The sequence below is a fragment of the Amphiprion ocellaris genome, chromosome 22 (genome assembly GCF_022539595.1).
Source record: "Amphiprion ocellaris isolate individual 3 ecotype Okinawa chromosome 22, ASM2253959v1, whole genome shotgun sequence".
NCBI classification, from domain to species: Eukaryota; Metazoa; Chordata; class Actinopteri; family Pomacentridae; genus Amphiprion; species Amphiprion ocellaris.
In genome coordinates, this window is record NC_072787.1 from 23,197,581 (window position 1) to 23,265,839 (window position 68,259).

General features: G+C 37.6%; 4 protein-coding genes across 4 annotated transcripts; 2 read left to right on the forward strand and 2 right to left on the reverse strand.

Moving 5' to 3' along the window:
* Positions 1 to 562: 562 nt before the first annotated feature.
* LOC111580140 (C-C motif chemokine 4-like) lies at positions 563 to 4,444 on the reverse strand. Its single transcript, XM_023287746.3, has 4 exons — positions 4,271 to 4,444; positions 3,455 to 3,578; positions 2,234 to 2,306; positions 563 to 832 (listed from the first exon to the last, which is right to left on the reverse strand). Exons 1-4 carry the CDS (start codon positions 4,347 to 4,349, stop codon positions 767 to 769), a joined length of 342 nt encoding a protein of 113 aa, XP_023143514.1. The 5' UTR covers positions 4,350 to 4,444; the 3' UTR covers positions 563 to 766.
* A 5,290-nt stretch (positions 4,445 to 9,734) lies between these two features.
* On the forward strand, positions 9,735 to 19,839 carry msl2b (MSL complex subunit 2b). Its single transcript, XM_023287758.3, has 3 exons — positions 9,735 to 11,013; positions 14,355 to 15,736; positions 18,241 to 19,839. Exons 1-3 carry the CDS (start codon positions 10,872 to 10,874, stop codon positions 18,538 to 18,540), a joined length of 1,824 nt encoding a protein of 607 aa, XP_023143526.2. The 5' UTR covers positions 9,735 to 10,871; the 3' UTR covers positions 18,541 to 19,839.
* Positions 19,840 to 20,449: 610 nt separating this feature from the next.
* Positions 20,450 to 34,196, reverse strand: tnfsf10 (TNF superfamily member 10). Its single transcript, XM_023272714.3, has 6 exons — positions 33,954 to 34,196; positions 33,112 to 33,237; positions 27,877 to 27,922; positions 27,618 to 27,734; positions 24,788 to 25,023; positions 20,450 to 24,393 (listed from the first exon to the last, which is right to left on the reverse strand). The coding sequence occupies exons 1-6, from the start codon at positions 34,179 to 34,181 to the stop codon at positions 24,184 to 24,186; spliced, it is 963 nt and encodes a 320-aa protein (XP_023128482.1). The 5' UTR covers positions 34,182 to 34,196; the 3' UTR covers positions 20,450 to 24,183.
* Positions 34,197 to 59,776: 25,580 nt separating this feature from the next.
* On the forward strand, positions 59,777 to 66,162 carry LOC129347982 (uncharacterized). The gene is made up of 8 exons (XM_055006976.1): positions 59,777 to 59,916; positions 60,760 to 60,900; positions 61,466 to 61,516; positions 61,716 to 63,918; positions 64,020 to 64,088; positions 64,259 to 64,330; positions 64,893 to 64,964; positions 65,593 to 66,162. The coding sequence occupies exons 3-8, from the start codon at positions 61,466 to 61,468 to the stop codon at positions 65,799 to 65,801; spliced, it is 2,676 nt and encodes an 891-aa protein (XP_054862951.1). The 5' UTR covers positions 59,777 to 59,916; positions 60,760 to 60,900; the 3' UTR covers positions 65,802 to 66,162.
* Positions 66,163 to 68,259: the final 2,097 nt, after the last annotated feature.

The window sequence follows — 68,259 nt, forward strand, 5'->3', positions numbered from 1 at the left end:
CAGAATGGCACATCACATATTTTAGCTTTAACAATTTCAGTCTGATTTTATTCTTCTTTTTTACAGAATCTGGTGCAAATGGTTTAATTTTGGGGAGTTTTTAAAACGTGACACATAGAAAAAACTTATGTATTACAATTTTTGGCTTGCATTTGGTTAATTTCCCAAACTTCACATCCATCAGTTTTAAGACTTTGTGACTCTGATAGATACTTTTGTAGATTTTATTTTATAGGTGTAATCAACCAAAATCCAGTGAATTTCACTGGATTTTGGTTTATTTTTTTTATGAATGTTCTTAAAAAATCTTTTTTTTTTGAACATTTCTTTTTGTCCACCAAAAAATGTTCAAAAATTTCCCAAAAATGTTGAAAATGTGGGCATCAGAAGTTTTACTATGAAAATATTTTTTTTCCACATTTTCAAACTTTCGGGGTTGTTCTGCGGGTCAATTTTGACCCGCAGAACAACACCAGGGTTAAAGGAAAATAAGAAGATAGTTGGATGTGACAGAAAAGTCGACACAGAAATCCCCAAAAAAAACAGGAAAACGTCATTTTAAATCCATTTATTATGATCTCCTGACGACAAATTAACAGTTGCACCACAGAAATACTTGTCAAATTGAAATAAGATAATAAATTACTTTTTGAAACGGTTTTCAGAATTAGATAAAAAAATAACTTTTACTTTAAATAGACGTTTATGCAAAAGAAATAAATAGTGAAGAGGCAGTAAATGGTCTCAGCGTGGCTCCGTGTCGCCTTCATACTTCGTCAAACCCCAGGACTTCGTTTAATAACGACAGATCTGGAGGACAGTCGAGTTCTCCCTGCAGCGTGGAGAAAGAAATGTTGAAATTAAAAGAGAGGACACAACATGTACAATTAGACAATTAAATCCAGGACATCATCTTTCTTTGGTTAAAGCTTCTTTAGATACTTGATTCTTGACATTTTTTGGGTGATTTCTAATTAGGAGATTCATTTATTTGAACTTTTTTTAACAGAAGAATTGTTTGAAAGTTTAGGCATGCAGACATATCATGGTCAACAAATTCATAATAATATAATTAGCACAATATCTACCAGTCAAATTCTGCTTTAATTTAGTTTGTGTGTTTTGTCTCTTATTTTTGGCAAACAAAGTGCTCTTAAAATAGGAGAGAGTCTGTAAAAATAACTGTCCTGTGTGTTATTCCTGTATTTGTGTATTATTACCATTAAATCAATATTTATTTTTTAAAATATCACAGTTATCGTCAGCGCTAATGTAGCTCTTATCACATTTTTACTTCAAGAATTATCAAATATGATGTTGGTAGAAATATTAACATCTTTTATACAGGTGAGTGTAATAATAAAACACTAAAAAACCCTAAAAATATCAAAAATCTGACTGTTCATGGTGCAGACATGCAGCATATTTATTCTGTGTTTCTTATTTTGCTTTTTAATGGTGCAGTTGGTTGATTAATTTACGAAATGCATCACATTTATTTGTTAAACCATATATGTTCTTGGTAAATATTGGCTAAATCTGCAAATAACTAGTAATTGAAACTGTCAAACAAATGTAAAGGAGTGAAAAGTACAAGAAAAACCGAAAAAGTACATTACTTGAGTGCATGTATTTGGTTAATTTTCATCAATTTTTGTTTATTTTTTTCACAACAGTCCAGGCAATCCACCATTTTATATGATAATACATGCCGATTTTTTAAATTAGGTTTATTGTCAAGGTAAAAATAGATTTAATATTATGGAATTGTGATGTTTTTACATGTATCTCACCATAAAATGCTGGCAGCAGCGACACATTTTCATAATTGTGTAGAGGAGATAAATAAATGTCATTATTTTACTCACCATAGTGCACATATAATAGTGTACCTTTGAGAATAAAAGTGTGGTCTGTCTTCTTAACATTATTGCTTCAAATATGTCGCACTTATGAAGCTCCAGTTCCTTTATTTCTTATGATATTATATTAAGCTATTATTGGGTATATTTTTTATTATCTGTATCTATTTAGCTGCAAGTAAATCTTCTGTATTTTCTGTGTCTGCAGAAAGTCATGACAAAATGTTAGAAATTCTGCAAAATAACAATTTTTTGGTTGCTCAGACCTGCAGGTTTAGTCATTTACCCTCTTGAGATTTTTAACACATCAACCCAATTAGTTTTTAATGAAAGAATAACTACTTTTATGCTTTTTAACAGTGGATTTTCACCCTCTTTATCTTGTCTTTGAGCCACTTGGAGGTTGGATCGATGCACCACTGTTTACCCCGCTTGCTCGTAACCCTGGAAGCAGAAACAAATACACATTTTTATGACATGAATGTTTTCAAATTTAGCTAATACACTCTAAAAATTAATTTATTGCATTGTTAAATGAAAACATATCTAATTTTCTGCTTTAGAAAAGCATTTTAGATTGTTTGATTGGTTGGGTTTGCACAATGAAGTTGTAATATTAGCTGTAATTTGAACTCAAATTTGACTCTAAACAAGCTTTCAGTTGAGGTAACTCCATGAAATTGCCTTGATATATTAGTTTCTTCCCCTTCAGGTCAGAATTTCAAATTTCCTTTCCTACCTTCTACTTAACAGTGGAACTAATTAATTTTCTGAACTTGCCAACTTAAAAACTTCAGAATTTTGGTGATTAAATACATAAAACTATTTTAAAAATCATTTTGCAGAAATGCTGAATAATAATGGATCTAGTTAATTTTTATGGATAATCAACTGAAAAGCTTGTTTTTTATGCTACCAATCATTAAATAACGAATGTAAAGAAAAAGCCACTTCACCTAACTCAATTTAATAGTAATAATTTAAAAGCAAGGATTACAAAGTGTTCTACAGACAAAGAAAAGAAGAAAACTCGAGAACAACACTGAACAACAGAAGGCCGGTCAGTTCAAACATGGTGAAAGATTTTAAAAATAAATTACTGCAACAATAATAAAATGCCACATCCAATTAAGGGAAAAAACAAGTTGAAAAAAGAAAAATAGAAAGTAAAACCATAAACACAAGGCTAAAAATGATAATAATAGTAGTAATAGTGAAATAAATAAGTAAAGTGTAAAAGAGAATAAAATGAGCAGTCAATTACAGTTAAAAAAACAAATAAATGATAAAAATAGATGATAAAAATAATAATACAAATAGAAATGTTAGTCGAACACAATTTTATTAGAAGTTGTCATAACTCTAGAGATTCATGCAAACTGTTTTTGTTGGGTGTTTAGGAAGGAACATTTACCACAGATGACCCAAATAAATGCTCACATCCTGATCATGCAGCACTTTTATCCTTTCACAATAAGAGCCACGGTGTCAAAATGCAAAAGAAAGCGCCCAGAGAGAGTTTGTTAGTGAGCGTTAGCTGGTTTCCAGAGAAGGACGGTGTTGTAAATGTGCTCAAAGTGCACGGTGCTTACAGGAAGGCGTGGTGTCTGCAGCCCTCTCGTGGTTTCTGTTCGAAGCACGCTTTGATTCTCGGTATTTTCCTGGCGCTGACGTTGCGACAGCACGGCAAATCCACCACCGGAGCAAACGAGTCCACTGCAGAGGAAAACAGAGTCGTTACTCAGCAGAACGTGACTAGTTAGTGGTGTAGTAGCACCAAGTATTATCACTGTAGCCATGGTTACCGTCTCTCTGGTAACTGGTTCAAAGCTCAGCATTTCTGTTTTATTTTGAAGGTCAGAAGCCACAATTATGTTCGAACAATTTCTCAGATTTTCAGAGCACAAAGCATGGATCTTTAAAGAAATATCTGTAAAAGTTTGGCTTCATTTATTGAATACTTTCATACTACCGTTTAAAAGTGTTGGGGTCACTTAGAAATGTCCTTATTTTTGAAAGAAAGGCAGCTTTTTTCCAATAAAGATAACATTAAATTAATCATTAATAAACTAAAAATACACAAAATTATGTTTGACTAACAAACTACATCTATTTCTTTTTGTATTATTTTTATTTTTAGTTCTTTTCTTTTGATAGTTTCTTCCTCTGATAAATTGTGTGATTTTGCAGATTTAAAAAACAAAAAACATGCCTCTCAAACCCACTGTCAGATTTTTTTGTGGTTCAAAGAGTTAATATTCTGTAAATTGACTAATCAAATTAGCACCTAACTATTCATTGTTGCACTAATTGACACTTTTCCATTGCGGAGTCAAATTGCAGCAGAAAGAACACACATTTCATTCACATAATACCAAAAAAATATTCAAATATGAGTTCATTGTTACCTTGAGACGCTGAGAAGACCATCACAACGGCCAGCGTGAGCAGAAATATCCATCGGCTTACAGACAGAGGCGACCACATCTTCAGAACTCTGGATCTCTGCTGCAAACGGCTGCGTTATTCAACCTCTAACCGCTGAACTCAACAACCGGAGGAGAAGGGAGCTTATATACAGGGAGCTTCGGTCAGAAAGAGGAACTGTTCCTGTCATGCACAACATTTTTTTTTGAATGGAAATCATGCTGCAGCAGCGATGACAAGCCAGGAGACAAAGACTCACACACTCAGGAGATAGAAGATCGTCCTTCATGTCCATATATGTTCAGGTTGGCTTTGGCGTTGGAGGCTGACGTCCACTTTGCTCGCATCCGAAATGAAACTGAACATGCAGAACAGTGTCTTTTGCAGCTCTTTTGTAAGAATGACCCTCATAAATACTCACAAAATGCTCAAAGCAAATCCGAAATGAATGAATCAGTGAAATTTGTTGGTTTAGTGTCATTAATTCAATAAAACACGGGGCAGTTTGGTGCACAAAACGTCTTTGTGATAGGATTTTTAATTCAACAGGAACATTTTATGCTATTGGCAGCCAAAAAAACGACAGATAAAAGCTAAATAACAGATTTCCTCTTTTCCAAACCCACAGAACAACCAACACTTGCAGCTGAAATGGAGAAGCTGAAGTTTGAATTAAATCCATCTACAGGTGAGTTTTTTTCCCAGTTTCCCACCCAGCATTTCCACATTTACTCTCTATTTTAACTTTACATAGCTTCATTTAAGATTCCAGTGAATATCAGCAAATTATGCAGTCTATAAATTAGAAAAAAAATACATATAGAAGCAAACAGAAGAAGTACATATGTAGACAACAGCGTAGGTTGGAGGTTTTTCTCACTTTTTAACACTGTTGGGAGGAAATTAAACTCAAACTTCTAAATTAATGAGTGAGATTTAAGAGGTTAAAAATGGCTCAGATATGAATAAATTTAAAGCAGTTTATGGTTTGAAGTTTCCTTGCTGCAATAAACAGCTTAGTCCCTTATTAATTTATGATAAATGATTTGTGGCAGGTTTCATTTTAGTGTGTTTGCTCGATATTTTATCTCTCTTACATTTACACACTTAGTGACAAGAAACAGACCACAGCAAAAAAAAACTGACCATGCAAAGACGTTTATCTGTTACTAAACACAGTCAAACCTGGATTATGTTCCAGATAAAGTATAAAAACATCAACAGGGTGTGTGATAATGAAATAAGATGACATTTAGTGAGGTAATACCGACTGAGAGTGATCTTTAAAAACCTTATTTGGTGATTAACTCAGTGAGCAACTTGTGTTTTGTTTATATGCGGTGGAATATTAAAAAGAATCACTACCTGTCAGAGTTTCATCAGCTGGATTAAAGCACTGCGGGGTTTTTCCACGCTCAGAATGGAGCTTTGCGATGTGACAACACATGACAGCCAGCATGATCGGTCTGTGACTCTACTGCTGTATTTGTCAGACATGTAAGAATTTTCCTGTCATTTCTGATCATTTTACAAGCAGAAAAAGTCAAAAAAATGCTTCAGTAATTATGACAAAAGTGGGTAAATAATCAAATGTTACTGGCAGTGTGCAAAAAAAAAAACCTCTGCAGGAAAAATAAACCTAAAACCTGTTACATTTAAAAAAAACAAAAAAAAAAAAAAACTCTAACAGGGATATCTTCATTAATACTTTAATGACCTGATTAATGCAGCTGATTGATTATTTCAGTGGACAGAACAAAGAGTTTTTCTCAGTGCCACGTGTGAGAAACACAACGGGAATCACCCAAACCCATGCTCCTGCTCAGAGACGCACCAAGAATAACCCTGAGACTGACCAGCTGAGTATTTTTAGCTTCCGCTGATACCACAATAATCTCACAAAAACAGTCACAGTGGCATGAGACACACTAAGAAACCTCAAAAGAGGAATTACTCACATGTATGGAATGCATGTGTGCATGGTAAAAGCCTGGGAAGGTTACCTGGATTCAGAATGAGTAGATTTACTATCATGTGGACTCATGAATCTAAAAAGCTCCAAAGCGTTCTCTTTTTCACAATTTAAATCTGTTATTTCATATAAATGCATCCATATCTGTAAAGGTTCCCCATCAGAATCAGCTGATTTTTTAAAATCTACAACAACTGTAGTATATTTAATGAAGCCGTACAAAGTTTTACCTTCATGCTATGAATATTTTTAGAGTTATAGGACATTAAAGTACCAAAAATCTTGTGTTTTTTTGTTTTTTTCACCCTCACCCTAAAATTTAATATCTGGCTCGTCTTTTAATCATAGTTCCTTCTGTGTTGAAATCATTTTCTAATACATTCATATTTTAACCGATGTTTCAGAGGTTTTTTAGGAGAAATGTGAGTCATATTGTGTCTGAAACCGCCGCTCATTCTTCTCACCCACATAACTAAATTAAAAGTTATAATCAAGATCCTGTTTATGTCTGAACTGTGAAGTCTGGCAGCAAGGAATATGACAAAGCCAGGTTCTGATTGCGTTTTTTAACTGAACAGAGCTTCGTGTCTTGCAGTTTCATAAGATTTTACTCACTAATACTGTGACTGTTTTATTGCAAAAACTTCCCTTTCTTGATTAATCATCCAATACTCCCTTGTTTACATGTTAATATTGTGTTCTTTTTATATGCTAGAAGACATATTATTGCCAATTTGTGTCTCAAAAACACAGACTTCTGCGGTTTCATTCTTAACAAATCTAAGGAACTAACCCTGTCTGGTTCGACATGTGGCTGAATTACTCCAACAGTGCAACTTGCCAACGTGTAACACTGAGTAGTTTCAGATTTTTAAGGTGGTAAGGGTTATTTTCATGGTAAAAACATCTAAATATGTAACTTCGATGAGTTTTTAGAGGCATAATCAATGGCTGAAGAGAGGTTTTAAACATTTTTACAAGCGTCTTTTGCACAACCACCAGTCCAAATATTTAAAATGCTCAGTCTACTTCTATATTTGGTAGTTTTTCTAAAAAAATAACGCATTAATTGATGCATTGACTTATTGTTGCAGCTCTATTTGAACACAAAAGCAACGTATAGTGGAAAATGTGGTATTTTTATGTTTTAAGTGGTGACAAACTGGAAAGTCCCGAGTGGTCAGCGGCGGTGCAAACAAAAGAAAAAGAGGAAGGAAGAGTCGATAAAGGAAGGGCGAGTGTATCGATGGATGTTGTTAGTGGGGTTGCATCACACAAGGTGTCAACTTTTAGATTATTTGTTTTGCGTGGGCGTTGTTGCTATTTTTACAGATAAACGTAAATAGTGTTATAGCCGTGATGAGTCTCCATTTCCACGTCTTTGTTTACTCACAGCATTTTAATCTGTGATCTGCACCATTTTTGCAAGATAGCCAGCACTGTGGACACCAAAGTAATGATTTGAGGGGTTTATAATGACATGAAGAGGAGTTTACATGCAGCTATAAAGGATAATTCTGATGTTTTTTAGGCTAGAAATGCTGTTTTTAGGGTATATGATAAAATAAAGTAAAACAAAGCAATGTATTATTACAAAACTTAGAGAAAGCACAATTAAACAGCTAAAGACATAGATTTTATGTACAATATTTACATTTTACAGAGGCTGGTTAACATCTCAAAGCTCTGAAAAGCTCAAATCCACTTTTTTTTCCTCACTTAAACTCATCACAGCAGGAATAGCACAGGTGTAAATAATTATGACACCATTTAGCAGCTTTAACTTCGAGGAGTCAAACAGGTTGAATTACTGTCATGGTTCGCTGCGTGATGTTCATGTCATGTTATTACTAACACCTGTGCTTTCCCTGCTCTGACACGTCAGTATGTCAGCGGCGATAAACTGGAATAATCTGATGCAGCAGCGTGATGCAGTTCAGTCATGATTTACGAGCTGAAATCTTGTTATTATTCACAGGAGGTTACATTTAGTATTATTCACTTCTCCCATAATGTCAGCTTGATGTGTAAAACATTTACAGCAGCTTTTTCAGCATTTTATTTTCTCATTTTAATTACAAATGTGACAGAATTAAATTGAAAATACACCCAAGTGTCTTCATGATCTGGTAGTTTTTCCAAAATTTATTACATACGTAGCAGAATTAAATGGGAAATACACCCAAGTGTCTTTAAAAGCCATAATCTGGTAGTTTTTCTTAAATGTTTTTTTTTTTTTTTTAATTTCATGAAACATTTAACAAATTTAGTAGAAAATGTTACCAAGTGTCTTCAAGAACCATAATCTGATTGTTTTCTCCTGAATTTATTTTCTTATTTTCATTAAAAATTTAACATATTTAAGAAGAAAATGCACCCAAGTGTCTTCAAGAACCATAATCTGGCACTTTTTAACTACTTTTGTGTAATTCATCGGCGGAAAAACACAGCTTCTTTAGTTTTATTTTATTTTATTTTGGCCATAAATTAATGGATCTAGGGTTTTGGCTGTAATAATTAAATTACTAATGTACATTTTTATTTTTTGTAAATATTGTAGAATCTTAACTTTAGTGTTTACATTAATTTATTAAATTTGTATAAAATATAATATTGTGGGGTGTTGACTGTAATATTTAAATTATTCAGTGAAGTGTTTTATGTGTCTAATTTTGTGGGCGTCTTAACCATAATATTTAAATTAGACAGGTAAATTTGTATTGTATATAATAACTGTGGCATTTAAATTATTAAGATGAATGTATATTGTAATATTATATATTATGTTGGAATGTTGTAAGAAATTACCCATAATATTTACATTCATCATGTAAATTTGTATTTTATATATTATCTAAGCTCTTAACCATAATATCTAAATTAGTTCGGTAAATTTATATTACATAGACTATTCTAGGGTTGGAATGATAATATTTAGACAGGTAAGTTTGTCTTATATATAATATTGTAGAGTCTTACCTCTAGTATTGAAATGAGTCTGGTAAATTTGTATTAATATGATATTAAAGGATCTTAACCAAAATATTAAAACTAATAACTGTGTATAATTAATAATATTTTAGGCTTTTACCCAGAATAATTACATTTGTCTGGCTATATTGAATTGAAAAATGTTGCCTTTACATGGTCAGTAGTTGTGATGATAAGAAAGCTTGTTTATACTTGTCAAAGTTAAGCAACAGTTCTCGATTATATTTGGCTTTTCAGCAAGTACTGATACTTTTGATACATATTTTTTATGAATTATTAGTATAATTGAAGTTTAAAATGTCGCTTTGTTCACCTGCAGTGTCTCCTGGTAAATTTATGTATACATTTTTATTTAAAAAATTTAAATATAGTGTGTTTGCTGGACACAGAATACATAGTTTTCCACTTCATACATGTGTTGTTTTTAAAGTAAACCGCGTTCCTTGTGTTCTCGCGAGAAGTGGCCGACAGCGCCCCCTTGTTTGTGTGTGGAGAAGCTTCGGGAGGTTTGACTCCGCGGCTAGCGATAGCAACGTACACAAATACGGGAGTAATCCACTTCGGGCCTCTGCTGACTCTCCGGGACTCTACCGAAAGCTGCAGGAGGACATAATTTCCGCTAAACCCTCCGTTTCCCGCTACGTTCCCGCCGAGGCGAGTACCGACAGCGACACACTCCCGCTAATCCCGTGAAGAGGGGGAGCGGCCTGCTTTTGTAGCCGGCTTCCCGGTGCAGCTCAGGCGGCTAGCCCTGTCACCAGAGCCCGGTGCTTCCGCTGGATGAATTTTCCCCACCGCGCCAGAACCTTGGGAGCTTCGAAATTGTTATTATTTTAACAGCCGCGGCTCCTCTTTTACACATTCCCATCCTCGCCGAGCCGCTGCTGTCGGCGGTTCTCGCCGGAGAGGAGCCTCCGGAGCCGGGGCGGCCTGTTTTGTTTTCGAGCCGCCATGAATCTCTGCGAACAATAACAACCATAACGAGCCTGCTGGGGCTGCACCGCTGCCCGGACAGGAGCCCCGGTGCGTGATAATTAATGCATCGTGTGAGAGCAGCTCCGGACCGACGTGAAGAACCGGGGACGAGCATGCATGCGGACTATGGATTTATCTCGGGAAAACTGCTGCAAACCGGAGCACTTTGTCACGAAAGCCCCCGTTTGAATTCGGGAGCTGTCGCCAGTTAGCCAGCTGTGAGTCCCGTTAAAAAAAGCAGAGAAAGAGCGATGCTTTGTCTCATCGGAACCCCCGCATGGTGTGAACCGAGCCGGATGAAGACCCGTTTCTGCGCCCCTCGGTGCCTGTGAATGCGGGCAACAGCCTCGGATCAAAGCTCGCAGCGCCTTCAGAGCCGGGACGCCGCACGGAGGATGGACTGGATGTGACCGGGGATGAGTAGCCGGGATCGCTCCGTGAGCATGCGGGATTCACCGATCTGAAGCGTCCATCTATGCCCTCCTCAGAGCCGCCGGACTCCCGGGATAGAAACTGTCATTTAACCCCACGCAGCGCGGGAGTTCGCGGGCGCGTTTGCGTTTAGACGTGTGACTTTTGGTGTTATTCGTACATAATTGAACGGACAGGAACCGGACTTAATCCACCGGGCCCAGGCAGCTGAGATGAACCCGGTGAATGCGACCTCTCTCTACGTGTCCGCGAGTCGTTCGGTGCTGCAGTGCGACCCCCGAGACCCCCGGGCCCTGGCGGAGCTCTGCAAGCTGCTGCCGTTTTTCCGCCAGTCCCTGTCCTGCCTGGTCTGCGGTGAGTGGCTTTTATTATTTCTATTATTATTTTTATTATAATGTCATGTTTTTTTAACGTGTGTTTGGGTAGAGGGGCTCGGTAACGTGCGTTGTTGTCAGCTGTCCTCACGGTGGGAGCGAGCCTTTAAATAATGCTGCATTCAGAGGCTGTCGGAATTATCATCATCCGCTCCAGTAATAATATGAATAATATAAGCCTTTGATGATCCGAAAGTGGGGAGAATTACAGTGTTATAGCTGCAAAGATGGTGCAGTTATTTAGAAAATGAAGTACAAAAGAAAAAATATCCAAAATAGACCGACATAGACATAAGTATTAAAAAGAAATATAAGTAATAGTAGTGTTAATTTTGCACAGGTTGTCTATATTGCAAGGTTTTTATGTAAAGCAGATAAATACCTATATAGCACATATGCTAGATAAGTGTAAGAAATATGCATATTTGAGCAACAGTGGTGCAAAGTAAACAAATAACAGAAAATTAAGGCACTTACTTTACATGTTTTCTAATATTTAATGCATCATTAAATGCATTATTTCTTGATATAATTTCAGTATGTGCAAGTTTTGTAAAATACAGCTAAGCTATATTTCATATTATAGGGTCTTAACATTTAATACATTTACTCGGGAATCTGTGTTATACATAATATTGTTAAACGATAATCTTTAACATTCTTAGTTGGGTAAATTTGTATAATAAATTTTGTATTTTAAATAAGCTTATTCAAGTAAATCTTTATTACATATAATAAGATCTTAACCTTTACTATATTTGGTGAGATAATTTTATATGTCATATGCTATTATGGGACAGTTTTTAAATTAATCCGGTAAATTTGTATAATAAATTAAATTGCAATCTTGACTTTTTAGTAAATTTGCCAAGAGAAATCTGTATTATTCATAATATTGTTAAATCTTAAATTCTAATATCCTTTGTCAGGTAAATTTGTATAGTAAATTATGTAATTTTAATAAATTAATTCAAATAAATCTGTATTATACACAATAAGATATTAATCTTTAATATATTTAATTGGATAATTGTGTTTCATATTGTAATGTGGGTCTCAGCCACAGTTTTCACATTCATCAGGTATATTTATATAATAAATTATACTGTAGGGTCTTAACTTTTTAATAGATTAATTCAGGTAAATCTGTGTTACATAAAATAAGAGCTTAATCTTTAATACATTTAGTTAGATAAATTTGGGTCTTAACCACAGTTTTTTAAATTCGTCAGGTCAATTTTGTATGATACTGTGGTTCTTAACCTTAATATTTAATTGTTACAGGTCAATTTATATTCACTATTGGGAATTTTAAGCTTAATATTTAGATTTCTCTGGTAAATCTTTATAGTACCTGACTACTGTACATACTAAGATTATATTTTATAAAATGTGAACAGTCTTATTTCTATATTTTTGGCACACTAGTTCATCTTATGTTGTTTTAAATGCGCTATATATTATAAATAATAGTGACTCTGCCCTGCCAGTTTTGTTATATAATTAAAATCACACTATTATTAAGAGACCCTGTTTATGCTTCACAAAAATTAAGCAAAAAAACTTAATTTATCAAATTCCCTATGAATGTACACTATGTAATTTTTGCAGATAATAGCAGACTGTAAAGGGAAAATAAATATGATACATAATGCAATAGTCGCACAAGATGTTCATAAATTACAGTTTTCGACATGTGACTCTGTTAAGACGTCTTGTTTATGCTTCTTTACATTGTGGTGTTACAGCAACTGTAAGCCGTGGGAACTAAATTGAGATAAGCTGCGTTTATTAACTGTGAAAGCGTAAATTCCCATGCGATGTGAAGGCACCATAAGTCACAGCTACACCCATCATGACACACCCCCCTCTGTGTGCTGTTCGGCAGCAATGGGGCGTTTCTCTGTTTGTCTTGTTGAATAACACTCCATCCACAAACCTTATCTTTATCTCATTTTAAAATACATAAAGTAAAATTTACAGCTGAAAGTTTGAAGTCAACACTTCAGGGAACACGGTTGTTTACAGCGTTACAGATGGTTGAAAGGAGTTTAAATCAATCAAGGGGAGCTTCTGTTGCAAATAAACTTCACCTTTTGATTTATTTTGGATGCATATTTAATGTGGGGTTTTCATCACTCATATAAAATGCAGCACTTTTCCCTCCTGTTGCTGCGTTTTTATTCAGTACAAATGATGAAACTGTGGTTGACCTTTTGCAAGTTCTCAGTAAATGGATGCCTGTATGGATTATTTATGATTTATTGGTGTATTTTTTGCCACATTTGGGTGAGAGATAAAAGTGGTATTTGTGTTGCTGTGATTGCAAAAAGACTGAAGAGTGGCTCGCTTAAAGATAACCCGGTCCATCTCCTCTACAACATTAATAATAGATCGATACGAGGGCAGTCCATATGTCGTGTTAAATATAGACTTTAATGCAGTTACCTGGGATTCACCAGACAGGCAGTGCAGAGTGTGTAGAGCTGGTTGTTTGTTATGAATGGACCTTCTTCCTTTTCTTTTTTATTTTTTTCCCATCCGCAGCTGCACTCTGTAGCAGCCAGCGTTGCTAAGGAAGCTCCTCTCAAAGAGCAGCTGTCATTCAGTGTGGCTGGTTGCCAGGTTCGCAAATACACGAAAACGTAGCAAAGGAGGAACCGGAAGTCTGTGTAATTTAACGTTTGTTGAGTTGTGTGAGGATTTTGCTGCAATTAATTTTAACTGTTTTGACAAATATCAGCTAATTTCAGCTCCTCAAATGTTGTAAAATCAGTATTTAGAGATTTTTGGACACAAAACAAACGTTTTTAAAATTATTTTTCAATGTTTAGACCAAATAAGCAATCAATAATGACATTTTTTGCGGCATGAACAACAAAAGTAATCTACAGATGATACTGCTTCATGTTTCAATGATGAGTTGATCACCAGAATTATAAAAGTTTTCAGCATTTTTTGAGCTAATGTTTTGTGTTTTTAGCAGGTTTTTCTGCTTTTCTTCACCTGTGACTTGAGGTTTGATTGAGAAAATTAACTAAATCTAAGCTTAAAGCTGTGAATTTTTGTCAAAATCATTTATTTATAAATGGTTCATTCAAAAATTTGCACTAGATACTGTTAAAAATAAAAGTTTTGTGTTCCTTGCACAAACACGGAGCCAAAGATTCACGGAATTTGTCAGATTTTTTTCCAATGTTTAGACCGAAAATCTATTTACTGCTTTTTCCGGATCGTGTGAAAGTCTGTTCATTAATCATCGGCTGTTCTGTGCTGTTCCTGTGATGATATGTGCTAATGCTTCATGTGTCTCATGTTCAGGTAACCTGCTGCAGGACCCCATCGCTCCCACCAACTCGTCATGTCAGCATTACGTCTGTCGAGGCTGTAAGGGTCAGAGGATGCAGCTGAAGCCGTCCTGCAGTTGGTGCAAGGACTACTCCTGCTTCGAGGAGAACAGGCAGCTCTCTCTGCTCGTCCACTGCTACAGGAAGCTCTGCCTCTACATCACGCAGTCGCCGCTTGCCCCGCACATAGCCAGCGCTGCCAGCGACTCGCCGGACCTCCAGGCAATCCTCAACGAGGGCCTGACGCTGGCCGAGAGCGAGCCGGACACGGAGGACGTTTCGGACTCATTGTCGCAGACGGCGTCCACGTCGGGGGCGGCGAAGCCTGACGAAGCTCCGCCCACGAAGGAGCTGAAGGGCGAGGAGCCGAGTCCCGTGGGCGTCAACGGAATGCACGACTGCAACGGCCTGGTCGGCTCGGACGCGCTGCAGCCCATCACCATAGAAACAGGCGGCGGCGTCGCCAAGCAGGAGAGCTTCTCGGAGGAGATCCCGGTGTGCGTGAGTGTCACGGGCACCGGGGAGGCGGGGCTTTGTGACATCAGCACTTTCGGGGAGGAGCTGAAACACAGTGGGGGGCCTCTGCTACTGAGCGTGGAGGAGGTGCTCAGGACTCTAGAGACGGACACGGACCCCGACCCACCGCCTGAGCCTGCCCCCCACCCAGACCGCCACCCCTCCGTACCTCAGTCCGGCCTCAACGGGCCCCACTGCCCCTCTGGACCCGACTCCTCCCGCCTCATCCCCTCCCTCCCCCGGGAGAACAGCCCTCGTCCCCTCCTGCCTCACCCGCAGCCCTCCATGCAGCCTCCCCCTCAGCCCTCCACCGTCGTCCCCCGTGTCCCCCTCCGCTGCCACCGCAAACGCTCCCGCTCAGAAAGTGACAGCGAGAAGGTGCAGCCCCTCCCCATTTCCAGCCTCCTCCGGGGGCCCCCCATCGGTGCCAACAGCTCCCCCCACCACCCCAACCCCGGTGCCACCACCAAGCAGGAGCCTAAGTTCCCTGCGGCCACGCCTCACCCCCACCTGGCCCCGGTGCCCAATGGCGGCCCCCCCAAAGTGGGCAAGACTGTACTCGTCTCCAACAAGGCGCTTAAAAAGACTGTGGAGCACCACGGGGCCACCAAGAAGGCCTACACCAAGGCTAGGCAAGGGGCCCCCAAACCCCGGGCTCAACCACGAGACCGAGTCCCCCCACACCCCCACGCTCACCCCCTGACTCACCCACCCAGCCCCTCAAAGCCACTGTACAAGAAGCCTGTGGAGAAGAAGGGCTGCAAGTGTGGCCGGGCGACACAGAACCCCTCGGTGTTGACCTGTAGGGGGCAGCGCTGCCCCTGTTACTCCAACCGCAAGGTGAGAACAACAAACCCGACAGGCTGCTCAGTGCTGCTGCTGATGCTGCTAATGTTTGGATTTATCCCCGTCCAAGTGACTGAGGTCAGAATACCCCAGCAAACTGTGTTCCCACCTGGAGGCTCGTTATATTTAGTGTTTGTTTACATGGCAGCACAGCTTTATGACTAATTGGATTCTGTGGGAGTTCTGTGTGTTTGTGTGTGTATGTGGTTGAAATATTGTTGACACAGTCATGAAGAGCTTTGGCTACAAGAGAGGTTAAACCTAACATAAAATGACCCCATAAATATAAATTTAACAAACTTCCTGAGCCAAAAACAAAAACATATTACTAATATAGGAAATTAAGATGCATTTGCTGATTCTAAACATCCAGAAAAACAGATTGGTGGTATTTACTTGAGTTAGACAATGTTTTAGTCATAAATAGTTGACTTATTTAGTTTTTTTTTTAAATGTGGTTAGAAAATGTTTAAAAATGTGTGTCTCAGTATTGCTGAGAAAGTCATGAGGTTAAACCTTTGCAGCACCTTTTTTAGTGTAAAATGACACCATAAATCCAAATTTATCAAACTTACTGGCAAAAAAACATAAACATATTCCAAATATAGCAAATATAGATGTGCTAGCTCTGTGTAATCATCCATAAAAACACTCAGTGTATTTACTTGAGCTAGACGATGTTTTAGTCATAAATATTTGGCTTAAACTAATGAAATCATATATTTTTCTCTCACAGAACTTTCTTTTAAAATGCAGCTATAAAATGTTGTCTAAAAATATGTCTATTAAACACAGTCATGGAGAGCTTTGACTACTGAAGAGGTTATGTTTCTGCAGTTGCACCTTTTTCAGCTTAAAATGACACCATAGATCAAAATTTTACTGGCAGAAAACTAAAACATAATACTAATATACCAAATTAAGATGTATTAGCTGATTCTAAACATCCAGAGAAACAGATTGGTGGTATTTACTTGAGCTAGACGATGTTTTAGTCGTAAATATTTAGCTTAAACTAATGAAAATATATATTTTTCTGCAGCAGCACATTTTTTCAGCTTAAAATGACACCGTGGATCTAAATTTTACGAGCAAAAAACTAAAACATATTACTAATATGGCAAAATTAAGATGTATGTGCTTATTCTCAACATCCAGAAAGAAAGACTGGTGGTTTTTATTTGAGCTAGAGGATGTTTTGATGACGAATATTTGATTCAAAGGAAAAAATGCTATATTGTTTATTCCAGATGTTTCTTGTCACATAGGACTGTTAGCAAAAGTAGTTTGAAAATGTGTCTGTGGGGATTAAAACCTCTGCAGTAGCACCTTTTTTCAGCTTAAAATAACACCATAAATCTAAATTTAACAAACATACTAGCAAAAAAATCCAAAATATATGTTACTAATATAGAAAAATGAGACGTATTGACATATTCTAAACATCCAGATGTGTGTGTGCAGGGGTTACATTTTTTGTTTTTTGACAAAGCAATGAAGAGTTTTGGCAACTAGAGAGATTAAAGCTCTGTGGCAGCACCACTTTAAGCTTAAAATGACCCCATAAATCTAGAAATGAAGAAAAAGTAACAATAATTTAACAAAATTAAGATGTATTGGGTCATTCCAATCATCCAGATAAAAGATTGGAAGCTTTTACTTGAACTAGACTGTGTTGTTTTGCAGATTTGTTCGTAAATATTTGACTTCAACAAAGGAAAAAATAGTATATTGTTTATTACAGATGTTTCTTTTGTGTAAATGTCGACTTTTTTATGTTGTCAAGCAACTTTTGACTAAATCATAGGACATTTTCCAAACATACAAAGCAAAAATAAATTTAAAAATATAGCAAAATGAAGATAAAATGGCTTAATTCAATCATTTAGATCAAAGATTGGCATGTTATACTTGAGCTAGAATGTGTTGTTTTGCAGATTTGCTTGGAAACATTTCACTTCAACAAAGGAAAAATGAGTAAATTCTTCATTACAGATGTTTCTTTTACGTAAATGTCCAGTTTTTTATGTAGTCACGCAGGTTTTGAATCATAGGACATTTTACAAACATACAAAGCAAAAATATAGCAAAATGAAGATAGAATGGCTTAATTTAATCATCCAGATAAACAACTGGAAACTTTTACTTAAGCTGGACTGTGTTATTTTGCGGATTTGCTCATAAATATGGTGTATTGTTTATTACAGATGTTTCTTTTATGTTAATATCTATTTTGTGGAGTGGTTTCATTAGCAGCGCTGATGAATTACAGCGAAGCGTTTAAATCTGTTTCCTGGACGGTTTCACGACTCACTGATTCAGAGTGAATCACTAGAAAACGCACTGTAAACTTTTCACATGGTGTACAAACTTTGCTTGAATTACAGAGTCATTAGAGAAACATATGACATGTTCTGTTTACTTTCTGCGTCATTTGTTGCTCCGTTGTTGTCACTGTTTATTAAACCGCGTTGTTGTCATGGCGATGTCGTCTCCAGGCTTGTCTGGACTGCATCTGCCGTGGCTGCCAGAACTCCTACATGGCCAACGGGGAGAAGAAGCTGGAGGCGTTCGCCGTGCCGGAGAAGGCCCTGGAGCAGACCCGGCTCACGCTGGGCATCAACCTCACCAGTATCACCGCGGCGGCGCTCCGCAGCCCGGCGACCAGCTCCCCCGGCAACGCCCTCCTCAACGTCACCACGGCGACGGGGGCGCCAGTCACGGCCACCTTCCTGTCGGGGGCGGGGCACGACAACCGGGGCTTCGACGACTCGCTGGAGATGCGGTTCGACTGCTGAGGCGCCGACCACCTCTCTAGCAGGTCGTCGCGCACATTCCCCGCCCACCGGGTCGAGCCAGAACAAGGCAGCTACAGTGACAGGCGGCAGCGAGGGTCACCAGCGATGGTCACCAGCCGAAGCCGAGGAGTCGCCCTCCGTCCAACGCCCGAAACTGCACCAGTGCTTGTGGTCTTGCATACAGAGGAGAAGAAGGAGGAGGAGGTGGAGGAGATGTAGCGTTACTGTATGTGCAGAGATTTCATTTCAGCGGGGGGAGAGAGTTTTGGGTGTAGAGCATGTTGTGTAGCTGAAGTCGGGAGTGTGTGTGAGTGTGTATGAATGAGGGCAAGGATCCGGTTTGGAGATTATTAGCAAGAATGGAGACATCATCATCATAAACAGACTGGTGTAATTTATATAAAAGAAAAAACTTTTTGTACATGGACTTATCAGTTTCCATTTAAGAAGACGTTTTATGATATATTTTATAAGTTACATTAAAAACCGATGGAAGCCGGTGCGAGGGGGCGAGTCTGCATTCAACCAGAATATTTTCACACTGGTAAAAAGACAGACATGGCATTTTTTTTGTAAACTCCGGGAAATAAATCATATAAACTGTAAAAAATAAATAAATAATAATAATAATAAAATATCTGATACCAGGATGTGAATTTAACACCACCAGCTGAGTTTTGATGATGAATGTTTTTACTCTGTGAGCCACTTTCAAAACACCAAATATCAAATAGTTGAAAAAACTAACAAAAAAAACTTCTTCCCCTGGTTTGCTGTTCCACACATCCAGGTCGCTCTGTTAATCGTTTGCGTGTTCTCGTATTAAAGCACTTTTTTCCCGCTAATCGGTTCTTACTTGTGTTAAAAGCTCTGGTTGACTGCAGGCCCTGCGCTGTTTTTCACGTGGTTTTTTTTTTTTTTTTTTGGTTTCTGGAAGCTACACACATGCTGCTAAATACTACAAAGGACTCAAAGAAGGAGAGCCCACCTGTTTTCCTCGTCTTTTGTTTTTAATAATTTTGCGTTAACAAACATTTGCAGTATTTATTGGACGTCTCCTAACATAGGTTACATGTTGGGCCGCGGTTTTTTCGCCCGTGTTCTGCCCGTCGAGTCTGTCGATCCGGTCTGGACTGTTTCTGTCTCGGTTAAGTTGCCGTCTTCTTCTTAGTGTTAGTTTCTGGTGTCTCCAAACAGTTGTTTGTTTGTTTTTTTTGTTCTCCCTCTGGGCATTTAAATACCTGTAATATAACTGTAACATATTTCCACAAAAAAGAAAGAAAATCAAAAACTTACAAAGTGTTGTGTGATCATTTGTTTTCATGTTTGTCACTGCTGAAGATGGACACTAGGGGGCAGCGTAGGACTGCGTGTGGCAGTAATAAGCTTTAAGCACCAGCAGGGGGCAGAATATGCTTTAAAATGTAAAGTAAACTCATTTCTCGAGGACATATTTTACAGTACAAGTCACTTTTATGCTTTTATTTTTAGCCTTTGTTGCAACTGCACCTTATTTTCAACAATCTAACTAGATGTTCTATCTGTATTTACTTGAGTTTCACATTTTTAGACCTTGAAATGTTGAATTGTGCTGTTACAAATGTGACTCATTATTAATGTATTCTTTTTTCCATTTTCTAACATCTGCGTTCCTTGTTTATGCGACTTATTGATCCCCTTGACACTAAATATTAAAAAATATTGCCATGTTTTTAAGATAAACCTTGCAAAATGTAGATATATGCAAAAGAGATCACCGTATTTCTAAAGAAAGCTCATGGTAAGTGTGTAAAAGTTCTGTTTAGTATCAATGGTGATCAGTGAAAAACCTCCAGGGATTTTGCTGCTGCTACTAAACAAAATCTGCTGTTTTTTTTTTTTTTTTCAAACATCAGTTTTATTACACATATTTACACACACTTGTTTATTTACATTCACATTAATTTTTAGCGATCTGGAAAGAAAAGAATCTCAGTTTACAACCTCTAACAGCCTGTTTCAGCATGCAGTTCTGTCTTTTTGATGCCTTGCAGGTGTTTGAGCTCCAGCAGGAAAAGAAAAACAGCTGCAGGTGGAAGATTCCTGGCTTTTCCTACGCGGAGGCCGAACGTAAGTTTTGTCTTAATTCACAACAGAAAGTTTGCAGCTGTGGAATTTACTGAGCTCAATACTGCAGGCTGTTAAATTAAACATGAAATCACTGTTGTTCATTTTACATCATGTTTGGTCCCAGAGAACTAAACCCAAAACATTTTATCAAAAAGAAAATCTTACTAAAACAGCAAATTACAGAGAAAGTGTGACATTTTGTGTATTTACATAAGTGCTACAGTGATTGGTGCATTCATGTCATGTTGGAAAAACCAATGATTGGTTTCAAAACCTCTAACAGAAACTATTTGTTGGAGGTATTAGTGAATTGAACTTTTCTTTATAAAAATAAGTATTTAACCCTCATGTTGTCCTGCGGGTCAAAATTGACCCGGTTTAAAGTTTGAAAATGTGAAAAAAAAATAGATATTTTCCACAGTGAAACTTCTGATGTCCACATTTTCAATATTTTTGGGAAATCTTTGAACATTTTTTGTTGGAAAAAAGAAATGTTAAAAATGCTTCTTAAGAACATTCACAAAAAAATCAACCAAAATCCAAAATATTAGAAGTTTTACTGATATATATCTCATCACTTTAGATATTTTTAGGATTTTTTTTTTTTTTTTGGAAGATTTTTACTCATTTTTTGAAAATATTCACAAGAATTTTCTTGCCAAATTTGGGTGATTTTTTTTTTTTTTTTTAAATAAAAGTTTTAAGGGAAACTTTTAAGGAATTATTGGAATTTTATTCCTGAAGGTTTTGCAAATTTTCAGAAATTTGGGGAATTTTTGGATTTTTTTTCAGACAAGGAAACAGTATTTTTTGGTGCCCGTAAATGAGGACAACAGGAGGGTTAAAGTTCACTTAAAAGGTTTGTTCTGGAGCTTTTAGCATCATTTATGCGGTTGTTTCAAGGATTATATAAAAAAAATAGCAAGCCAAATTTGTTGAAACCTGTTGGTCGAAGGAAGATAAGAGCATGGACGTTGGAGTTCATGTGGCATTCTAGCTTTGTCAGCTGAAGAAGGTAACAAGATGTAGCTGCAAACTAGAAGAAATCTAGTAAACACACCCCAAGTTAAGATTCTTTTCTCAAATTACTATTTTCTCGACTGAAAAATAACTTCCAAGCTCCATCAGTTACAGCCACCGATGCATTTTCACTCAAATATAAGCGACGATTTCTGTTTGTACCTCCTTGAAACGTCCTGCAGTTTCCACGACAATTCATCAAGCCTTGTCGAACACAACACTGCTCTTCTGTTTTTGATGCGCATGATTGTTTTCAAAGTCTGCAAGTCACATCTGCAGTTAATCTGACATAACATGAATACCCACTGTCAGGGAGAATCGTTAATGTGGTTCAGGCCGACACACTGGAAGACTGACAGCTCAAAGAGAGACTTAAACACCGCTGCCAACAACAACACGACGCAAAGTCTTCCATCCATCCATTATCTATACACCGCTTAATCCTCACTAGGGTCATGGGGGGGGCTGGAGTCTATCCCAGCTGACTCAGGTGAAGGCAGGGGACACCCTAGACAGGTCGCCAGTCTGTCGCAGGGCTACATATATAGACAAACAATCACTCACACATTCACACCTACGGGCAATTTAGAATGATCAATTAACCTCAGCATATTTTTGGACTGTGGGAGGAAGCCGGAGTACCCGGAGAAAACCCACGCATGCACAGGGACAACATGCAAACTCCATGCAGAAAGATCCCAGGAAAGCCGGGACGCGAACCAGAGATCTTCTCGCTGCAAGGCGAAAGTGCTAACCACTACGCCACTGTGCAGCCCACGCAAAGTCTTATTCTACTGTTAAACTCGTGAAATAAAAGCAGAAGTTATGCCTTTAATCCTGCTGTGAACATGGGCAGCTGGTTTCTGTATGGTAGCAGAGGTCAGTAAATTTATGCTTCACGGTTCTCCATTTTTGAAGGCTTATTACAAGAATTTTAAAGAACGCAAAATATAGCACAATATTTACATCTTTTAACAAACACACATCCAGAGATTCACCTCAAATTTATGCAAGTAGACTGAATTGGCAAAAGAGTTTCATACAAACGTTTCTTAGTGGCAGAACTCGATTATTTTGTAAAGAAGTGGTCACAATAGACATGTTTGCATGTAGTGAATAAGCCAAAGTAAGGCTTAAAAAACAAGACCAGTTACTAAATAAATATGGATGAAATGGAAGTAGAAAAATTGAAAGTCTTCAGAAACAGTTTTCAGCCATGAAATGGTGCCACAATTGTAGATTTCCCTTTTTTTGTTGTTTTTGTAGTTGCATGTTTTGATTTCAGCTTCAATTGGTTTCCTCTTTTACTGTAAAGCTTCTCTAGGCTTTTTAAAAATTTTTCATTAGCCATGTGAAATAAATCTTAACTATAGACGAGGTCCTTGGTTTACAGCGTCCTCGACCTACGGCGTTTCGTCGTTACGTTGGAAGTGGTTACGGGCGGATCCTCGATTTACGAAGTTCGTTGTTACGTCAGAACTGGTTACATGAAACCAGTTGGCAAGCGGAGTGGATGAATACGTTGTCATGCGGCGCTATAAGATGGCTTTGTTTACATTCGCTGGTTGTACACCACCTTGGATTTTGCTACATTCACTAACTTTTTGCCCTTCATTATGGCTCCCAAGCACAAGTCAGACTCTTCTGATTGAGTTCCAACTTACGGCGAAAATCGACTTATGTTGGGCCATAGGAGCAGAACTCCAAAATAAGTTGAGGACCCCCTGTGTCAGAATTTATTCTTACATTACTTGCTGACTTTCTATCTGCTAAACCCAGTACTACTACTGTACTAAGACGAGTAAATTATAGTTGAAACTAAATATAGTGTCGCAGTAGAGTTTAGCTAGTTCGCTAACAAAGCTTGTTAGCTAATGAAGCTAGTTAGCTAACTTTTCTGATGTCTGAAGAATCTACTCAGCTGTTAAGTTTGGAAAATTCAAGTGTAAATTAAGAAATTCTGATATAATCTACTTTTAAAGGTGCCCTCGATTAATTTCTTGCTTTTAACCTTAATCTTTAAACCTGGGTGATTTTCTAATGCGTATTCTTCTTCAGAATCGGTTTCTGGTTCGAACACGTAGTTATGGATTTCACAGATCTGCACATTCTGCAGGAAATGATGGCGTAGAGTTACACTTAAGCCATATTAAAGCAGGAAGGGGTTATTTTCGTGAAAAAAAATAATCTAAATCTGCCACTTTATATGGGTTTAATCAATGACCAGAAAAGCTGAAAGAAGTTTCGCCCTAAAGAAATGTTCGCACAACAGAAACCATGATCTCTGCCAAATTCAGTCCACTCTCGCACACTAAAGTAAAAAAAAAATAGTTGAGTCTGGTGAGCTCTCACGCATACAAACAGCCCCAAATCCATGTCAGTGTCCTCTCCGCCAACGAAACCAGTGTTGTCAAAGTTTTCGTTTGTAATTCTTAAGACAAAAAAAAAAAAACCCTGACAAAAAACACGAAGGTCCATTTGCAGAATCCCTTTTGCGACTCCCTCATTGAGCCTCTAGCTGATGAGAAACGCCCCGAAGAAGCTGCTCTTCTCATCCATGTCCACGGCGGAGGCGTTGGTCACCGTGACGAACAGGCGGTCGCCGGTGCTGAGCGGGAACAGCCCCCCCTGGTGGGCGGAGTGCAGCGAGAACTGGGAGCCCCGGGACCAGCAGGAGGTCCGGCTCGTCTTCATCAGCAGGATGGGAACCGGGTAGGAGCTCACCTGGCGTGGACAGGGACAGGTGAGGTTATGTTTTGATGCAACACGAGCTCCCCGTCTGGATTAGTCACCGGATTAGATTCATCACACTCGGAGGAAACCACCACCCTGACCCACTTCCCTGTGAATCATCCGCCTGTGGTTTTCAGAGCAACTGAGGTCACAAATACATCTGCAGAGTGGTCAAGACATCCTGGATTTAAATCTGTCCGAGGGAAACCCCACGAAAATAAGGATCTGATTCAAGCTAGTTGAAATAATCATCAAAATGACTCAAACCAGGAACGCTGAGTCCATAAAATCCACCTCAAAACGGCGACTAATATAGATCAAACCGAGATCAGCAGCGGACGAAGGCGGTAAACTCCAGTGTGACAAAAAAAAGAGGAAGAATCACCTTTTTGTAGACGTACTGCAGCAGAGGTTTCCCTCGGTCCTCCGCCTCCTCGCCATCCTCCTCCAGGGAGTGGGTGTGTCTGAAGTAGGTCTGGGCGTAGACATAGTAGAGGCCGGGCTGTGGCACCACCAGCTCCCCGTCCACCAGCTGGACGTCCTGGAGGAAGGCCAGCCCCTTCTGGCCCTCCCACCATGAGATCTTCTGGCCCTGGACTCTCCGACCGGCAAAGACCGGAGCTGGAGCCAACAAGACAACCGCATTCAGAATGAATCAGAAACAGATTTCTCCATAATTCTTCCAGCAAATGAAGCTGTAACAAGTGCTCGAAGACAGCGAGATTCCAGAGTACAAAAGGGAAATGGAACACACTGCTTAATTTACAGCCTTTCAGCAGACAACACTAAAGACACAGCAGAGTTAGAATATCAGTCTGTTTGTAATAGAGTTCTCCAGCCTGCTTTCTTACTCTGCATATTCACAGAACATCACCACAGTGCAAGGAAAACCATAAACTGCATAGAGAAAAACACAGCCTCTAGGTATGAAAACTGAAGCAGAAGTGCTTTAAAACCTTCATTTTTTCAAACAGACAGCAGGGGGTGACACCTGTTTGCAAAAACTGGCCTGATTATATGTCAGCTTATGAGAAATTACCCTCCTTATCACTTGATCTGTTGCCCCAATTAACATTCTCTTGAAGCGTTTATGGTCTCGATTGCTAGTTCCAAGTCTCCTTCAATACAACATGGTGTTTATTTTGCAAGTTATTGTCCCATTTAGAGGAAAATGAAACTTAAAATAGGATATATTCCACATCTGCTCCTTATTTGTGAGACAAAAATAGTGACATCAAACTCAGATAGTAGCCCACAACAGGTAATGATGAATATATTTATCTTCTATACACAGTCTATGGTCAAAATGTGACTTCTATTTTATAAACGATATTAAGGCAGCATTTGTAAGCCCAGAGTGAAAATATTGATTTAATGGGAGCCAAGCTGACAGCGCAACATGACGCGAACAAAGAACAGGGAAAACTAGAGACTGTGTATAAAAGATGGACACAGCCTGAGCAAAAGTGCTTTAAAACCTTCATTTTTTCCTAACCGCCAGCAGGGGGCGATCCCTCTGTTTGCAAAAAGTAGACTGAAGAAAATTACCCTCCTTATCACTTGATGTGTGGCCTCAATAAGCATTCTCCTAATGAGTTTATGGTCTTGATTGCTAGTTCCAAGTCTTCTTCAATGCAACACGAAGTTTATTTAGCAAATTACTGTCCCATTTACAGGAAAACAACAGTTAAAATTGAGTATTTTCCACATGTACTCAAAGCTTTTAAACAGTAGTTCACAAACCAACAGGTAACTTCATGGTTACTGTGTCTATTTTTTATACATAGTCTGTGGTGGAAACATGATTTAGAAGTCTGCATTATGGGATATTAAGAGATTAAAAAAAAACAAACAGTGCATCCCTCTCATTGATTGCAATGGAGACTTGTTGTTGGTGCAACATGGTGCTAATATAGAGGATTCCAGCAAAACAACTCAATGTGACGTAGATTACTTTTGTAATCGAAGTATCTCTTGTTCGCTTTTGGGATCATCTTAAAGAGCCTTCGAAGCACAATCAAACAGCTGTAGATTGTCCTCTTGCATGTGCATGGACCATGTTGTGCTCACTTCTGATGTTTTTTGCCTCCACTGGTTGGTGCACATTTGCAGTTTCACCATGGATCTCAAACTAGAGCAGAGAAGAATCTGTGTCAATCCACAGTGGAAACCTGTGGACGATCATCAGTGGTGACCAGAGGTGGGCCTGCAGCTACCATTAAGGGAAGAAACAGCAGTTTTTGAAGCGAAAGAGCCCGAAGTCTCCAAGATCGGAGAAGGAGCACCAGTGGCATGCTTCCTTTCATCAACCTTCACGTGGTTGTACACCGTAAAGTCATCCCATAGGACCAGACTGCCAAAGCAGAGTTCTACTGAAACATCCTGAGGAAAAACTTTCAGCTAAAACACTCTGAATTTTGTTGCGATTGCCTGTAGGTGTTCTAAATGCCGGTCACAGCATTGTCGTTATGCTGCATTTTTTAGGCCCTACTCGCTACATTTGGCTCCCTGTAACTTCTTCCTCTTCCCCGAAATGGAATTCAAGTTGTTTTGTTTGTTGCGTAAGGTGCTTGACTAGTTTATATAACTGTTCTTTGAAGGAGCGCTGTAAATGGTGCAGGAGCACTGGGAGCAGAGAATCGCTGCACAAGGGGATTGCTTTGACATTTTTGATCACACCTCCAGTATTGGGCTATATAACAAAAAAACACAAAACTGACTAATCCATCACTCCAGCTAAACTCCTCAGACCACATTTTATGTCTTGCCTTAAGCTCCAAACAATGCAGCTCAGTTTAAATTCATAAAACACATTATAATTATGCTAGGAATACAAATTTGGGTTCAAACTTTGGACCTTTTTAGTCACAGTATTTGTAGTATCTCATGTTTTTGACTCATTATTTTTCTGTTTATCGTTTCAACTTTACATCCGTTTTTCTTGCGAAACCTCAGCACTTTGTGTCTTTTCTTGCCAAGCTTTTCACACTAAATCTTTTGTGTCCACCTGCATCTGGTAAGATTCAGACCTAATTAAAACAGCTAAAAACTAAATGTTGTCCTGGTAACGCTCTCTTACACTCTTAAACCAAAGCACATTCCCACTGAGTGTCGTCAGACCACAACAGGCAGCTCTCAGCTATCACCAGTCGATAAATCCTAGATTATTAACATCTCGTTTTTAAAGCACAACCCAGATCAGCTTGTGGACTCACCTCCTTCCTCTCGCTCCAGTTTGGGCACAAAGCTGCCAGTGACATGAGCTGCGACTTTGGGGCGAGGCGAAGCCCTGTCCTCCATCACAAGTGAGGGCAGCACCCGAGATACTTCATCTAACGGGGAGAGAGAATGAAAAGTTACATGAACACAAAGTTGCGGCTGATACGACTGAATGGAACCAAAAACACTCTAAGAATAGATAATTGTCAGCATTTAGTGCGTTACAGGTGCGTCTTCTTCTTGTGGTTCTCTCACCTCGCACTGCTGAAGAAATGTGCCTCTGGTATCGCTGAGACAAAGACTGTTGGACAAACAGTAGAAAACACTTAATCAGGGTTGCGCAAATAACTCTTTTTGTAAGATCCAAAACATAAAACATTAGCGTTGTTTGTCGTGAACTCTGCTGACATGTTTAAACCAGATGTCCGGTTTCTAATCTCTGGAGATTAAAACGTGACAATCCAACGAAAACGCCAGACTCAACACAGTCCTTCGTCCACTAAACACTTTTATCTGCTGAGAAGAGCTTTCAGCTCATACCACAGTCCTGCCAAACAGCCCGCTATTCGACTTTGACCCTGAAATGTGCTGACATCTGGACGAGGAAGTTTGCTCCAGTGAATAAAAAGGAGCTTTCTTGTCCAGGTTGGTAACAGATCCTTCACTGAAAATCGACCCCTCTCCCCCTTCCTCATGTTTTACGTTCCTTTGCCCAATTAATTGGCAACTAGCAGGAAACTAAAAACCATTTTCTCTGTAATTCTGCGGACTCTTTATGTAAAACAAATGGAAAAATTAGGCTTTTTAGAAAGAATTCAAGGAGAGAAACAAATAAAATTTAATTTACAGAATAAAGGCATGTTTGTGTGACTCGTGTGGATGGACACAAGTTTATCCAGCCTTGTTGCCATCCTCGGTAATTGGCAAACGATTCCTCTTTAAAAATATTTACAGTTTAGCAATGACTTGTTGGCTGCGAAAAGACTCCTTAACTGAATTTACCTCCAGGCGCTCAGCGTGAGCAAGAATTCATTAGTCAAAGCCTCCTGTAGCAGCTCTATTTTAAGGGGAAATCAGGACAGAGTTCAAACAAATCGCTAATAAAGAAGACCTGCCGGTTTTATAATATGTTAAAATTATCAGTAAAATGTATTTATATGGCCTCAAATGAACATACACCAACTAAGAAAAGACACTTTTCCTTTGTGGGGAATGTTGTGCTGCTGTTTTAACAAAATTATTGAAGTAAATTTAACAATACACAGTCTCTACTATTCCAAAACAAAACCACGTTAATCTAATCTTGATGGGGTTTTTTTCAAATTTGTGATAGATGGCAGCTTTGAAAAGCAACTTTCTGGTTTTCTGCTTTTTTTTTTTTACAATATTCTTAATATATTACCTTTAAGTTAGAACTGTAACCTTTATAATTCCCCCTTAACTCATCAAGAGTCAGCTTTACTTCATGTCAGAAACTCTTATTTTAATCAGTACTTGGAAATCATGACGAAAACTCTTGTCCCCACCGATAAAATGAGTCTGATTTGTCTCCATTAACAACAGCACCAAACTGCTTTCCGGTACAGAAGAATACAACTGACATTACAAAGTGGCCTAACGAGGGTAAGTATTGAGGTTAACATCATATAGTGGTATTAATGATGAGTAATTTACATGTAATGATGTAAACCTTGCAAAAAAAAAAAAAAAACATTAAAAGCTACTTTACTCGACTAAAATATATAATAACAATGAGAATCTTTGTTATTTTTAATTATTGTCCTTCCTTTTCAGAATAATTCGATGCTTTTCAGCTAAACTATCAGGTTGGCTTCACATGGAGAGTAATGTTGGTTAAGGCCTTAATTATACTCCTTTGTAGATGTCCACACAGACTGCTGCTGACAACATGGAGGCCTAGTTGTTATTTTACTGCTTTTCTAGAAAGCATAAAGTCAAATTCATGGTTTCAGTGTCTTTTTGCACAGACTGATGTGGACTTTGCATGCGGTTCTTTTCATGCTACAACAAAAACATGTCGATCCACTACGAAGACTGTTGCGTTGCCCCTCATATCAAACAAAAAAAAACACAGGACTCCTGTAGATGTTTCTAAAAGGCTGTGCCTTTGTACTTTTTATCGAATGTAGCAGCAGCTAGTAACAGATTGTCCTGTAGAAGTATCATTGGACAGACATAGCACGGGGTATCTGGAGAGTTCAGAGCCTCCTACTGTGTTTGAGCACCATCAATGGTAAACTCCAAAGTCTGACAGCAAGAACTTCAATTACAGCTCTTTAAATGATGAATTATAAAGTGCTGCTGATGAAGAATCTCCTCATAGCAAACGTGTTTTAAGCAACATTTGCTGTCATAGCATGAGTACAGTTGGTGCACTTGCAGTGCGGAACTTGAAATTTACATCATTTGGACCCTTGCGGACACGGACAGCATGAATTCACCTTAAAAATAACAACTACATGTTCATGGTGTCTACATCTGACAATATCAAGTATAATTAAGGCTTAAGATAGCCAGCTAGCTACATGTATGATGCTAACATGTTAATATAATGTTGGTATAATGTTCAGTGTCTTAGCTTAATGTGTTAGCATGCTGAGGAAATTTTCAGGAACTAAGCACAATTCATACAACTGAGGGGGATATTTTATGGCAATACACATTATACTAATGTCACTTTTAAACGAAGATTTTGAACCTTGTGGAGTTGCAAGAGGAAATGTGAAGGCATCACCAAAATCTGTTGGCAGCAGTTAAGCTAACTGGCTAGCTTAAGCTTTGACTAGTTTGCTCCAGACTGAATTTCAGAAACTGCTTGTTGGATTGTCCTCAAATTATACTCAAACTTCAATGACTTTGGTGATACCTTCACATTTCCTCTCGCAACTCCACAAGGTTCACAATCTTTGTTTTAAGTGGCATTACTATAATGTGTATTGTCATAAAGTATCCCCCTTATTTGTATTAATTATGCTTAGTTCCTTAAAATTTCATCAGTAACATTTTGTTTACGACTAAACAGACATTAACATGCTAACACATTAAGCTAAGACACTGAACATATTAGCATGTTAGCGTCATGCATGTAGCTAGCATGCCGCAATTGGACATTAAGCTAGGACACTGAACATTATATTAGCATGTTGCGTTATGCATGTAGCTAGCATGCTGCAGTTAGCATTTAGCTTAAAGTCTCACAGTGCAGCTAATGAGCATCTTTTGCTGCTATAATTATAAAACTCAAAATAAAGCAAACAGCACTGCAATATATTGAAGAAACAAATGCATTAAATGCTTAAATGTCGACGCATTTTTACAGATATTAGACGAGTAATTTAATAAAAACACAAGCCAGTGCTCAGGCTCAAACTGTCCCAACATCATGTTTATGTTCTGAACTAAATTTAATCAGCCAGCGGAGTCAGGAAAAAAGAACTGGAGGTATTTAAGAGAGCAGTAAAGTCAGAGGAGGAGGAGAATCTGGAGACGGAAATAAAAACAATACGCACAAATAGCAAGTGAAAGAAACTGAGTTTGGTGTGTGTGTGAGTGCAGAGCAGGTGAATGCATTCCTGTGCTGATTAAACTAAACAGGATCACATCTCATCTCCACTATGAAGGAGCTCATTGTGCATCTGCAGACAGTGATTTGGATCATTTCAGCATTTTTCTTCTGCTAATGTTCACCGGACGCCACTAGTAATGATAATAACGGTGACTCCAGCCCCCCTGTTTTACTGCAAGAGATAAAGCTGACATTATTCTACGTTTTTCTAACTGTCAGCGGAGCCAAATTAGCAGTTTGTAGATAACAAAGTCTTTCATTTCCATGTAGTCAAAAAATAGACCGTGTTTTTTAAGTTTTACTCCAGTTTTCATTGTAAAAGAAAAACTCCATTCAAACGCTGTCATCGAGGGAAAACCCCAGCTGCAAAAAGTTTGGTTACACACGAAATGCTGTCATAAAATAACTTTAAATCTTCTTTAAACTTTTGCTTTGTTGGCGGTTTTCAGAATTTTGCAGCTGACGTGTGTGTGTGTGGGGGGGGATTAGTAATGTCTCCAACATCCAGTGGGTGGGGAGTTTTGATACAGCGCAGGCCAGAGGAAAAAAAGAAGTTTTGAAATCTCAGCAGCGAGACCCATAATCAGAATCATTATTACTGATATGTGGGACATTACAGTCAGGCTGAAAAATGATGTTTTTTCACACTTTACGGGTCAAGATAGGAGTAGATTTGAATTGCATTTGGGTTTTTTGTGTTTTATTTCCATAAATTAATGCAGAAAACAGAGGAAGTTTTGAAATCTGAACAGCAAGATGTATAATCAGAATGATTACTGCTGATATGTGCAGCTCAGTTTGTGCTGGAAAGAGGTTCTTGAACATTATTAATGCTTAAAAATTATGTTTTTTCAGACTTTACACGTCAACAAAGGTGCAGATTTGAAGGATTTGAACTGCATGTGAGTTTTTTGTGTTTTATTTCCATTTTTTTTTGCAGAAGATGTGCAAACTTCTGCACAAGAAAACAGGAAGTTTTTAAATCTGAGCAGCAGAACGCACAATCAGAATCATTAATACTGATATATGCAGCTCATTTTGTGCTGGAAGATGCTTCTTGAGCATTGTTAAGGCTTAAAAGTGATTGTTTTTTAGACTTTATGGGTCAACACAGGTGTAGATTTGATCCATTTGAATATGCTCTCGATGTTTTTTGTGTTTTATTTCCATAAATTGTTGCAGAAAAGGTGTAAAATATATCATAATACTGATTTGTGCAGCTCATTTTGTGCTCGAAAGCGCTTCTTGAACATTAATCAGGCTTAAAAGTGACATTTTTTTCAGACTACACGTCAAGATAGGAGTAGATTTGAATTGCATTTGAGTTTTTTGTGGTGTTTTTTCCATAAATTGTTGCACAAAAGGTGCAAATTGCAGCACAAATAGAGAAAGTTTTGAAATCTGAGCAGCACAACGCGTAATCAGAGTTATTAATACTGATTTGTGCATCTCATTTTGTGCTGGAACATGGTTCTTGAACATTATTAAGGCTTAAAGCTGACATTTGTCAGACTTTTTGGGCCAACAAAGGTGTAGATTTGATGCATTTGAATTTGCATTTGATTTGGTTTTTTTTTTCCATAAATTGTTACAGAAAAGGTGCAAATTATGTCATAATACTGATACATGCAGCTAATTTTGTGCTGGAAAGTGATTCTTGAACATTAATCAGGCTCAAAAGTGACGTTTTCAGACGTTACAAGGTGTAGATTTGAATGATATGAATTGCACTTGAGTTTTTGTGTTTTATTTTTATAAACTGGTGCAGAAAATGTACAAACTGCTGCATAAAAAACTCACCAGAATGCAGGATTTTAAGTGTTTGACGCCTAAAGTTCAAATGAAACCCATGCAGGTGAGTTTAGTTGAGACTAAAGGTGTGGTTTAACTGTGTGACTTCCCACCTTCTCAATGAGCAGGTGAAGCTGCTGGGTGACCTGCCAGCACGGATCCCCCCGGACGGCCGTGATGCTCTGGAGGTCGGCGCCGGTCAGACAAGAAACGCTGCTCCGGGCGAACGTCTCCTTCATCTGTCAACGTGAAAACGAAAGAAGAGAATCAAAGAGCGCTTCCTGTAAAACACTCCTGACTCAGGTATTCCTGATTCTCCTGTTTGATTCCTTCTGCGAAGCTGCAATGAGCGTTTGTTTACAGGCTGATAGTTTGAGTGTTTTGCTACAAAACCTGAGTCAACATAATTTACTGGCATGTTGTTTTTTTTTTTTTGTTTTTTTTTCATGTGTTTAGGTTTCATTTCCTTCTTGCTGCTGCTGCATCTCTTCTGGGTTAATGATTAATTACTGTAAACACAAGCTGAGAGTTGGACTGGACTGAATCCAGGTGAGCAAAGAACACACACACACTGTAGATAACCATAAAAATAGCTGCACTTCACCTCTGCTCTGTACTTCCTTTGTTTCTGTGTTTGCAAATGAAAATAACAAAAGTAGGTTTTAGTGGAGTTTCGTGGAGCAGAAGTGACCAAAGCAGCATGTGTGGGCTGCGCTGCATCGTGCATAAAAGGACAGAAATCAGACGTGGACTATTTGTGCTGTGGAGCGCAGCAGCAGCAGAACCAAAGGAAAAACTAGTTCAGACGGTTCCTGCAAGAGAACATGCGCACTTTTAAAGTTTGCACACTTTATTTACAGTGAAATGTTCGGAAACTCGCGGTGCGTCATGCGTAAAATCCTTCGCGCTTCTCCGGTTCTCGACTCTTTTTTCTTTCTTTTAAACTTTCCCTTACCGAGTTGAGCGCCGTGGTGAAGTGCAGCACGGTGATGGTGACGACCACGGTCTGCAGCAGAACCGCCACCAGCAGCAGAACCCCGAGCTTCGGACCGGAGCCCGTCATAACGACAGACCGCCGTCCGTCCGGTACCACGACCAGCGCCGTCGCGTCCCGCTGCGCTCCCAGACCTCCAGAAGAAGAACAATGGCAGAGCGCTGACTCCTTGACTTCTACCCTCCCCATCCCCTGCAAGCAGGAGGAGGAGGAGGAGGAGGCGGGACCGGCCTGCAGAACAAGAGCTCCGAGACGATTGTTCCTCTGGTGCGCTGAAACAACACAGATAGGCTTCTATAGTTTATTGTGAGCGCTCGTATCTGCGCCGTGGATCAGTGTTCCCAGTTTGTTGCGAGAAAAACACCTCAGATCACTTCATTTAACTCGCCCAGAACAGCGGGATTCTGGCACGTACATGACTTTTATTAAAAAGTCATCCCGAGAGCCAATAAACTGCATTAAATCTGCATGAAATTAACCAATCAGCAGCCGTGACTGGACTCCTTCTGACTCCTGTTACATAACAGAAAAGGTCTTCTCAGGAGAAAACCATGAATTCAACTCCTCTGATGCCAGCTAGACTACATGAAGTTAAGATGTTGGTTTAGATTCTCAAAAAAGAAGCTGATCCTGACTCTTGTATCTGTTTTAGTTCCAGACCTCTGCATATTTTATCTCCTCATGTGCTGCTCATCTGTTTGGTTTGTCTAAAAGTTTTTAAGGAAGCACTAGGTAGAGATTTAATTTTAGTTATAGTTTTGTTGATGTACAGTAAGTTTTAGTGTATTTTAGCCGTGACTCCCCATGTTTTATCAATTTATTGTCTTTATTATTACTCTAGTGGATATTTGAGGAACTGCAGTTTTTGGCACTTCTGCATTGGCTCCGTTTCTCAGCCCCAGAAGTAGCGATTTGGTCGACTTATCTTGTCTAGTTGTCATGAACATGTAGATTAGCTGTAGAGACCAAAACTGTTTCATGTACCAGACTGTAAACATGTTTATTTCTGCTGTAAATTTGTCTATTTTAACATGGAGATCAATGGAGACTGACTCACTTTTAGAGTCAGCCTCAAGTGGACATTTGTGGAACTGCAGTTTTTGTCAGTTTTGCAGACCAAGAAGTTCTATCACGTTTATTTAACTCACCCAGAACAGTTGGATTCTGGCACGTACATGACTGTTATTAAAAAGTCATCCCAAGAGCCAATAAATTACGTTAAATCTACATGAAATTAACCAATCAGCAGCAGTGACTGGACTCCATCTGACTCCTGTTACATAACAGAAAAGGTCTTCTCAGGGGAAAACCATGAATTCAATCCTCTGATGCCAGCTAAACTACATGAAGTTAAGATGTCAGTTTAGATTTTCAAAAAATATCTGTTTTAGTTCCAGACCTCAACATATTTTATCTCTTCGTGCTGCTCATCTGGTTTCTCTAAAAGTTTTTAAGGAAGAACTAGGTAGAGATTTAGTTGTAAAGCACCTGTGAAAGCTGCTATATAAAATAATTTTACTTCCTTCCTTACTAGTTTGTTTGTTAGTTTGTGATCGGAGGTGTCAGTTCTGTCTTTTTTATTTCCTCCGACAGCGTTTAGTCTCTGTGGGGGAATATTTCGGGGGAACAACCTTCGGTAATTCTTGGAAGCTGATGGTTTTCCCGTGTCTGTCAGAGCTGCATAACAAAATCATGATGTTCTGGTTTGCTCGTCGCCGCCCTGCTGAGAGATGAAGTATGTCGGACAGAAATCTGAGGTTGCATGATGAGGTGCGATGAAGCCACGAATGAAAGAAACACATCTGTGACCCAATTTTCGAAATTATCTCGCAGCATTGACCTTTAACTTCCAAACGGCAACAGGAAAAAGAATCAAATTGTTAGTCCGTTGGCGGTTAGGAAACATCACCGTACCTATTTTCAATTACCTGTGTGCGCTACAACCTCCGTTTAATTGTTCTTTTCTTGGCTTGAACTTTAAAATGTAAAATAAAGTTGGGGGGTCGCCATAGCATGAGTCAGGTTACATTATTTTGTATGTTGGACTATTTTAAACAGAGCTATAAATCAACAGACAAAATTAATATATGGGAAAATTGGAATTTTATTGAGTTGTCAGGTGTTTAATTTGTTGGATAAACAAAAGATACATTTGCACTGTAAGTTATAAAATACTGTAACAATACAGAAAAAATCTAGCAGCAAGGATGCCAGAAGAAATACATTAAAAAAATGTAAATTAAAAAAAAATAGATATAAAAATACTGTAAAAAATACAGAAAAAATCTAGCAGCAAGGATGCCAGAAGAAGTATGTTTAAAAAAGTAAATTAAAAAAATATATATTTATAAGAATGCCGTATAAAATACGGCAAAAATCTAGAAGCAAGGATGCCAAAAATTTTTTTTAAAAAATATATAGATATAAAAATACTGTAAAAAAAATACAGCAAAAATCTAGAAGCAAGGATGCCAAAAATATGTAAAAACAAAAAAAAATAAAAATATAGATATAAAACTACTGTTAAAAAAACTGCAAAAATCTAGAAAAAAAATTTACTAAAATGTATATTAAAAAAAAATATATATATATATATATATTATGTAAAAAATGTTTTTAAAAAGTACATTAAAAACAAATCTATATATATATAAAATATGTACAAAATGCAGCAGAAATCTAGAACCACGGATGCCCGAAAGAAATGTTAAAAAAAAAAAGTAAATTTAAAAAAACATGTAAAAAATACAGCAAAAATCTAGAAGCAAGGATGCCATTAAAAAAAAAAAAAAAAAAAAAAAAAAAATATATATATATATATATATATATATATATATATATATAAAAATTTTTTTTTTTTTAAAGCAAATTACTGCAAAAAAAAATACATTTTAAAAAGGTGAAAATAACTGCAAATATCTTTAAAATTGAGTGTCTGGAACAAATCTGGACAGTGGACATTTGTGGAACTGGAGTTTTTGACAATTTTGCAGACCAAGATATTCTAGTTTGATTTAGATGTGTGAACTTTTTCTATATGACAGATTAGTTGTTAGATTCTCCTTGTGACTTAAAATATGTAAACTTTTATTTAGACCAGTATTTTCCAAAGCCTCAAATGAGAACACTTGTGAGCAGTGATGCCATTTATGTCTCCACTTCCGTTCTCTGATCGTGTTATTAACTTATGTAGTTGTCATGAACAGATGAATTAGGTATAGAGACCAAATTGTCTCATGTACCAGGCTGAAAACACGATAATGTCTGCTGTAAAGTTGTGTACTTTAACATGGAGGTCAATGGGGACTGACTCAATTTTGGAGTTGCCTCAAGTGGCCATTTGAGGAACTGCAGTTTTTATCAATTTTGCAGACTTAGCAGTTTTATTGAGAAATTTTAGAAAAACTTTCTGCAGCTCAGAGGTCTGCTACACACTCTAACAGATCGTTTGCTGCTTTCCCCTTGTGTCTTAAAGTATGTAAACTTTGCAGGACTTTTTACAAGTTATTTTTAGACTGGCCTGTCCAAAGCCTCAAATTAGAAAGCTTGTGAACAGTGATGCCATTCTCTCCCCTTACATTCGTGCCTCTGGTCTTGTTAATATCAGCCTATTGTTGTGCAGCGAGGCGGGCCGAGCCTATAAATGGATCCTAGTCCTGTTGGCTCGCTCCTGCATCTGCAACATCTGGCCTCAATCTGGCTTGTACGCCCCGACGTCCCCCGGGAGTCGAGCTCTCCACTTAGGTTTCACTCGGCCCCACCGCTGGGCCTGCTGGGGGTAACGGAGTCTGTAAACTCAGCGTGTCATGGAGAAAATGTAGAGGTCAACAAAATCCATGAGAGCATCCTCGAGTATGCTCGGGAGAAAGATTTTCTGTCTTGATTTTGTTGCCGAGCGGGACGCCACATCGACCCTCATTCATTCCCTGGAGACTGAACCGGTGGCGCTACAACTTTACCAAGCCTCAACAGTGGAATAAATCTTTACCTTGAAAGGGCGACTGCACACACAGGGGTTTTTGGTGATTAATACGGCCTCAAACACACAGTCTGAGTGTGTTCCTGAATGGCAGCCAAGTTTTGATGGGGATACGAAGGGGAGAGCTGACCGACTCCCCCGCAAAGTCGGCTCCCTCCAGCCTCAGTCGCCTTCCAAACTTTGTCTTCCACTCCCCTCTGCCCTCCTTATTCTCTTTGTCTCACTTTCTTTCTTTCGTTCTTTCTTTCCTCCATTGACTCAAGTTCTGATTTTTATCTCCCAATAAATAAAAACTCATTGCCCCATCGTCATGACCACCGTTAAAGACGGTCTTATCGTTAAAAATGACCCAAGAGGTCGATTGTACGAGCAGCTCATTATGACCCGTAGTTACCTTTTACTGTTGGGCGACCTCTGAGATCTCTGCAGTTACTTTGGTGGGCACCAATAAAACCCACAGCCGGAGCTACAAACGTTTTCCTTTAGTGACCGGACTGTTTACGTGTAGCAATTCAGAATTTAAGAGGCCCTAGCTACAAACAGGTCTCCAGAACACCTCGATGAACGAAAAACACACCACCTCTCTCGCTGATTATACTGCTTCAGACTTAAAAAGTCGTAAATGCGGAAACAATCATAAAGCAGCGTTGTCTGAGTGAACTGTTATTGCTTTGAACCAACTAAAGGGCTGAAAAGCCTTAAGTTACGAAGCAGGATTTGAGTTTAAGAGCTCAACATGTATAAAAACAGTGTTTATAGAAGATTCAGTGGAGCTCAGGATGCAGATCGTAAGTACAGAAAGAAAAACACATCAAAAACTGCTTATTGTTTGCATGCGGTTTTAGTTGAGTTTAAGTTTTTGCAACTTTAGATTCATTTTTCTCTAAACCGCCCAAAACAAACCAAAAGCTTAGTTGTAAACCAAAATAACGGCTGTTTGTCATTGTGTGAAAGTAAAAACTAAAATGACCTGTCTTCACGAAGCTAAACAACCAGCTGGTTATCAGCTTGTTATATCAAAGATGAAAAAACGTTGCCTTTTGCTTTTTTTTACCCTGAAGACCATAAAAAACTGTGTTCAATGACCATATAGAATGTTGTTTTTCCACCACTTGTAAGCTTGCCCTGCGTACCGACAGTTTGTACGCCACATTTTACAACAATTTTTTTAATAAATGCGTTTTGGAGGCGATGAGTTGGCCTTCGTGACGGTTTTTAAAGACCGTAAATATAAGAGATGTTGATTCTCACTTGAGGAACTCCAGACAACAAGCACCCTGAAAGTCGCTTTGTTACACAAATGACACAAACGAGAACAAAAATGACAAAAAACGACACAAGTGAGACAAAAAACACAGAGCAACAAAAACGATACACAAAACAAAGAATAAAGCAAAACACAAAATGACAAAAATGAGACAAAAACACAAGCGAGACAAAAAGGAAACTCAAAACAACAAAAATGAGAAACAAAACGACAAAAACATGACACAAACAACAAAAGTCAGACAAAAAACAACAAAAACAAGACAAAATATTACAAAAATGAGACACAAAACAACAACACAACAATGAACAATCTAGTACTTTATGATCAAAACAACTTGTCTAGAAATTATTTTAAATTTATAGTTTTACAAATTTACTATTTGCAGTTAATGTCTTCTCGGTAATGTGAATTTGTTAAAAAAAATCTCTATATAAAAAAACGCGTAAAAAATAAAGTAAAAATATAGAATCAAGGATGCCAGAAAAAATATGTTTCAAAAAATAGATTACTGTAAGTGTAAAAAATAAATACATTTAAAAAACAAAATAACAAAAATGAGACAAAAAAACGCCAAAAGCATGAGACAAACGAGAAGTCAGACAAAAAACGACAAAAAACAACAAAAACAAGACAACATATTACAAAAACGAGACACAAAGCAATCAATCTAGTATTTTACTTTATAATCAAAACAGCTTGTCAGGGTCTAGAAATTATTCTTTAATTCATAGTTTTACAAATTTACAATTTGCAGTTAATATCTTCTCTGTAATGTAAATTAAAAAATATATATCTATAAAAATACTGTAAAAAATACAGCAAAAACATAGAAACAAGGTGCCAGAAAAATATGTTTTAAAAAAAGTAAATTACTGTAACTGAAAAAAAAATCATTTTAAAAAGGTGACAAAATGACAAAAATGAGACAAAAAAACGACAAAAGCATGAGACAAATGACAAAAGTCAGACAAAAAAAAGACAAAACGCAGCAAAAACAAGACAAAATATTACAAAAACGAGACACAAAGTGATCGATCTAGTATTTTACTTTATAATCAAAAGAACTTGTCATGGTCTAGAAATTATTTTAGATTTATAGTTTTACAAATTTACAATCTGCAGTTAATCTCTTCTCTGCAATTTTTACGCTTTACAAAGTCGTCCCGATTGGACCCTCTGGAGGGCCGCTTTTGGCCTGCGGGCCGCATGTTTGACACCCCTGTTCTCGCCCTTCAGTTACTTGTTCTTTACTTTTTTCCAACCTGTTGAACATCAGCAGAAAGACTGAGGCTAAAACCATCTTCCACGCTGTAAGAATGCGTCTGTAAAACATTAATTCACCGAGTTACACCATCTATAGTCAGATACTTGTCCTGTAATGAGCGGCAGTTAAATTGATTATTGATAACTTATGTTTGGTCGTCAGCTTAAAAACTGAGCTTTTGTTTTGTTTCATATTGGCAGAAAATGAATGTAAGTCGATGCATCCTGCATGTGAGTTCACATCTACTGTTTGTGGAAATGGATTATTAACGTAAACGTACACGATATTTATCAAAGCAGCGGCCGTGAACGCTAATATGTTCTGGGTCTGCCTCCCTCACTTTTTCTTTCTGAGCTCCGGCCAAAGAAAACACACTCTGACACACACATACTGCACTCATTTCATCCATCATAACACTGGAGCAGAGCTGAACAACATCACTGATATCTGGCACACACACACACACACACACACACACACACACACACACACACACACACACACACACACACACACACACACACACAGAGAGGCGGGCCAACCAGGTCAGCCAATGGGCACGCAGGAAACCAGAAAACTGACCAATGAGCAAGCAGGAAAGTTTTGGGGACTTTCCAAAGTTTCCAAACTTCTTTTTTTGGCTCCATTTGTTTCTGTCAGGGTTTTTTTTTTCTTTATGTATTTTGTGTGATTACATTTCAGGAATCAGGAATTCACATTTTAAGGATTTTATTCACCTTCTGGGACAAAAACCAAACCCTTTTAATGTAAATTATTACATTTTAGCACAAAATCATGGTTACAGATCAGGTTTAGGTAAATGTAGTTTGACTGTAAATCAAAATAATGACACTGAAGTGATGATGGATCCTGTGTTGATCTCGATCAGACTGAACATCTGGATGCTACTATTTTACCTCGTTCTTCATAAAACTACTCTGCTTGGCTCTGACTCAACCTCCAGAACTTGAACCTCACTGTCTTTAAGCCATTTCTGTGTAGCTTTGGCTGTTTTCTTCAAGTCATTGTCTTGAGGGAAAATAAATCTTCAACTAAAGTCTCAGTTCAGTTTACATCATGATGCTGCCGCCACCATGCTTCACGTCATGATGCTGCCGCCACCGTGCTTCACATCATGATGCTGCCACCACCGTGCTTCATGTCATGATGCTGCCACCACCATGCTTCACATCATGATGCTGCCACCACCATGCTTCACATCATGATGCTGCCACCACCGTGCTTCATGTCATGATGCTGCCACCACCATACTTTACACCATGATGCTGCCACCACCATGCTTCACTGTGGGTATGGTGTATTTTTAATAATGTGCATTGTTTTGTGCCTGTGAAACATAGTGACAACATTTGACACATTCTATTTTTAATTAATTGACTATACTTAGTAGAAATTTTTTCACACTTTGACATGAAAGAATCTTTTTTTGTACAATTCAATGACTCATGATTCACTGTTGAAAAGCAAACTTCCAAGTGAAGACTTTCTATAGGCACGTTGTGTTAGTGTTTCTGCTTTACTGAATGTGAGGCCCACATTTTGGTTTTCTCTTCCTCCCTGCCAATCTTTCTCTGTCCTCCCTCCTTCTCTCCCTCTCTTTCTGCAATCTCACCCTCCCTCCTACTCTTGGTAAATTGCCTTCCACTCCCTTCTCTTTCTGCCTGTCAGGAAGAGGTGAACAATATGACCTTCAGTCGCAGCGATAACATTCTCCCTGGTGAATTCCCCCGCCGCTCCGGCTTTCCTTTCACATTCTCGCCGGTTTGTTTTCGCTGCCGGCGGCTCTGTTTTTCTTAGAAATGATCATCTCGGCACCCGGTGATTAACGAGCAGCACCAGGGGGCAGGGAGGAAGTCGGGCCTCTACAGGGTCTCCCACACAAACAAGTACATGCACTAAGTATACACTGCAACCCAGAGCTTCTCACAATGTCCTATCTGTGGGTGTTTTCTTAAACTGGTGTGAACAGTGAAAATCTACATGAACTTGTAGGTTTTTAATTCCCACCTGGGTTGAGTGGAAATGTTTGCAAATGAGACCCAAAGCGGGACTAAAATCTGAGCTGTTGGGACCCCCTACTCTAATGCCCCGCCACGTAATCTGTCACTTCCCAGTAAGCATCAAGTACAGTGGGCACAGCTGACTACACATGGGTGCTTAATTGTGTTTTGTCTGGAGCTTCTCAAACTTCAACCCGGTCACTTGTGGAGTCCCACCTGGGAACCAGTTAAAGCATCGCTTGGGAATCTTGAAATTTGTTGGGTTTTCCAACTTTTTTGTGTGGTAAATATTGTTGAACCTTAATATTTATTTAGTCATGTGAATTTCTATTTTGTATAGTATTGTAGGGTCTTAACTTTAATATTTAAATTAGTATGGTGAATTTTGTACAGACAATAATATTATAGGTTCTTAATTTAAATTTAATTTCATAGAATTTTTTGACTTTATGATGTTAATTATTTAAGGCTTTATGGTCTTAAGCTTGATATTTTAATGAGTCAAGTGGATCATATTGTGCTGTCATAACCTTAATATTTAATTTAGTATTTGAATTAATCAAGGGAATTTGTATTGTCTATTTATATGTGTGTATATATATATATATATATATATATATATATATATATATATATATATATATGTATGACTTCTCTAACTGGATCTGGTCTGTGAACAGAGTGCCATGCTGGGAGACGCCCTCTGTTCTGGATCTATTTTAAAAGGGATTAATTGAGGGAAAACAAAAGCTGGATGAATCTTCATGCAGGACTTGCAGCGACTCATCTGCTGTTGCTTCACTGATTCCCACCGACACAGTCTGGAGTAATGAAGTCCTGATGGCCTCAAATCAAACAATAAATCTGAACACGAACGCTGCAGACGCTCGACAACAAAGACCAGTCTGTCAGGTGAAGCTGCTCACCTGTGGTCACGTGACCCGGGAGGCATGTTGCAGTCTGTCACGCTATCAGCTGACAGCTTCTGTTTCCCTGCAGGCTTCGACTTGAACGCCGAGCGCAGGAAAAAAGCCAAGAAACAGAAACGACTCGGTGAGCTGAAAGTTATTTTGTTCCCCACATCAGCTCCAAAAATTTTAAATCTAAGGATTGACAACGAAGCAATCAATCACAGGAAACCATCAGAACCGTAAGATAAGCAGCAGCAGTAAAAGCAATGAAGTGCAGATGATTGACGTCGTGAATAAATCACAGCTGATTCTCTAATTGGAGGCTCATGTTTGAGGGAGGATCTGGCGCCATCTCCTGTCAGACTTTTATTGTGAAAGGAAAAGACTTAAAAGAGATGCTATAAATTATTATTTATATAATAGTAGTAATAACTAATAATTTAGGAATTATAATCACTGAATTACTCATCCTGATTTTTAAAGAAATGCTAATAATTATAATAACTGACACAATTAAAAAACAATAATAATGAAATTAATCTTGGCTTTTTCTAATTTTTGCAATTAAATAATTGTATTTGTAATGATTACATTTTTTAAAGGATCCCTTCATTTTTAATACCTTTAATAACATAAGAAATATCTTATTAATCAAACTATGATTTATGATTCATATTATTGGTAGTATGATTATATAATAATAATAATAATAATAATGAAGATTATTATTATAATTATTAGTGGTAGTAGTGGTAGTATTATAAATTAATTTAAATATTTATTATAAATTAATACTATATTTATAGTATATTAAATATGTATTTATGATACTTATATATTAATAATAAATAATTGTATTATTTCTATACTACTACAAATAATAATAATTATTGTATTATTACTATTATTCATATTATTGTTATATTAATATTATGATTATAATTTACATGTATCATTAATGCACAATTAATAATGTATAAATTATATATATATAATATAATGACAATAACAACAACAATAATGTTATTATAATATATTATTATTATTATTATTATAAACCACCAAAATCAATAAATCATAGTTTAATTAATAAGCTACTTGGTATGTAAATAAAATTATATAATAATAATAATAATCATATGTATTATTGTCATTAGAATGGATTATTGTTGTTGTTATTAAATGTATTATTATTTTTTGTGATTTTTATTGGATTTTTTTATATAATTCATAATTACTATTTTAATATTGTTTGTTCTTCAATTTTAATACCTTTAATAACCAATACAAATAGCTTATCAATTATACTATAATTTATTAATTATATTATTTAGTAGTAGTACTAGTATATCAATAATATCTAATAATTACGATTATTTAATGTATTAATATGAATTTTTATGGATAATATTATATTATTTATTCATATAATTTATAAATTTTGTAATATTGTTTGTTGTTATTATGATCAAAACAAACAAAATCTAAATAAATTACAGAAATATTAGAATATGAAACAACAGATGCAATGAAATAACTATAATTTGATATAACAAATTTTGTTTTAATTACTACAAAACAGCTAAATCGAAGCAACTCAATATTTAATATTTTATGTCATAATATATTGAAAATATAAATACATATATATAATTTGGGCTACCAAAAATAATCACAGAATATATAGCATCTTTTTAATTAGTTATAGTGGGATATGATTAGGGGCTGCACAGTGGCGTAGTGGTTAGCACTTTCGCCTTGCAGCGAGAAGGTCCCTGGTTCGCGTCCCGGCTTTCCCGGGATCTTTCTGCATGGAGTTTGCATGTTCTCCCTGTGCATGCGTGGGTTCTCTCCGGGTACTCCGGCTTCCTCCCACAGTCCATAAATATGCTGAGGTTAATTGATTATTCTAAATTGCCTGTAGGTGTGAATGTGAGAGTGATTGTTTGTCTATATATGTAGCCCTGTGACAGACTGGTGACCTGTCTAGGGTGTCCCCTGCCTTCACCTGAGTCAGCTGGGATAGACTCCAGCCCCCCCATGACCCTAGTGAGGATTAAGCGGTGTATAGATAATGGATGGATGGATATTAATCATTATTATTTTTAAAATTTATTTTCAATTAAAATGTGTGTATAAATAAATACTAAAACAATTAATTGTGCACATTTTAAATTGAAGGCAGCTTTTTCGAATTATATTTCAGACTCAGCAGATTTTTTAAATGTACATGTACATTTAATGATATTTATCAGATTTATTTTTTATCCTCTCATTGATCTTCTGTTAGCGGCTTTAAAATAAAAGTCAGAGAAGCGACCCACAGTAAGGCAACATTTTGATTTTATGGAAAACATCTCTAGAATTTATTCATTTATTATAATTATTAAACTAAACTACTAAATCTCTTCCCGCTACTACTTTGTCTGTCATTTAGGACTTTTTTTTATTATTATTATTTTTTTATACTTGTTTTTTTGTTCTGATCTGTAAAGCGTTGTGTTACATTTAATTTGTGTGAAAAGTGCAAATATAATCTGAATAATTGTGCTTTAAATGTGCTCTAAGGGCCTGAAATTTGGAGTGTGAAGAACAAATTTTGCAGGGCTTCATTAAAAACACTGAAATTATTGTGTAAAATGAATCTGCTGATTCTCAGGGGGAACATTTTTTAACATTTGGTTGATTTTCTACTATTCACATTCCGAAAATAGCTAAAGAAACACCCAAAAAAGCAAAAAAACAAGATATTTGGGTAATATTTCCCTTCATTTCTCACAAATATTCACTTTATAATCAGTAAAACTCATTCTGAAGCATTCAGATGAATGTTTTAAGGGTCTTATCTCATGTTTTTATAGGTAAAAGTTTAAAAAAAAAACAATTGTGTGTTTTGCTGTAATCTCACATAAAAGCCCTGCAGCACGTCATGTTCTCACAGTTAGACTTTGTCCTGGACTGTCATCACTTTCACACCATTACATGTGCAGGAAGAGAAACAAAAACACCACATAGTAACACACAGAGAACATGAGGATTAAAATATCAAGAAAATACGACATCCTGCCAATAAAACAGCTGCTTCATGGGATTTATTTGCTCTGCAGGAACATCTGGACCCAGTTTTGTGTATTTTTTTTTGGCCTAATCAACATGTTGCATAATCCTGTTCTTGTATTAAAACTAGATTTATACAATATAAAACAATTTAATGCACTATTTCAAACAGAGAATTCACATTACGGCTCTCACAGGTGCCTTTCTACCGGCCCGCTTTTATTGTTTCTGAGTTTATTGGACCAAACTTAATCCACGTCTTAGAAATAAACCACCTGGACTGATTTACCCCGAAGAAAAAAAGAAAAATCACAGTTAATAGTGATAATTATTATAGTTCTAATTATTATAAGTAATAGTAGGGTTAATAATATTATTTCATATTATTTTTATTCATATTACAGTTGATATAATAATAATAATAATAATAATAATAATAATAATAATAATAATAATAATAATAATAATAATAATAATAATAATAATATTCATAATGGCGAATAATAATAATAATAATAGCAATAATAATAATATGTATTATTATTTTTATAATTATTAAAAATATAATAATAATATTTAAACTGTTATTATTGTTGTTATTATTATTATTATTATTATTATTATTATTATTATTATTATTATTATTCAAATCTATTTCAAATAATTTAGTTGTAACTCCTACAAAATAGCTACATAATTTACAATTCAATGTTTATTTTTTGGACAATATGATATGAAAATATGATTTAAATAACACTTTACTGGCTCTATATCGGGGATATTAACCTATTTAAGCCTATTTTCTAGCACAGTTTGTGTATAATTAGTGAGTTGGCACACGAATGGAAGAAAAACAACTATATATGTGTGTGTGTGTGTGTGTGTGTGTGTGTGTGTGTGTGTGTGTGTGTGTGTGTGTGTGTGTGTGTGTGTGTGTGTGTGTGTGTGTGTGTGTGTGTGTGTGTGTGTGTGTGTGTGTGTGTGTGTGTGTGTGTGTGTGTGTGTGTGTATTGTTACACCCAGCCTAGGGGTCAGTGAATGTAACATGACAATGTCATCCTGTTGGGGCCTCAAGCAGCACACACCACAGATTTTTCCAACGAAATCAATAATTTATTTTCCAAAAGCGAATATAAACAAAGGTTGTATTAAACAAACTAAAACTATGGATGAGCTGAAGTCAAAACAAACAAAACTACGCTAAACTTCCCGAAAACAAGAGGAACGAAAGAAACAAAAGCTAGCAGCTCGATCCCTTCTCTTACAAATAAACTTGGGTTATTAAACAAAGAACTAATGAGTGGATGGACTGTGCTGCTGTGTGCTGGTTGGGACTCCACGCTGGATGACTCGCCCATCTGGTTCCCTCGCTCTCTGAACCCCGGAAGCGACGTCATCTTTCCGCTTCTTATGTCCGTCCTCGTGGTAGACCGAGCCAATCCGGCGTCGACTCATCAACGTGACGTCCAATCCTGGCAGTGGTGCGGCGCAGCCCATATTTACATATTGGATTGGCCTAAATACAAAGACACACAGAGCGCAGAAAAAACAACCTCATACGACCGCAGTCGTAACAGTATGTGTGTGTATATATATATGTGTGTGTGTGTGTGTGTGTGTGTGTGTGTGTGTGTATATATATATATATATATATATATATATATATATATATATATATATATGTATGACTTCTCTAACTGGATCTGGTCTGTGAACAGAGTGCCATGCTGGGAGACGCCCTCTGTTCTGGATCTATTTTAAAAGGGATTAATTGAGGGAAAACAAAAGCTGGATGAATCTTCATGCAGGACTTGCAGCGACTCATCTGCTGTTGCTTCACTGATTCCCACCGACACAGTCTGGAGTAATGAAGTCCTGATGGCCTCAAATCAAACAATAAATCTGAACACGAACGCTGCAGACGCTCGACAACAAAGACCAGTCTGTCAGGTGAAGCTGCTCACCTGTGGTCACGTGACCCGGGAGGCATGTTGCAATCTGTCACGCTATCAGCTGACAGCTTCTGTTTCCCTGCAGGCTTCGACTTGAACGCCGAGCGCAGGAAAAAAGCCAAGAAACAGAAACGACTCGGTGAGCTGAAAGTTATTTTGTTCCCCACATCAGCTCCAAAAATTTTAAATCTAAGGATTGACAACGAAGCAATCAATCACAGGAAACCATCAGAACCGTAAGATAAGCAGCAGCAGTAAAAGCAATGAAGTGCAGATGATTGGCGTCGTGAATAAATCACAGCTGATTCTCTAATTGGAGGCTCATGTTTGAGGGAGGATCTGGCGCCATCTCCTGTCAGACTTTTATTGTGAAAGGAAAAGACTTAAAAGAGATGCTATAAATTATTATTTATATAATAGTAGTAATAACTAATAATTTAGGAATTATAATCACTGAATTACTCATCCTGATTTTTAAAGAAATGCTAATAATTATAATAACTGACACAATTAAAAAACAATAATAATGAAATTAATCTTGGCTTTTTCTAATTTTTGCAATTAAATAATTGTATTTGTAATGATTACATTTTTTAAAGGATCCCTTCATTTTTAATACCTTTAATAACATAAGAAATATCTTATTAATCAAACTATGATTTATGATTCATATTATTGGTAGTATGATTATATAATAATAATAATAATAATAATAATAATGAAGATTATTATTATAATTATTAGTGGTAGTAGTGGTAGTATTATAAATTAATTTAAATATTTATTATAAATTAATACTATATTTATAGTATATTAAATATGTATTTATGATACTTATATATTAATAATAAATAATTGTATTATTTCTATACTACTACAAATAATAATAATTATTGTATTATTACTATTATTCATATTATTGTTATATTAATATTATGATTATAATTTACATGTATCATTAATGCACAATTAATAATGTATAAATTATATATATATAATATAATGACAATAACAACAACAATAATGTTATTATAATATATTATTATTATTATTATAAACCACCAAAATCAATAAATCATAGTTTAATTAATAAGCTACTTGGTATGTAAATAAAATTATATAATAATAATAATAATCATATGTATTATTGTCATTAGAATGGATTATTGTTGTTGTTATTAAATGTATTATTATTTTTTGTGATTTTTATTGGATTTTTTTATATAATTCATAATTACTATTTTAATATTGTTTGTTCTTCAATTTTAATACCTTTAATAACCAATACAAATAGCTTATCAATTATACTATAATTTATTAATTATATTATTTAGTAGTAGTACTAGTATATCAATAATATCTAATAATTACGATTATTTAATGTATTAATATGAATTTTTATGGATAATATTATATTATTTATTCATATAATTTATAAATTTTGTAATATTGTTTGTTGTTATTATGATCAAAACAAACAAAATCTAAATAAATTACAGAAATATTAGAATATGAAACAACAGATGCAATGAAATAACTATAATTTGATATAACAAATTTTGTTTTAATTACTACAAAACAGCTAAATCGAAGCAACTCAATATTTAATATTTTATGTCATAATATATTGAAAATATAAATACATATATATAATTTGGGCTACCAAAAATAATCACAGAATATATAGCATCTTTTTAATTAGTTATAGTGGGATATGATTAGGGGCTGCACAGTGGCGTAGTGGTTAGCACTTTCGCCTTGCAGCGAGAAGGTCCCTGGTTCGCGTCCCGGCTTTCCCGGGATCTTTCTGCATGGAGTTTGCATGTTCTCCCTGTGCATGCGTGGGTTTTCTCCGGGTACTCCGGCTTCCTCCCACAGTCCATAAATATGCTGAGGTTAATTGATTATTCTAAATTGCCTGTAGGTGTGAATGTGAGAGTGATTGTTTGTCTATATATGTAGCCCTGTGACAGACTGGTGACCTGTCTAGGGTGTCCCCTGCCTTCACCTGAGTCAGCTGGGATAGACTCCAGCCCCCCCATGACCCTAGTGAGGATTAAGCGGTGTATAGATAATGGATGGATGGATATTAATCATTATTATTTTTAAAATTTATTTTCAATTAAAATGTGTGTATAAATAAATACTAAAACAATTAATTGTGCACATTTTAAATTGAAGGCAGCTTTTTCGAATTATATTTCAGACTCAGCAGATTTTTTAAATGTACATGTACATTTAATGATATTTATCAGATTTATTTTTTATCCTCTCATTGATCTTCTGTTAGCGGCTTTAAAATAAAAGTCAGAGAAGCGACCCACAGTAAGGCAACATTTTGATTTTATGGAAAACATCTCTAGAATTTATTCATTTATTATAATTATTAAACTAAACTACTAAATCTCTTCCCGCTACTACTTTGTCTGTCATTTAGGACTTTTTTTTATTATTATTATTTTTTTTATACTTGTTTTTTTGTTCTGATCTGTAAAGCGTTGTGTTACATTTAATTTGTGTGAAAAGTGCAAATATAATCTGAATAATTGTGCTTTAAATGTGCTCTAAGGGCCTGAAATTTGGAGTGTGAAGAACAAATTTTGCAGGGCTTCATTAAAAACACTGAAATTATTGTGTAAAATGAATCTGCTGATTCTCAGGGGGAACATTTTTTAACATTTGGTTGATTTTCTACTATTCACATTCCGAAAATAGCTAAAGAAACACCCAAAAAAGCAAAAAAACAAGATATTTGGGTAATATTTCCCTTCATTTCTCACAAATATTCACTTTATAATCAGTAAAACTCATTCTGAAGCATTCAGATGAATGTTTTAAGGGTCTTATCTCATGTTTTTATAGGTAAAAGTTTAAAAAAAAAAACAATTGTGTGTTTTGCTGTAATCTCACATAAAAGCCCTGCAGCACGTCATGTTCTCACAGTTAGACTTTGTCCTGGACTGTCATCACTTTCACACCATTACATGTGCAGGAAGAGAAACAAAAACACCACATAGTAACACACAGAGAACATGAGGATTAAAATATCAAGAAAATACGACATCCTGCCAATAAAACAGCTGCTTCATGGGATTTATTTGCTCTGCAGGAACATCTGGACCCAGTTTTGTGTATTTTTTTTTGGCCTAATCAACATGTTGCATAATCCTGTTCTTGTATTAAAACTAGATTTATACAATATAAAACAATTTAATGCACTATTTCAAACAGAGAATTCACATTACGGCTCTCACAGGTGCCTTTCTACCGGCCCGCTTTTATTGTTTCTGAGTTTATTGGACCAAACTTAATCCACGTCTTAGAAATAAACCACCTGGACTGATTTACCCCGAAGAAAAAAAGAAAAATCACAGTTAATAGTGATAATTATTATAGTTCTAATTATTATAAGTAATAGTAGGGTTAATAATATTATTTCATATTATTTTTATTCATATTACAGTTGATATAATAATAATAATAATAATAATAATAATAATAATAATAATAATAATAATAATAATAATAATAATAATAATAATATTCATAATGGCGAATAATAATAATAATAATAGCAATAATAATAATATGTATTATTATTTTTATAATTATTAAAAATATAATAATAATATTTAAACTGTTATTATTGTTGTTATTATTATTATTATTATTATTATTATTATTATTATTATTATTATTATTATTCAAATCTATTTCAAATAATTTAGTTGTAACTCCTACAAAATAGCTACATAATTTACAATTCAATGTTTATTTTTTGGACAATATGATATGAAAATATGATTTAAATAACACTTTACTGGCTCTATATCGGGGATATTAACCTATTTAAGCCTATTTTCTAGCACAGTTTGTGTATAATTAGTGAGTTGGCACACGAATGGAAGAAAAACAACTATATATGTGTGTGTGTGTGTGTGTGTGTGTGTGTGTGTGTGTGTGTGTGTGTGTGTGTGTGTGTGTGTGTGTGTGTGTGTGTGTGTGTGTGTGTGTGTGTATTGTTACACCCAGCCTAGGGGTCAGTGAATGTAACATGACAATGTCATCCTGTTGGGGCCTCAAGCAGCAAACACCACAGATTTTTCCAACGAAATCAATAATTTATTTTCCAAAAGCGAATATAAACAAAGGTTGTATTAAACAAACTAAAACTATGGATGAGCTGAAGTCAAAACAAACAAAACTACGCTAAACTTCCCGAAAACAAGAGGAACGAAAGAAACAAAAGCTAGCAGCTCGATCCCTTCTCTTACAAATAAACTTGGGTTATTAAACAAAGAACTAATGAGTGGATGGACTGTGCTGCTGTGTGCTGGTTGGGACTCCACGCTGGATGACTCGCCCATCTGGTTCCCTCGCTCTCTGAACCCCGGAAGCGACGTCATCTTTCCGCTTCTTATGTCCGTCCTCGTGGTAGACCGAGCCAATCCGGCGTCGACTCATCAACGTGACGTCCAATCCTGGCAGTGGTGCGGCGCAGCCATATTTACATATTGGATTGGCTAAATACAAAGACACACAGAGCGCAGAAAAAACAACCTCATACGACCGCAGTCGTAACAGTATGTGTGTGTATATATATGTGTGTGTGTGTGTGTGTGTGTGTGTGTGTGTGTGTGTTCTCGCATTACTATTCTTCTTGAGACATCAATCCATAAAATTACCTTACATATTAGGACCGATGGACAAGTTAGGACCAAAACCATGGTCCTAATAAGGAAAACCCTTGCATCTGATAGAGAATGGCTCATTAGCATCCCTGGTGGTGAAATCTAGAAAAAATGGTATGGACTCAAGAAGAAGGGATTTTTACAATTGCGTGTGTATTGGTTTTAAGAAGTGCACCCCCTCTGGCCAATATATGTAAAAACAAGTGTGTGTAAAAAAAAAATGAAGTGCGCCACCTTTGGCCAACATATGTAACTGCAAGTATGACTCAAACATTAAAATGAAGGGATGAAAGACAGTTACAAAACAGATAATAATAATAATAATAATAATAATAATAATAATAATAATAATAATAATAATAATAATAATGATAATACCTATTTTGTAACTGTCTACATTTGAAAAAATAAATAAAAACAACTTTTTGTGTATTATGTACTTATTTTTAATCAATTTAAGACCACAAAATATTAAATCAATTCTGATTACCTTAATGGATTGTATATAGTTTTCCTATACATACAATTCAATTTCAGGCAATGGGTGATGATGATGATGATGATGATGATGATGATGATGGTGGTGGTGGTGGTGAGAGAACCTGTATATCCCAGCTGACTTAGGGCAAAGGCAGGGGACACTCTGGACAGGTCGCCAGTCCATCACAGACACATCATACCAGGAGACTTCAATCAAACATGTCTAAAAAGTGTTCTCACCAGTTTTTACCAGCGTATGAACTGCAACAAGGGGGGAAACCATATCCTGGACTGTGTATATCCAACATCCAGTATGGATACAATACTGTTTCTCTTGCCATCTGGGCCAGTCAGACTCCCCACAGCAGAACAACAAATCCAACCACAAAACTATTACAACTTAGCAACAAGGTGTTTCAGAAACACTGAATGAGACCTGTTCACTTAAGGAGAGATGGAGGAATATTCAGAGACTTTGTTGTTTAACATCAAATACTGTGCAGACAATATCACAGTCCACAAGTGCATCTGTAGATTTTCAAACCAGAAAGCCTGACGAGCGAGGTCCAGAAGCTCCACAAAAGCTGCAACACCACCTTCAGATCAGGGGACAAATCACAGTACAGCTCTGCTAGAGCTGAACTAAAGAGGCAAGGCAAGACAGAGCTAAACTGCTTCTTTGCCAGGTTTGAGGCCAACACGACAAATACCATACCTTTCATGCCTCCTCCCAACACTGATATCCCTCACCGGAACTGAAGGACCATGAGGTGAGGTGTGTGCTGTTCCTGGATTCAACAATCCCTCATAGAGCGCCCACAGAGTGAAAATTGGTTCCCACATCTCCCCTATCACTCTCAGCACTGGCTCCTGTCAGGGCTGTGTGCTGAGACCTCTCCTTTACTCTCTGTAGACTAATGACTGCTCACTAGCTCAACACAGTCATGAAGTTCACGGACAACAGACTGGGCACAGGGTTGAGGTCCAGAGGCTGTTGGAGTAGTGCTCAGTGAATAAACACATTGTCTAACTAGATAGTTTCTATAGATAGCATTGCCTTAGCCTCCAGTTCTACTAGTAATTTTTGATCAGGATATGTTGTTTAACTTACACATAAAGCAAGTCTGCAGGATGGCATTCTTTCATCTATGAAATATTATAAAATATCAGAACATTCTGTCTCAGAGTGATGCTGAGAAACTAGTCCATGCATTTGTAACTTCTAGGCTGGACTACTGTAATTCCTTATTATCAGGTTGTCCCAAAACTCTGTTAGAAACCTCCAGCTGATACAAAATGCTGCACGCAGAGTTCAGGAACCCAGTACTAGAGATCATATTTTTCCTGTATCAGCTTCTCTTCATTGGATCCCTGTAAAATCCAGGATAGAATTTAAAATCCTGCTTCTCATTTATAAAACTGTTAATGACCAGCTCCATGGTATCTTAAAGACCTTATAATACTCTATCATCCAAACAGAGCCCTTCCCTCTCAGACTGCTGGTTTACTGGCTGGTTCCAGAGTTTCTAGAAGTAGAATGGGAGGCAGAGCCTTCAGTTCTCAGCTCCTCTGTTGTGAAATCAGCTCCCAGTTTTGGTTCTGGAGGCAGACACCCTCTCTACTTTAAGATGAGGATTAAAACCTTCCTCAGAATCACCTGAGCTGTCCCTTAGTTATGCTGCTATAGGTTTAGACTGCTGGGGGACTCACATGATGCACTGGGCTCCTCTCCTTTCTCTATACTATTATATATCACCATTACATATGGCTAACTCTGTGTTTCCCCTGAGGTCCTGTGTCCTGTGCTTGATCTCTCCATGGATGTCTCTGGATGTGGAGCTCCATGTCTCTGATCTCCAGCCGCTGGCCTCACCACCTGCTGTCCTACTCTCCTCACCCCAACCTCTCCTGCTATCCCTCCCCCTCATCCCCACTCCAACCCAGCCGGTCGAGGCAGATGTCCTCCCTCCCTGTTCCCTGAGCCTGGTTCTGCACCCCCCCACCCCCCCACCTCACTAGGGGCAGGGATGTCAAACATGAGGCCCCGTGGGCCAAAAGCGGCCTGCCAGAGGGTCCAATTCGGCCCGTGGGATGACTTTGTGAAGTCTAAAAATTACAGAGAATTGTACATTTGTCAAACTGTAAATTTAAAATAAGTCCCAGACCATGACAAGTTGTTTTGATCATAAAGTAAAATACTAGATTGCTTATTGTTCTTTTGTGCCTTGTTTTTGCTGATTTTTGTCTTGTTTTTTTTGTCTGACTTTGGTCATTTGTCTCATGTTTTTTGTTGTTTTGTTTCTCATTTTTGCTGGTTTATGTTTCCTTTTTGTCTTGCTTGTGTTTTTTGTCTTATTTTTGTCATTTTGTGTTTCGCTTTATTCATTATTTTTTGTCTCATTTTTGTTGTTTCGTGTCTTTTTTTTGTCTGGCTTGTGTCATTCGTCCATTTTTTGTTGTTGCTTTGTGTCTCATTATTGTAATATTTTGTCTGACTTTTGTCATTTTTTAAAAAATGGATGCAAATTCCAAATCATTTCTAGATCTTGATAAGTTGATTTGATCATAAAGTAAAATAATATATTGTTCAGTTCCAGACACCTGCGACTAAATGTTTTGTGCCTTTGTAGATACACTCTGATCTGGAAGTTGTAATGCACATGTAAATGATAAACTGAGGCATAATGTTTTTGAAATTGAATTTATTTTTTAAAGAAATTTTAGGTTGTTCCCGATGTTTTGTAAAAAGATAATTTCTTAAATGTGAACATTTTCAGAATGTACTTTTTTTGCACTAAAACAAAGGAAAAAATTTGGAACGGTGGGTATATTACAGGTTATTACGCTCTGATTTTTCTGGTGCTGCCCACTTGAGATCAAACTGGGCTAAATGTGGCCCCTGAACTAAAATGAGTTTGACACCCCTGCACTAGGGGGGTTTTCGGTTCCTTTCCACCATCACTGACTGCTGCTTATAGGAAATCCAAAAGCAACTTTGGATTTTTGTGTTTTGTTTTCTGTTCTTTCTGTAAAGCGCTATGTGATGACTTGTGTTGTAAATATGCGGTGTACAAATAAAATAAAATAAAATCGAATTGAATTGAATAACCTCACACTGAACACCACTAAAACAATGGAGATGATACTGGACTTCAGGAGGAAGCATGACACAGAACCCTTCCATATCAAAGGAGTAAAGGTGGAAAGAGTTCAGACTTTTAAATTTCTGGGAGTCCATGTTTCTGAGGACATCTCCTCTTCTGGGTTTATATCATCCACAGCAATACCAGTCTAACATTGTTCAAGCTGTGGTCCTTGATCCCTCTGCCTATCATCTGTCCATAAACTGTATCTTTCCTCCACATCATGTGTGTGTGAGAAACGGTCCTAACAAGAACCATCTCCCCTCCCCCACCTGCTCCGATCACACCTATGTAGTGATTTCAGGTTAAAAAAAAATTTTCCTTCCTACAACAATGTAGGAAGGAAAAGATAATTATTAAACTAAACAAACCAACACAAACCTGAACTGTGTGTGATATAACTAAATAAACAAAACACAAGAGCAAACTAAAGTGGCCAGAACAAAAGAGAGTGAGACTTTAAAATGGCCGCCCATTTATATGTACCACCTCCACCACCTTTAGATGCAGGATGCTTGAATGCTACAGAGGTAGAGATAGGAGAATTTTAGTGAGACTGTCACACAGTTCTCCTTCTTTCGATTATGCTTTTAAGCAAGTATTCAGACTGATTTCACATTTTATATCACAGCTTCAATGCTTACTGTACTGTGTGTGAATGGGAATGCAGTGTGTTGGATGTATGCATACCTGCTAATGTCTCTACTTCAGGAAACTTATGGGTTCATATCACCCAACAGCAATACCAGTCTAACACTGTTCCAGCTGTGGTCCTTATAAGACCCCTCTGTCCCTATCATCTGTCCATAGACTGTATCTTCCCCCCACATGATGTGTGTGTGAGAAACGGTCCTAACAAGAACCATCTCCCCTCCACCAGTGATTTCAGTTAAAAAAAATAAAAAAAAATAAAATATAATATAATAATAATAATAATAATAATAATAATAATAATAATATGATAATAATAATTTCTTATCTGTTCATGACAATGGCTTGTAAACAGCTGTATTTTTGTTGTGTTTTATTTTTTTATGGTTACCATTTTTATGTATTGATTTGGAAATTTGTGGCCCTCCAGTATCTCTGTTGCTCTTTATAACTGCGCGCGGAGTTACTCTGGCGTGTGCTGTGTCATAAAACCAGCGCTCCTGCTTGGCTCCACACCTGCTCTGTCATCTAGTTCAGACCGGATTACTGCTCTACACGCGCACCGCGGCGGTGTTAATATTGGACATGTGAGTTATTTTTGCTTCATAATAATGTGCTGTTCATTATACTTGCATGCGGTTTTCATACGTAAGTTAAAGCACCGTAAGTAACGTAGGCTAACTGTGTGTCGATGTGCTCAAACTTCACGATGGTGATTAGCTAGCGGCTAATGTTACGTTCGCTAACGGTTAGCGGCTAACGTCAAGTACACCAGAGGGCTGTACTAAGAAGCCAGTTCAACATAGACGGGCTTCTCTTTGTGTAAACTCTGCTCAATAAAACCTAAAGCTAGCCTAGTTAGAGTTAACGATTATCACAAAGGTGGTTATCAGTTTTCTTTGTCAGGCGTTCTTCTTCGGATTCTGTGCGCGTTCCCATGAAAGTGGCCGTTTTAGCGCGTCATGTGCCGCTTTTCCAGCACATAATGAACCGAAAGTGTGCAGCTGCTTCAGTCAGCAGGTTATTATGAGAACAGTGATGAATATAAAATATGTGATGGGCATAAAGCTACTACTGGAAAAGATGTAAGACAGGAATGCTGGTAGAAAACTGCATCCACTTATTTTTTTAACTGACCGCTGTACAATAAATCTATTAAACTTTAAACTTCATATATTTAAACATGATATTGTATTGAAGAGCATTTAGTCTGATACTATCCCATAATGCAGGAGATCACTTTAATTAGTGATGAATCAAAGTGAAATTAATGTTACTAATTGAATATTCTCTGTAATAAATACCAATAGATAATCAGTTTTCTAATCAATGATTTGTCAGCTACAGTACCAGCGTGTAAATGGACCAAACATAAAACATGTTTACATGATTTCTACATCACCAACTAAATACATGTCGGTTCCCATGGCAACGTGATGCATCCAGTGTGTGATACTGTAACTGCTTCATTCAGTGGTTTTGGTAATGTAGAGATCAACAGGTTTACAGATACAACTTCATCCTTCAGCTGACAATCTGAATCACTCATAAGTAATTGTCAGGAGACGCCTTGGTTAAAGAGACGCTTGTTACGGCCGATTTAAACCTAAACTTTGAACAGAACCTGCTCCCGACCAGGTTAGCTCCACAGCATATGTTACCATGGAGATGTAGCCAGGTAAAAAGAGAGCCACCTTCTAACTGAAAACTCTGACTTTAGTCTCAACATACCTTGCTAACTCACTAAACTCGCTTCGTTGTACAACCCTCAGGCGAGTCTGGACAACTACAATGTTTTACACATCGGCACACATGTTTTTATTGACATGAAAACTCATTTTTTCTCATCTGTCCTACCATGAATAGAGAGAGAGAGCATGACTGAGACTGACAGAGAGAAAAACTTATGAATAAAACTAAAGTTGTCTTTATGCACACAGTGAGTTGTTCTGTTGTTAAAACATATGATGAAGCTTCTGAACTCTGTTTCTGTCAGTGCGTCATAAAAAACATAGGCCTATTTAGTGAGGAGGAGGACCGCGATGAGTGTTTGTTGTTTTATCAAACAAGTAATACACGTCACTGCCACATGAATAGTTCTGATTAGACATCTCCTGAGTCAAAACCTTAAAGGTGCTACAGGGCTGTTGCATTGAGCTATAATCTGATTAAAGCCATGTTGTAACACCATAAATCATTGTCTTCATAGTCTGTCTAAGGCTGTAAGACCAAACTGTTCAATATGATAAACCCATGTTGCGTAAGCAACACTATCAGTAATGTGATTGTATGTTTGATGCGTTCATAAGTCATTCACACACCAGGGAAATATCGACATTGAGATGATGTCCAGATTCACAGTGTTAACTGCATATATAAACTGCCAAAGAGTGCAGCTTGAAATACAGAGTCATGTGCTGTGTAAAAGTTTGACTGATTGTGTCACTGTGTTTACAGGAGGATGGCTCAAGGTTCTTTTCCACTGACGACCTTCTGACTGCACAGGTGAGTGGGAGAAAACATATTGAGCTGTTATTTTGATGATGTTTTATAGTAAGTAGTTTGTGGTAGTGTATTATGTGACTGAACAATAATTCTTAAAAGATAAAGACGGTAACTAGAGAAATTAGATGTAATTATATCTGCTGCTTTTAGTGGAAAATGCATATTTCATAAACCCCCAGTTTTTTCCTCTGATGTTATAGCCTGATGAGATGACGCTTCAGTTACAATCTGAACAATTGGCTCCAACTGGAATATGTTAGCAGTAGGGATACACATTTTGAATTTTTTTTCTGACTGATAACCGATGCTCGTTAACTTATAAGATTAAAACGCTATTTTGAGTGTCTGTGCCGTCGTCTTGTGCCGAATCAGCAATCCATTCCTCTGTTGTTGATTAAGAGGGCGACTGACAATGTTTTATTGTTTTTGTTGTTGTTGTAAAAAACACACATGTGCGCTGCAACAGCTGTATCAGTGCCACATCTACTGTGCTCTAGCTCAGCTGCTCGTGCTCAGATGGCGGCTAGATCTCCCACATTTCAACTGTTTTTATTCATAGGGCAGCCAACACTAGGCTGAAGAGTGAGGAGCTAATAAAATAAAATAGAATAGAATAAAATAAATTAACCCGATAGTATTACTGCTGCAGACATCTGTCCCTCTGCTCTGCCCAGTCCTTATTGTGGACGCAACGTTTTTAAAAAATGTACTCCATTCAGAAACCCTCTGCTCTTCTCTGCCTCCCATGCTCTGTTCCTGTCTAATAAAGCACGAATGTCCAAAAAATAATTTGGCTCAACAGGGATAAACAATTTTAAAACTTAATTTTTCTGTGTTTTGCAGGCTCAAACTCGTTACGCACGTCGCCTTAAGAAACTCAAAGCACATCAAGATGCGTGTGAGAGGCGCTATGAGGAGGCTCAGACACAAAGATTGAATGATGAGAGAGAAAGGACCTTGTTAGACGGTAGACTCAACACAGTGGTAAGTTGTACGGCACCTTTTTATAATGTACTTTAGAGTGACAAACAAAAGCACAAAATGACAGAGATATTGTGTCTCATTAGTAAACATTCATGGCTTCACATGCAGTGTCACTTACACTTTAAAATTTCTGCGGACTTCTTTTGAAAGTCACCTTTGTGGCATCTTTGCAAACATTGCAAAGGGTCAAAACACGGCAGTACTCTGAGCTGAATTAAAGGAATCTGTGATCCACTTGTGTTTTCAAAATGCTGATCAGTTATGACCAACAGCTCCCAATCAGCTTTCCACCTCAATCTAGTTTCAACACGTGAAACTAACTTTTGATTTCCAGAGCTGAGAGACACTTATATGCCTTGACTCCCAGCTAGCCTTTTGCTGTTGCTAACTTGCATAAACAATTCTGATTGTTGAAGTGTGTCTATTGCTCCGCAAGTTTAGCCTGCAGACTTTAGTTTTTGCATAATTTACATAATTAATAAAAATCTGTAAGTAATCTTTGCCTGTAAAAATTTCAAAATGCTTCAATTTAAATGTAACTAATTTCCCTTTACATTTTTTGCAGATGGAAGATGAAATAGAGGTTCCACCCTTAACAAGAACAGACAGTGTATTTGTAAGTAAAGCTCATGTTGTACATGCTTATTGTTAGTTCTTAGTGGCAGACACAGTAGTCAAATGTTATTTGCATTGGCCCAGAATAATCAGCTAAACAGATTAATTTGTTGTCATGTACATTTTTAGAGAAGATAATTGTAGTATGAAGTTGCATCCCTTTTGATTCTCATGTAAAATAAATGTCTGTTCTATTGTAGCTGACCAAAGAAATGCTTGGGTACACCTCCAATTTGTCACCTTCCACTATCAGCAGTGCGGATGAGTATGTCCCAGCATCATCAGAGGCTAGTTCAGATGAATCATTAGAAGAAAGAAGTCAGAAGCAAAGACCAAAGACGTCATCAGAATCAAAAAATGTCTCAGATGGGTTATTGGGAGCAAAGAAAGAGAAGCAAGGCATGGAAGCAAGTGTGCATTCCAGAGAAGAGGATTCAGATGAACCAAGACTCAAAACAGGGATGGAAGTAAAGAGGATCTTTTTTTCTAGTCAGGAAGAAGATTCTGTTAAATCAACACTCAAAACAAAAAAAATATACAAGAGAAGTTACAAGAGATGCTCAAGTTTTAGTGAAGAAGAGCATTCAGGTGAATCAAGACTCAAAACCAAGAGATACAAAAAGAGAAAGAAAGATATAAAGACTTACACAAGATGTAAAAAATCTTCTATCTCTAGTTCAGTTGAGAAGAGTGGTTCTCTGGTTGTAGCTGATGTTCCAAATGTAGATGGGTGCAAGAAGTACCACCAAAAGAGAAACTACTGCATGTACTGCGGGAAACCGCAAACAAAAATTGCACGCCACCTGGAACGTAAACATGGGGATAAAAAGGAAGTTGCTCGTGCAGTGATGTATCCACCGAACTCTAAAGAAAGGAGAAATCTGCTGGATCTCCTTCGCAAGCAAGGAAATAGGGCACACAACATTGAGGCACTCACAAAAGGAGAAGGGACACTGGTACCTTGTAAACAGCAAAGTGATGGCAAGAGCAATCCAAAGGACTATCAGCATTGTTTTGCATGCTTTGGGTACTTCAAGCGCAAATCGCTGTGGAAGCATGCAAAACGGTGCACACTTGCTCAAAATGTTCGCAGAACATTACCCGGAAAAACAAGAATACAAACACTCTGTGCTTCTGCTCAGCCTGTACCTCAAGATGTTCACACGAAGGTATGGGCCCTTGTGAATGGCATGACTCAAGACGAAATTGCCCATGCAGTAAAAGAAGACATCTATATCATGAAGGTAGGAGAGAAGATGTATAACCGCCAACGTGAAACTGCCTCTCAGCATGACAATGTTCGTCAAATTATGCGAGGACTGGGTAGACTCTTGATCATAGGAAGGACGGTGACCCCTCTGAAAACAATAGAGGAATATATTGATCCACAACACTTTCACCATGTGATTCGAGCTGTAAAAGAAGTAGCTGGCTTTGATGAAAAGAGGAACAAGTTTGGGAAACCCACTCTAGCCACAAAGCTAGGGCAAAGCATCCAGAGAGTTGCCGATATCATGGAGGCTGAAGCTCTTTCATCTCAGAACAATGAAAAGAAGCAGGTTGTCCAAGAGTTTAGGCGCTTGTACAGTCTTACCTGGAATGAAATGATCTCTTCTGCTGCGTACCGTACACTTGAGGAGAAGAAATGGAACAAACCCAAGCTCATTCCATTGGCAGAGGATGTGAAAAAAATGCATATGTACATGACTGACAAACAGAAGCAATACTACAAGCAGTTGTTGGTTGAGAAAATCCCGAAGAATTGGAGCAATCTTGCTAAAGTAATATTGGCACAGATAATCCTTTTCAACCGAAGGCGGGAAGGCGAGGTCTCAAAGATGCGTTTGGAAGCATTTCTCACCAGGGACAACTCCCCACTTAATGAAGATATTGGTGAAGCACTGACGGCATTGGAGAAGAGGCTCTGCCAGCATTTTGAACGTGTGGAAATTCGAGGGAAGCGTGGCAGAAAGGTGCCTGTCATCCTTACTCCAGTAATGGTGCAATCTCTGGAGCTAATGGTGGAGGAGAGAAGCTCATGTGGAATAGGTGAAAACATCTATTTATTTGCAAGACCAGGTTTTGAAACAAGGCTTCGGGGGTCTGACTGCATCCGTGAGTTGGCCAGAAAGTGTGGGGCTGAAAAACCTGAAGCTCTGTCATCAACAAAACTAAGAAAACAAGTGGCCACTCTATCAAGAGTACTCAATCTTAATGACACCGAACAAGATCTTTTGGCAGACTTTCTGGGGCATGACATAAGGGTACACAGGAAGTTCTATCGCCTACCCGAAGGGACTTTGCAGTTAGCTAAGATCAGTAAGGTATTGATGGCCTGCGAACAGGGCAGACTGGCAGAATTCAAGGGGAAAAGTCTGGACCAAATCTCGATCAGCCCAAATGGTAAGAAATTATTACTTGTAATGGCAAAGTTAACTGTGCACGTCTGTAATTTTAATTCACATATTTTTCATTTGATACAAATTGCCTTTGCCATCGTGAAGACCGATATGAAGTTGTGGAAAAAAGCTCAGGGGAGTCATCTGAAGATGAAGGTCCAGCGGCTCCACCAGGTATGTCTGTGCTTCTGATTGGTGTGCTAGATCACAATAACATTTCCTTTTTTTGTATTAATACTATCATCCTCAATCTATACACAGTAATTCTGGACATCATGCGTTAGACTGTATAGACTGTTAGTCATGACACGTACATAATTTTGTTTCCTATGAATGTTTTCTAGGAGAGGAACCTGTGACTCGAGGCGAACAGGGCACTTCAGAGCAGCAGCCTGTAGAGGAGCAAAGCTCGGGAGGTAAGCGTGGTACAGCTCTTACTTTTCCCAACAAATTATGTACATTTGTGTCAGCAGCTCAGAGCTGTTCCTATACACTGTACATTTAAGATGCTGAAATAAGAGGATTTGGACTTACTTTCTCAAAAGAATGACTCGCACAGATTAATTGATTATCAAAAAAGTTGCAGATGCATTTAGTAGTTTTCTTTCTATAAGACAGCTGTAGATGAGACAGGAAAGATGGTTGAGAGAGAGAGTATGATGCACAGCAAAGGTGGACTGCTCTCTGTGTTTTACTTCCAGAAGTGTTAACATACATTAAAAGTCAGTCAAACTCCTTTTCTAGAGCCAGGAAGTGAGTGTGCTTGCTCCTTTAATGACTTAATTCTCTATTACATAAATCATACTGTAAATATGACTAAAATAGTGTTATCCAACTGGCGTGTAAATGGAACACATCTAATATTGATATTATTTACTGCTATGTTTTCTCTGCGTGTTGTGAAAATTTCTGTAGAATGTGTTGCAGTAGGCTAGTCATGCTACATGCATAATTTTGTTTCCTATGAATGTTTTCTAGGAGTGGAACCTGTGACTCGAGATAAGAAAGGCACTTCAAAACAGCAGCTTGGACAGAAACGAGGCTCGGGAGGTAAGAATGTGTCGTCATCATTATGTGTCCTGTATTTCCACATGTATGTTAAATTATTGTTGTAGCTTTTCTATACACTGTAACTGAACAGCAAATCAAAAGCTGATCGACCCTTTTCATGCCAGACACCAGCAAGTCTGTCCAGTCTCTCCTGCTTGGCTGGGATATTTACTTTGTCATCACAATGCCTTTGTCTCACAAATGGTGTAAAGTGAAAATATCTTCTTGATCTTTTTCATTTTTTTATTTTTTATTTTTATAGGGCAAGGTCTATTTTTCTGCACTGTTTGAACATTTATATACACACGCCAAAACAATTACCTGGTAGCTAAGTAAACAGCAGTGTGAGAGTAATTACCAAGCAGGTAGCTCCTTAACAATGAATTGCAAAACAACATAAAATGAAAAATTGTATATACTGGCATGTCCAGGCCAAACACAGGTAGGCTCTCAACTCAACCCATGTTCTTTAGTGAGTGACCACTTGCATACACAACAAGCACATACACCTGTTGGTGGGACGGCAGGAAACCCAGGCTGGCTTCCCCTTTTCTGTTAATGTTTGACAATTTTCAACATGTATTAAATTTCCTGTGTAATAAGTGTTCTTTACAATCTCCTTTCCAAGGTGCTAGAAAGGTAAAACGAATGTGGTCAACAGAGGAGGTGAAAGCAGTTGAAAAGTCTCTGATGGAGTTCATTCGTATTGGCAAGACACCTGGAAAACAAGCCTGTGAGAAGTGCATCGCTGCTTCCCCTGAAGCCCTCGCTGACAGGGACTGGAAAGCGGTCAAGTTCTATGTTTACAACAGAATTATTTCAGATCAGAGACTGTAGACATGGACCAAGCTTATAAAGGTAGGCCTACACCTTCCACATCATGACAGGAGGCCTTCTGTTTCTATAGGATACATGAGGTGTATCTATTATATGTTGGCTGTACACATAGTGAGGCTGAAACTGTTCATCTGTTGTAAAAACTAAAAAAAGTTACATGTAATCATTGTTAAAGGGTTTGATTAAAGGACCCCAAAGGTTAAGGAGCCTTTCACTTATAATGCAATGCAATACAATGCAACAACTTCCTGGTTCGTCTTTTTTACTGCGGTGAACCTTTTGGATATGTAGGTGTTCTGTCTGAGAAGACACTGTTGTATTTAAGTCACACCTGTTCATTAAAGGAGACCTGTTATACTCATTTTTGGGCCTTTGCATTTGATTTCTGGACTCCTATATAGCAGCTACACACGACTGCCCACACAGACAACTTTGTAGATCTTCGGGACGCTGTGCCTCTCACTGCATCTCTTCTTTGTATTTCCTGCATCCTGCGAAAATGGTCTGTGTAATCTATTTTTTTTTTCAGACACGGTCGACGATAAACTTCATAGCATATCTCACTGCATGTTGCACATCTGAAAAGAATACTTTATCCATGTCTGTATTTATGTGGTAAGCCTAACACAGCTCCATTAAAACCTTTACCTTAGCTCCCCGTATGCATGCTCTGTAGTGTTACACAGACAGCTGCTTTTGTCTGATTACTTACACAAAATAAACACAGGACAGAGATGAGGTGAAGTTATGGAAGTTCATTGCAAGCTACCAGAGAATGGAGGTGAGTGGGAAAGAGACGATGGCTGACAGGCTGAGTGTAGCTGGCTGGAGAGGTGCAGGGACAGCAGGCAGGTTAGAAAGAGGGCAGGCAGGGTGTAATGATCCCAGGGCACAAGTATAAAACATGGAAACAACAGATTCTCAAAAATGACTAGAACTTTTAGTGGCATATGAACAGTATCTGAGACAATGATTTGGTGAGAGGGTGAGTTGAGCAGGGGTAGATATGCTGGATAAGGTGATGAGCTGATGGGAGAAATGTGTGCAGGTTGAGCTGGGATCCAGGAGAGTGACAGAGGCAGCACCACCACACCACCATGCACACAGACAGACAGGAAGAGCACAGGAGATACATGGAGGGGAAACACTGGGCCATGGCCATGACTATGCTATATGCTGTCTGACAAAACATATTTCAAATTCTTGACTTTAATCTGTTTCTTTCCCTTCTTTCAAGACAGAACAGTTCATCAGAAGGATGGGATAAACACAAGCATGTTTGTAATTAATTTTTAAAGACTTGTTGCCTTCTAACAAAGCTGTTTTGATATTTTTGTTAGGTTATTTTGGTGTTTTGAGTTGTATCACAGTAATGACACATACAGGATATTTAAAATTTAAAGTTCCGGCGGGCCTTGTAAGTACAGTTAAAATACATGAAAAATATATATATATATTTGGTGTGTATCTTAAATCTGAGGTGATATAGTTAAAATAGATTTTTTTCCAAGTTCAGGGATGTCTTTCATTTGCTCCTATGGTGTGTAGAAAGGGTGGTCCTAAAATGGTAGGCATTAATTTGGGGGTCTCAAGAAGATAAGAAATGCAAGACTGTGTGTGTGTGTGTGTGTGTGTGTGTGTGTGTGTGTGTCTGTGTGTGTGTGTGTGGTGTGTGTGTGGTGTGTGTGTGGGTGTGTGTGTGTGTGTGTGTGTGTGTGTGTGCAGGATCCTGGGGAGATTTTCCTGTGAGGATGCTGCACTATTACTTGTCAAGCTCAGGATATGAGTCCCGGGGAGGACGAGTGGGAAGACAGTCGCGGGAATAGAGGGAAGACGGATGTGACGGAGGGGGAGGCTGGACGGCGTTTGAGTGTCTGTCCTTCTGGCCCCCGCTGCTCAGGACACAAGCTGTCCCCGAGATAGAAGAGAGGGCCGTCAACAAAACACAAACAAAAGATAGTGATTTAACAAAGTAGGCTGTTAATGACAGCCTAATAAAATCATATGAACCCAGACGAGGGAGGAGGGCGCTGTTTAGCACTCTGGAGGCGGATGTGAGGAAGTGTAATATACTGAGAAGACCTGTTGGAAAAAGGTGCATCTCAGATATCATATTCTTTCTGCTTCAACCATCTCTGATTAGCTTCAAACTTTATCAAACTATGGACATTCAGTTTATGTTTGTTTGAACAACAATATGTTGGGAACTTTTAAAGATAAAACCTTGAAATTTTCACTGTTATTTCTCATCATTTCATTGATTCATAACCTGAACACACAGATTAAATAGTCTCTAATTTGAGGGGAGCTGAAATAAGTGTTATTTCTCATCATGTCATCGATTCAGAATCTGCAATATTGGACAAGTAGATTAAACAGTCTGTGTTTACAGTGATTGGAATATGAAAAAAAAAATGAAGCTCACATTGACAAGAAAATTGACAATACAGAGGTTAAG

Bases quoted from the DNA above. Each gene is read 5' to 3' on its own strand.
- LOC111580140 (XM_023287746.3), bottom strand. From the start codon at position 4,349: ATGTGGTCGCCTCTGTCTGTAAGCCGATGGATATTTCTGCTCACGCTG. The intron at 2,307-3,454 runs GTAAGCACCGTG...TTCTGCTTCCAG, and splicing joins TGCAGACACCACGCCTTCCT to GGTTACGAGCAAGCGGGGTA. The intron at 833-2,233 runs GTGAAAATCCAC...TCCACGCTGCAG, and splicing joins TCAAAGACAAGATAAAGAGG to GGAGAACTCGACTGTCCTCC.
- msl2b (XM_023287758.3), top strand. From the start codon at position 10,872: ATGAACCCGGTGAATGCGACCTCTCTCTACGTGTCCGCGAGTCGTTCG. The intron at 11,014-14,354 runs GTGAGTGGCTTT...TCTCATGTTCAG, and splicing joins CCTGTCCTGCCTGGTCTGCG to GTAACCTGCTGCAGGACCCC. The intron at 15,737-18,240 runs GTGAGAACAACA...TGTCGTCTCCAG, and splicing joins CCTGTTACTCCAACCGCAAG to GCTTGTCTGGACTGCATCTG.
- tnfsf10 (XM_023272714.3), bottom strand. From the start codon at position 34,181: ATGGGGAGGGTAGAAGTCAAGGAGTCAGCGCTCTGCCATTGTTCTTCT. The intron at 33,238-33,953 runs GTAAGGGAAAGT...TCACGTTGACAG, and splicing joins TCACCACGGCGCTCAACTCG to ATGAAGGAGACGTTCGCCCG. The intron at 27,923-33,111 runs GTGGGAAGTCAC...TTTGTCCAACAG, and splicing joins TTCACCTGCTCATTGAGAAG to TCTTTGTCTCAGCGATACCA.
- LOC129347982 (XM_055006976.1), top strand. From the start codon at position 61,466: ATGGAAGATGAAATAGAGGTTCCACCCTTAACAAGAACAGACAGTGTA. The intron at 61,517-61,715 runs GTAAGTAAAGCT...GTTCTATTGTAG, and splicing joins CAAGAACAGACAGTGTATTT to CTGACCAAAGAAATGCTTGG. The intron at 63,919-64,019 runs GTAAGAAATTAT...GCCATCGTGAAG, and splicing joins AATCTCGATCAGCCCAAATG to ACCGATATGAAGTTGTGGAA.